Source organism: Saccostrea echinata, unplaced genomic scaffold (assembly GCF_033153115.1).
Source record: "Saccostrea echinata isolate AGI-Se365-2 ecotype Australia unplaced genomic scaffold, CSIRO_AGI_Sech_v1 ptg000013l, whole genome shotgun sequence".
Classification (NCBI taxonomy): domain Eukaryota; kingdom Metazoa; phylum Mollusca; class Bivalvia; order Ostreida; family Ostreidae; genus Saccostrea; species Saccostrea echinata.
This window is the reverse complement of record NW_026889762.1, coordinates 1697455-1758402: the sequence shown is the minus strand read 5'-3', so window position 1 is coordinate 1758402 and position 60948 is coordinate 1697455. Positions and strand designations below refer to the sequence as shown.

At 32.9% G+C, this 60948-nt stretch overlaps 1 protein-coding gene across 1 annotated transcript; it reads right to left on the bottom strand.

Moving 5' to 3' along the window:
- Positions 1–224: 224 nt before the first annotated feature.
- Positions 225–50134, bottom strand: LOC133186312 (uncharacterized). The gene is made up of 10 exons (XM_061321545.1): positions 49962–50134; positions 32432–32947; positions 30883–31137; positions 23198–23410; positions 17773–17870; positions 6897–8099; positions 6590–6611; positions 6244–6480; positions 4721–4968; positions 225–1010 (listed from the first exon to the last, which is right to left on the bottom strand). Exons 1-10 carry the CDS (start codon positions 50116–50118, stop codon positions 945–947), a joined length of 3015 nt encoding a protein of 1004 aa, XP_061177529.1. The 5' UTR covers positions 50119–50134; the 3' UTR covers positions 225–944.
- Between the last annotated feature and the right edge of the window lie 10814 nt (positions 50135–60948).

Here is a 60948-nt window from a genome sequence, read left to right as displayed (position 1 = left end):
AGTGTAATGTTAGTAGGCACCCTCTGATAGTCAGTTTTCTAGTTTTAGTTCTGATTAGGGTTAATCATCAATCGATATAAATATTTTCTAAACACACATTGGTACATTTTTCTAAAATAACTGCTCTTTTCTGTTTGCTCAGAGTATATTTTTAATATCCTTGACGTCAAGAATCACAAAACATATAAATTGAGATTCTATCAAGAAAAAAAGTAACTCTTAGAAGAGTAAGAAATTATTTATATTACATATTGGACAAGATTTCTGTACATCTGATTATATCAAAATATTCATATATTTTTTTACTTCCTCTAAGCATTGTTTTTAAATAAATTTAAACATTTTATTGCTTTGTTCAGAAAAGTACACCATACAATTTATTACATAGAGGGCATAAAAGAGTAAAGCACCGATTTTTTATTTTACTACGATCTCACATCAGTAAAACAAGAATGAATATAACTTAGCCTCTGATGTTTACGTCTTTCATTGAATGAGTTTGTAAGCTACTTTATCAACACATTCTACATGTAAGCTACAAATCACTAAACGTAAAACATAACTCTCTTTGTAAGACGCTTTCCAATACAGACGCAGAAATTTTCAATGTTCTTGGACTACGTGGGTCATCGGAACAAAGCTAAGATGTTCCCAACGAGTCGATGCATTGCATGCTCAAAATACGAAACTGCATCCTCATGAAGTAGTTGACTTTAATTGTCCACGAACAGTGACTCCAATGATCATAAACTTTTTCACAGTGTTATCAGGTGTTCTTACTAAAAATAAATCCCCTCCTTTTTAACTTCATTACTATTCATCAACTTAAGGTGAAGCACACTAATTCAAAAGGTTGACCTGCTATTTACTTTTTCATCCGGTTTTGAGATAATAGAAGTGAATGTCTTTGTTCAATAAACTCCAGCGATGTCACTCGGATCATTTTATCTCTGTCGTCTGAGGGACATGATGTCTTGCTTTAATGATCCATTACTAAGTCTCAGTATTGCCTGTTAAAAAAAAAGAAAACCATGTTACGAAATGTAATTAGTTTAAGAGAACTCAGTACAAATGTATTTTAGAGATATTGTAGCAGAGTTTGGATTCAATATGTTTAATGCTAGAAGATTACCAGTGCAGGTAAAGTTATCTTCAACTGAAACAAAGTTTTATTTATTCATTTATTCTTTATTTATTCATTTTTTATTCGTGTTTTTTATTTTATTATTTTTTTCTTAATTCTTTTTTGAAAAACCAACACATATGAAATAAAATAATCTGAAATGACTTGATATTCACCAACGTTAAAATTAAATACAACTAGCAAATTGAGCTTCATCACCCCAACCCCCTAATTGCCTGTTACAGTCACAGGACTAAAATCTTGATAATTCTGCTTCAAAAAATTACATCAATTTGAAAAAGTAATTAAAATATCCACCAGAGCTAAAAAATCTAACCAAGTTCAACTGTTAAAACTTTCTCCTCATAATGTCTTTTAACTTATACAGGCACTTTAACCTCAACTGCTAACTAAATGCAATTCTTCCCTATACGCATCACGTACTAGAAATTCAGCAACATGTAGATTTAACTTCTTATAATTAGATGCAAAGAGTAAGTAAACGTCGTTTTGTTTGTTTGTATTTTTAAGAAATAATGACATTAATATAAAGGAATAATTTCAAACTTTTATTTTTATTTTTTAACTTAGGTATGTTAATACGTGACTTCACAGAAAAAATGCGTAAGCGAAATAAAGATAAATCGAAGCAACTCAAACAAATAAAAAAACAAAAAGATCTGATAACAATACAATATGGACATCAAGATTGGGCAATTACAACAAGAGGACTATTTGCAACATCGTTCACATGAGTCAATATGGCCCTGATGTTCTGCCTCAGAATTTTTTTCTCCTATATATCCATGTGTAAAACTTTATTCCCTGATGTGACCCTACCGTATTCCAAGAGATTGATTAGAACAAACACGAATTTACACAACCTGAGGATCTTCTAATCTTTAATATGACTAATTATGGATGCATGTTGTTCTAGAGAAGATTTTAAAAAATGTGCCCCCTACCCCCCCCCCCCTCCCGTGTGACATAATCTGAACAACCTTTAATCTACACTACTGGGATGCTTCCATATCAACATGACTAATCATAGCTTTGCTGTTCTTGAGAAGATTTTTTCAAGATTTTTCCAATATATTCCTATATAATTCTTGATCCCTCTTATGGCTCTATCCAACCCTCAGGGGTCGTGATTTGAACAAACCTGAATCTACACAACCTGCTATACAGAACCAATACAGAGGGATGCTTCTGTATAAATATGACTATTAAGGGCCTTGCTGTTTCTTATAAAATGATTTCTTTAAAGATTTATTTTTTCTTCCTAAGTAAATCGTTGATTCCCTATTGCGGTCCACCCTACCCTGGGGTAATTATTTGAAGAAAAAAAAACTTTAATTTACGCTTCGTGAGGGTACTATCATATTAATAAAACTAATCGTGGTTTTCGTCAGATGATTTTATATTCTTATGTAAAAATTTGATCTCTCTTTGTACCCCACCGTATTCCTAGGGTCATGAATTGAGCAAAGTGAAATATACTATAAAATGAAACTTTCACATAATTTTCATCTTTTCGGGCCCAGTGTTCTGGAGAAGAATAATTCTATAAGATGCCACCAAAAATCTCAATTATCTCCCCTTGAAAGAGGGTGTGAACTTTCATTTTATCAAGCTTGAACCTTCCTCTCTCAAGCATGTTTTGAAATAGATGGGTAGAAATTGCCCCAGTCGTTCTAGAAAAGTCGAAAATACATGTACGAAAAGTTTACAGGTGGACGCATAGACAGGCAGAAGGAGAGACAGACAGACAGACAGACAGACAAACAGACGCCGGACAGAATGTGAAAGGGGCCCTTTATTCTGCAACTCCATGACTCTGACCCTATTCAGAACAATAGTTTATGCCCGATCACATTTTTTTTTACTTTGATATTTTTTTAAGGAAATAATACTTTTTTAAAAGCTTTCCTCTTTACTTGTCAGCAAATTTTCATGGTTTTTTCTAGTCGTTCTTACAAAAAACGAAAAACGTTCATTACCAAAAAATATCGTCAATGTCAAAATTTCCTCAACGATATTGCATAACCGGTTTATTTAACATCATTTTTTTTTATGATAAGCTTTACCTGTTCTAACTGACTATTAACACCTATGACGTTTCAATATCATTTGACCCTATGTAATTACTCAGCTATGTCAAAGAAGGAAATGGAAAAATGCGATTTTAGTACCTCCTTGATACGTATTAACTTTTTTTGTAACAAAGTAACTGTTTACATTTAAGGAAGTTAATATGATGGATAGGAATACCAGTTACGTCGCATGTATCAGCTGTGTGTCGAGTGACTTTTATTAAAATAGAATTGTTAAGCTGAATATGGAAAATGAGCTAGAGCAAGGGCATATGCATTTTTTTTTGGGGGGGGGGGGGGGGGGCAACTGATAAATATTAAAACAGGTTTGCATCGTCTACCCAAAAGGTGCTGGGAGCTAGTTTGAGCAGTTTCGAAAATACTTGTAAGATTGCCGAAAATGCGCACAATAGCTAGGAAATACCTATTTCGGTTAAAATCCGTTATGAATAAAAATAATCTTCTGTCGAACAGAATTGGCTCCCAGCACTTTTCAAAATATTCATGATAAAAGCAACTAATATTCCATATTTCAGCTCAAACAGTCTAGTTTATGTCCTTGCGTTTTGAAGTTAATTAGGAATATGCTGATCGTGTTAGCGCTTTTCTTTACATTCTCTGTCGTTGTACGGCTCCATAGCACTTAGATAAATTGAAAATCAATAAAATCATTTTAGATAATTTATTTCTTTTTCATTTTATTGATAAGATATGAAAATTAGCGATGATTTTATATTTATTTAAGCATTTTTGTAATTATTTAACCAACTGATACACTCCTCTTGATCACTTGTACCTTCGTCAAGACTAGTGACGTCATTTATGACACAAGATTTGCTTATTACTCGTCAGTATTGTTATCAAATGTGATTTTACATACTGATATAAATATTTTTTTTACTTCAAGAACCCTATAAAATGGGCGTTTATCGCCTAATTACGACAGTTTTCAAATTGTTTTCTCGATAAAACATTATATAATATAATGTATACCGTATGGTTCATGAATATAATAGTGGTTCATTTTTAAGCAATTTAAGGGCCTCCTATAAATAGAGCATGCCGTATTTAAAGATTTGAAGAACTTTGCGAGGAGTGCAGGGGACCATGTCCCACCCCCTAATTTTGCCAAATCAATAATTTTGCCGGTATATACATGTAGGATACTATTGGAAACAGAGGCACTTTATGGATTTGCCCCCAAATAACTTCCCCTTTTTGTCAAAAGATTTTTGCTTGACAAAGCCCACAATGAACATTTATTGATTGATTGATTGATTGATTTTTGTTACGCGTCTAAATAGAGAATTTTTTTCTGATAAAAAGACGTCACCGTATGCCGGTGATGGACTTGAAACGAGCGAGAATAGAAACTGGGCCTTCCGATCATGAAGCTAACACCCTACCTTGGCTATTGTGACCGGTACAGTGAACAAAAAATACATCCCATTTTCTACTCTTTTAGAATACACATTGACGCACGAAAACAGGAGTAACGAAGCACCTGAGAAAGATCTCTCCATTTTAGATCAAAGTCGTCTTTCTCCATGATGTTGGTTGTCTGTGTTTTATGTTCCACTTCATTCCTGTATATTCGTATTCCATCTACGTCATCAGTGGGGAGTTTTTGTCCTATTTCAGGTTTTTTTCCCCAGCCATTGGTTGGTGGAAGGAGGTTTGGACCACAGTTCCTCAACAATTTATACATTATGGTTACGTCAAATGTGGATGAAGTGGGAATTGATTTATCAGCTGTATGGATATATAAAAGAATAAAACGCTTATAAATTATGAAAAGAAAACAGAAAAGCAAATCACAAAACACGAATTACATTGTTTAATTTGTTCATTTGTTATACATGTTTCTGTTTTCTGTGAAGATTTCTTTAAGGCAAGATTAATAATAAAACAGCAATTATATGTCTTGACAGATAACTGAAAGATCGTGGAAAAAAGTTTTATCCTGCAACTACCCCTTGCATTGACCTAATGAAGGTAACCTAATAATTTAATTTTGTTTGTATTCTAGCCTCTGATTGGTTAATATCCAAAAAGGAACACAAATTATTTCTGTATAACCTGGTTTGGTATGGGGACACACCCCCCTGACAACCAGCTGAAACATCTGTATCCATACAATCCTCTCATTTCCAGTCCTCGGGATTCATGGAAAATTCCATATTTAATAAATGTACCTTTAACTTCAAACAATAATTCGATCTTACCACATGTAAATAAACAACAAGGCTGCTAGGCCTGTGTATCAGTTTTTACCTCCCCTCGCTTCCCATCACTTCCGTTACTATAGTTGTATTATTGAGCGGCAAATTTGAACTAATAAAAAGCAAAGAAATTTTACACCCATAGTTATTTAATGATTTTGAAATTAAATTATAAGGAATGACTCTAATTCGTGGCCAAATTATTCGAGTATAACCTGGTTTGGGTCAGTTTACGCTGTTTTATAATCCGCTTCGCGGATTATAAAGCGTAAACTGACCCAAACCAGGTTATACTCGAATAATTTGGCCACGAATTAGAGTCATTCCTAAAATAAACTAAAGCTTTATTCGGTCAATGCCCTAATAAAGCCTCGTGGATGTATTCCGACGTTCTAAAAACATTGTGACGTCATGAATATTGCAATGTTTACGCCATGGCGTCTTAGTTTCAACTGCAGAGGAGATGTACCTAAATCGATTGAAAATAGCTCGTTTTGGAAGTCACGTAAAAATATGTTGCAGGATAAACAAAATACATGGAAACTGTCTTGAAATATAAGCGATATTTGGGCTCGGGTCGAAAACGTGATAGAGGGCTCGGCAAGCCTCGCCCTCTATCACGTTTTCTTACCCTCGCCCAAATATCGCTTATATTTCAAGACAGTAACCATGTATTTTATATATATCAAAAACAATGAAAATCACTGTGATTATAACTTCTAATACTTGTGTTGGAAATTTGATTATGGCGTCCTGTTTGTAATTATAAATATAGAACATATATGCCTCTACTGTTTTACAATACCTGGAAAAAGCAGAGTACACTGATCTTGGTTCATTTTAAACTGTCCACGTTGCAGACTGTCTTTGTTCGTAGTAAGTGTTGTTACAAGGTCTAGAGGTGGAAATATTCTGTCAAAATAAAGCTGCAGAGCGTCTCTTCCTATCTTTGTAAGCTTTTCGAAAGACTTGAAATTCAGTTTTCTCAATTCAGGTTCGGATAGACGGGTACATTCATCTTGATCCATGAGGTCATCCAAATCTGATTATTAAACACCATTAAATTAGTAAAGCTAAAAAAATATTTTAAAAGCAATTTTAAGGTAAAGCGCTCCCTTTGTGAGTACTAGAATACACATTAAATTTCATACCTGAAATCTCCGCTATAACATCCTGAAAAAAACATGAAAAAGATAATCAATATATAAAGGAATACGTTATTGACGATATTTCATTCTAACAGATACATATACTTTTGATTATGATAATGCAGTCATTATTTATTAAGAATTTTTCGGAAGATTTGAAAATTCTAAATCAAATATGATTGTAAAGTTGGTTTTCGCATACTTTGCATTTATAAGTTAAAACATTTATTTTTCCTTTCATATCTATTACTGGGCATGAGTAATTTACATATATACATGTACATTTCAAAGCATATACATTGTCTCTCACCATTTTCCAGTAAACCAGAAGAGCTGATTCACTTAATACATGATAATTGATCATTCCGTGTTTTGGACATCTAATTTTCCCTTTTTTGTAAATATCTTTCTCTTCTACAAAGCAGTCATCGTGTTCTCGAAACACTTCCTGATTACTACACTGATATCCAACAGTGTACATGTCAACTTTCTTGTGGAAATTCCCTAAAAGTTCTTTTAATAACCTTTCAACAGTATAGCGCACTTCCAATGCCACTTCTTTTATGACAAAGATATTGCTGGGTTGAAAAATTTGAACCTGAATTGAAGAATTGTTTACTGCTAAAGCCACAACATGTTCTTTATAGGCAAAACAAGCCACATTCTTGTATAAACAAAGTCCTCTGTCTTCCAAAACCGTCCATTCTCCATTGGTCCTCGTCAAACAGGCAACGATAAGACGATAGTAGAAAAAACATGGCAAAAATTGGAATCGAAAGACTAATACGGATGTTTTGCTTTGTAGAGATTGAAAATAACATTCTTCTGAAATTCCAAATGCACGTTTGTTCATACAGGGAATGTAGTGTGCGTAGGTACCTACAGCTATCAGACCAAGACGTTGCATATACTGGAGAAGGTTGGTTTTTTCGTGATTTCTGTTCCAGAGATCCATTTTAAAATGTCTATTACTCCATATGCCTGTAAGGAGTCTGTCTAGAATATGACCACTTCTGTAAAAATTCCACCAATCCACGGAATTTTCTGCAATATCCCTAACGTGGTTTGGGTCGGTAATAATATTCTTGAAGGAATCTATAAACCACTGGATATCAATAATGACCGTTTCAGAAAGATTTCTGTCATTAAAGTAAAGTATGACACCTATGTCATGATAAAATTTTAAAATGTCTCTGATTTGAGCACCTTTTTCTTTGTTTTCACCGAAACATTTTGATGATAAATCTGTGAGCGAAGTCATTCTTATTTCCCGTCTTCTGCTTTCTCTAAATACAACTTCACACAAAGCCCAGTCGGTAGGGATGGTTTCTTTCCATTTATCGTCTCTGGCAATTGTAACTATACACTTCTCTAATTCTGATAGAGTATCGATAGAAGATTCGCTATCTGTTTGAAAGCCAAGAACAAAACATCTTTTTCTGTCCAGGTGTGCTTTCAAATGTTTGTTAAACTGTAGTTGATCCAGTATATTGTTATAGAAAGCATCAGAATTCTGCAAAAAAGTAGAAAGGATATCTAATTGTGATTACCAACATGTGTTTTAACATTTAAACCAATGAGAGTAAATGCTTTATTCACTTAAACGTGGGGTATGTCGTTCCGGCTCAGAGCAGCGTTGCTTGTTCACAATAGCCACTAAAATTTGTTTTTCTTCTCTTCCGTCCTAAATAAGGTTTCTCTTTTATAATATGTTAACTTCTGAAAATAACTTAACAACAATAAACATGTCATCTGGCATCGGTGAATGTTTTATATTAAAAAGTTGACAGAAGCAAAACTGTTAAAATTAAAAGAAATGGTGAAAAAAGGTATGAAACTTAAGACCATCAGTATGCACAGCATCAAACAGAGACTTCATAAAACACCTTTGACGTAAACATAAGGGTTGATGGGGAACTGTAGACACGGGGTAGTTGGCTGAAGGGACGCAGGTAGAGTTAGGTATCTTGGCTAAGGGGTTAAAATCATGTCAGGTTTGCTCACGGCCTTTACATTAATGTCAACATGTTAGGGGAGAGAAACGAGGAATTTTGGTCTTGGTTAAATGTGTTTTAAGAGTGGGTAAATCGAATACCCACAGTTTAACAAGGTACCAATTGAATCACGCCATACTATGGAGAAAGGGGAATTGGTTCGGATGTTAACACCAAATTAACGGCCTATATGTACGAATCGTGTAATATTTAAGTTACTTTGGTATTTCCGTGGTTACATACTGTACATCATGCTAAATACATGCATAGTGACTTGGTATACAAATTAAGGGAAACAAGAGAAAATTCAATTATTCAAATTTTCAATTTGTAAAATGTTACTCTTATTGCCAGAAGAAAAAAAAAACATTGATACCTTATTTATCTACTTTTCATAGACTTAGAACTTAACTTTGAAACAAATAATTGTAGAGAATATATTAACAATTCTACTAAAGTAATTGCGAGATCAAAGAAATGCCGCGGACATTATACTCAAAGAACGTCACGAACGTCATAACAAATATGAGATTGGAAACATATATCAAACAAGTACAGTTGAAATGCATATTTGACTTTAGATTCTCATACTTATTTAGACCTTATCAATGTGTCATCCGCTGCAATCTAGACAGTGTGTATTGCCTAAAACAACTGATAAATATCGGTTTTTTATAGTTAAATACGGCTGTTTCATGGATCTCCCCACAACATTTACATTCAGTGACTTTACTGATAAAGCAATAAAAAGACAACTGATTTGTTACTTTACACCCATAAAAATTTATCAATGTATGTTACAAACATTTTCAAATAATTAATGGATATTTCAAGTAGAATTTGATTTATATGTTTATTTTTTTTATATCTTTTAAAATGTGTTAACATTTTTTGAGATTATTATCAGGGTGGACTTTATTACTCATAAACTACACTTTTGAACAGTGTTGAATATTTACACAACGTGGTAGCTTCTATTTATAGCACTTTTGACTTGTACATTCGTACTTGTTGCATGTATTTATACAGGAAATCCTACTTTCAAGGAATTCAATATATACCTTTAAAATCTTTCCATGTTACTTTATTTTACTTAATTATATTTGAATCAAATAAGCGCAGTAATTGCACACGATTGCAGGAGTCATGAAAGTTCTTTACATCCTGCCGACATCTTATCTGTATTAGCCAAAGTTTTGTATTTAAAGAAGTTGTTTTTTTTTTTAAAGCAATTCGATGTTATAATTGTTTGTGAATATCCAAAAAATCAGTGTTTGAAGATGTTTTACTAAGATTGATCAAGTCTTCTACATTAAACGGGATTTAATGGTAGTTACACATTTTTATTATGGCAGAGCTATTTGAATGACGTCTGCTGTACGATCGCGGTTTTCTATCATGAAATACACGTTTATTTCACTCAAAATGCTTACTTACAGTTGATGAAAACATCTTTCAGATCCATACCATATTATTATTATTATTGTTATTGTGAATGTTACTTCCGTTTTGTAGCTTATATATTCATTGTATGACAGCCTTGTTTGACGTTGTTTGACACTGTTTGACAGATCTCTGTTTGTCATTAATCGAGCGTCACCGTACAGCTTTTTCATTCGTTAATTTGTGTCACATGAGTACTTCAGAAACTTAAAAATATAAGCGCTTCGCCAGTTTATGGCAGATAAGTTGCATCAGCGGATCGAAGTATTAGCTAGGTGAGACAAACTGTCAATTATCTCCCAATACACTGGACACTTTGGGCCCGTTTCATCAAAGGTCGTACGCCCAGTCGTAGCGCTACGCCGGAGTAAATCGGGACTAGCACTAAGATTGTGTCTTTTTAAATAGCGTTTTATTATACCAGACTAAAGTAAGGCCAAAATGTTACGTCTACTCATGGGTAGGTGTAAATTCGGCGTAAACAATGAAACACAGAATTACTGTTCTAAGAAACGCATAATTACTGTTCTAAGAAGTTTGTTTAATACAAAAGATGCATTATTTAATTTTACAAACTATGAAGATTTGGGGAACGGAAAGTAGGGTGGGGTGGGGGTGGAGGATACACCCACTTGGAGAGGTAGGTGACATGCAGTATTTACATAACTTACTTTAATAAATTTCTTCATAAAAGATTGCCTTATTAGGGATTTTAACATCTCGTTGACAATCCTTTTTTTTTATAAACACTTGATTGTTGTATTTTGAGCATGAGGTACATTGTAAATTGACTATACGATATGCATTTTGAAGAAACCCATTAAAAATGTCTGTTTTGGTAAAAAAGCTATTTATCCCAACATATTTTGTTTTTCTAAAAAATAATTTTTCCACAAAGGCATAGTTATCTTCTTTAAAGAGACACCTTGACGGAAAAAGGAAAAAAATGACAAAAGATGAATTTTTGCATGACACATGCAAATTTTGTTCAATTACAAGTTTCTTTTATGGAAAAAAATTGGTAAAAATATTTTTTGTTTGCCCCAACACAAAAAATATCGCTTCACTTCTTCCTCTTTATTGTACACACGCGTACGTTGAAGAATTTACCATGGTGTCAATTCCATAGATATGAATGTCGAATGACGGAGGATTTTGATACAATCTTCAATAAAGATGATCAGAACTTATTCCTCACTTTTGCTTGCTCCAATTCAATGACCCAGCCCCTAACCCCCCCCCCCCCTTAAATAAGAAAAATCAGGGACCCGCACCTGCCTCCATAAAAGGTTATTAACGTTCAAAAGACAAAAAAGATTTCAGCTGACTTTGTAAAATATACTTGAAAGTCAATGTATTCAGATATTGAATACAAATTAAAGAGAATTTTAGCTTAGGGACTAGGGGCAACAAAGTCACTGGAAAGCTTCTGAGAATCATGTCAGAGAAACTTGACTGGGAAATGACTGTAATTTTACGATAATTATTACCCCATGTATAACAATATATTAATGTTTCAAAACTGAGTGATAAATTTTTGAAAAAAAATTCAAAAAAAAAAAAAAAAAAAAAAAAAAAAAAAAAAAATACTGTATACAGAGAAAATTTCGCCTCCGTTTTATTTTTGCCCCTTTCGCCCAAGACACAAGTGGGCGAATTTAAGACGACACGAAATTCAAAGAAGACAGTACAATTTCTTAAACAGGACTGTGACTGGGCGAATTTAAAACAGGGCAAAATTGTTTGCAAATGCGAAAGGGCGAAAATAACACGGGGCGAAAATAACCCGGTATACAGTATCGATGATACTTGCCATTTTTATCTATAAAAAAGAGACCGCATTTTTAAAAATAAATACTACAATTTTTAGGAACAAATGGAATGGCGTACAGGGTCATGCCATAGAAGAAATGGGAAAAAAATATTTTTTCTTGAGGATGCATATTTTGTATAATTTTATCAATTCTTAATATCTTAGTAGTCTATCAGATGCAAAGGTTTATACTTTAAAAAAGAACGTAAAAATGTAACGAATTCTCTCGCCCTCTTTCTCTCTTCCTGAATCAAAATAGAGAGGGGGGATAATTTAAATATTTCAAAAAATATTTTCTTTCCATACATTTACAAGAACATTTATTTCTTTTCTCAGACCTTTAATTTTGGAGTATAATCAGATGGTATGCTGTAAGTAGTTAATATTTTATAATAATTAGATATAAGATGCATGTTTTCTACAAGGTCCCTAAAAATTCATGTAATTTTTCATTTACGTTAATATATACATGTATGTGTGTTGTCCTGCATGCATTGAACAAAATACGAATGTTTATATTTTTTGTGCATGTGCAATACAGTGTTGTCAAGGACTTAGCCCTGAGACTAAGCGTATCGTTTACGACTAGTTTTACGCCACTTCGTGAAACGTAAATTACGCCCGACTAAATTATGTCGTAAACCCCGGAAGTACACGCAAGTTAAGTCTTAAATTTACGACTTTTGATGAAACGGACCCCTGATTTAAGATCTTTTGACCTTTTTTTAATTCCAAATCAACTTCCCTATTCTTTTACACTTAAAGTAGGGTTGACACCGCCGACCAAAACAAATATTATTAAATAACTATATGTATCCAAATCTGTTTCCCATTCTGCCATTTCTTGTTGAATGATCAATTAATAAACCAATACTTGAACTGATACCAAGCCTTGTCCTTATTGAGGAACATGAAACAAGACTTAAGGAGTGACCTTGAAAAGTGTTGTGAAAGTACATTGTAAAGCTCTCATTCCAGGATGACCCTCCGTGGGGAGCTTACAGTATCTTTAGCTTATATAATAAGCTTTCTTTAATTGGCATTTAGAGTGAAGATAGTGAACATGTGTTGCATCTCTGTATTTTCTTGTTGTTTTTTTTTTTTTTACTTGATACAAAATATACAACATTCTAAATTTTGTGTTTTTACTCCTGTCCAGTGATTTCAAAATTCAGAACAACACATCACCGTCAAATACTTCTGTAAGAATATCAATAATCTCATTGAAAGTCAACATTTCGCAAATTATCTGATCGATACAATGGCCTTTTTAGTAAATCCTGTCCCACTCGTGAAATAAATTCCATATCCAACTACAAAACATTGAATATCCTCTATTATTCTGCTATGATGTTGTATTGTTTCAGTGGATATTTGAGTTTACTGTTTGTTTTCTTCATGTTTCTTTAGCCAAGATTCACAAGAGCGACATGTTGATGGCACCAAGATCAGTTTTAGAGAATTCAGATTTTCTATTCGATATCATTATGTAGCTGTAGTAGGTAGCCTAGTTCTGTAAAACACGATTATAGTGAACACTCTTATAAAGGTGAATTAAAAATTATGAACACAAAATTGAAATTTTTGGGGAAAAATCAACTACTCAAAACATTTTTTAATCATATTTTACATGCATTCTAGTTCAAATTCCTGCAGCAGCAATAGAATACACAGCTGGATTATAAAAATGTTTCAGAGTTTTTAATCAATAAAACTTTTTTTGAAAAAAGTAAATATCACTACATGCTAAATAATTTCTAATATATTTAATTAAAAGACATTTTAGAGTTTTTAATGCTTCAAATTGGCACCAGGGATATATATGATAAGATCTAATTATTGTTTGAGTTTCCTCTCTTGTATATGTGAAAAATGGCCTTTTGGTTGTTATTTATACATTTTTTTTCGATTCTGGTTTTAAAAAAAATTAATATAAAAGAAATATAAAGGTAGTCCGATTCTCAGTTTCTGAAAATCAGCTTTTAAGCAATGGAAAGTGCTCACAAAATGGCTCTGATTTCACATAGTAAAGTTCATTTACCCATGGTATTTCTTCCAAGTTCATATTTATTGTTAATCATATTCTAAAGGGGAAATTATCAAATCTCAAATATATTTTCATTAAATGCGAATAAAAGCACCAGCTATTTCTAATTGAAAATTGATCAACAAATATAATTTAGGATAGAAAAATATAGGTATCCAGGCACTTGGAGAAAACTGCATCTTTTTTATGCTTATACAGTATTTTAGTTCTTCTCTTTACTTCAATTATTATACAATACATAATGTAAAAAGCTTGTGCTATCATTGCTAGACATTACATATCACATCTAATTTCATATCATGCTAATAAGCATTGGTATCTAATGCTTGACTAAAAGGAATTATATTTCTCTAAAAATGAATTCATTTTTTTTTTCTTTTATGGGGTACAAATGTTAACATTTTACAAGACTGTTTCTAAGACTTCAAAAAACCTTGAATCATATTTAGATGCAAAAAATAAAAAAAAATGTTGCACAAAAAGATCTCAATTTCAAGCTTCATTTTAAGACTTTTTTTTAATAAAATAATAAATTAAAGAGTTATCCTTCCTGGCTGAGAATCGGATATCCTTAAATAATAAACCACTAAAATCATTTGTTGCCTCATTTAGGTCAATTCTTTATATCTAAACCAAAAAAAAAAAAAAAAGAATTTTGATATTCAAGTTTTCTTGCAAAAATTACTAGATTTTGAAATGATATTATTTTACATTATTGTGTTGCACTCCTGACATCTATTATGTTTTTTTTATTTAATATTTAAAACAAAAAAACACACAATAACCGATTCATAATTTGTAAATCAGTTCGTTGTTGTGCAATATTTATAGTCCAATACTTCATATGTAAATAAAACACTGGAAAGTATTTAAACATGGCTTTATTCCATGAATTTTTCTCTATTTATGTCAAAAACTAGCTAAAATATATACTTAGAAGATAAAAACATTTTATAGTATATTTTCCTTCACATGACAAACTCTGTAAGCAACTGATTCCAACCACAATTATTCTACTCATTAAGATTTTGATTATATTTATTCATATTTGATCAGAATAATTCTAAGTTAACATATTTGTTGCAGTCCTGACCAAGAGCATTAGAGTCTTTAAGGTAGAATTATGAAGCAAAGATTAAATCAGAACTTGATGTTTTTTTTTGTTTTGTTTTGTTTTGTTTTTTTGTAATTTTTTTTTTTTTTTGGTTAAGTTAAGGTGGAATTACTTGAATTATATAACAGTTTTTCACTGTGTTTATCTTTTATTTATATTCATAAGAATTAAATGAAAGACAAAAATACATCTGAATTGATAAAATTGAAAATATGATGGATTTAAATAATAAAACTGTCAATAATTTAGTTCTTAATTATAAAAATAGATCATTATTAAATAAAGAACATTTCTTAGCAGGAACATCATAAAGCTTGAATCATTAAAAAAAATGAGTTACACTCCTGACCATAAAAATATAGATCGAAAAACAGACAGACCCTGTAATTGATAAATTTGGTAAAAAAAAATGTTTTTTGTGTCTTTTTTTTCCAGAATCATATACTGATAAAAATCTTTTCATGCAAAACTTGAAATACTGTACTCTTGACATTATTGGGTATGCACAGATACTTGACTTTCATTAATGCTGCTTGTGATTTATATAACATTTTAAAGTATTAAATTGTATATCAGTTGTTTTACACTTTGAAAATTCTTTTTTGACTTAATTGTTATAAAGAGTTTTTAAAATCTTTTTTTTTTTTTTTTTTTTTTTTTTTTTTTTTGGCAACACTTTTTTCTGTTGCGCTCCAGGCATGGTATATTTTTTTTAACATCAGTCATTATCACAACTTGGTGATACAAAAGCAGCTACCCTCTACATTTAAAGTTAAATGCTTTGAATATTATTAAGAAATCCTTTATTTCCAGCAAAAACAATTATTTTTTTATATCAAACTTCTTCGACATTATAGAATTTTCAAAATGTCACATAAAAGTGTTGGACTCATGTCATTTTAGCAACATTTTTGAGCATAACTTTTTTGTGAATTTGAGATATCAGTGGGATATTTGGCAAGCAGTTAGACATGCTGAGACATTGACATTTATTCCCATTATCTGTGAATTAAGTGTAGGTTGATAAATAAATGTGTTTGGTCATATTTTTGTTAATTCACCAATAATGAATCCACGCTTACAGCAAAGTGATTTTTAATCCCTGTTGTTTTAAAACATATTGTAACCTTTACGAATATAACAATTTACGAGTATTACTATTTACTACATTTTCAACAGGGAAATACTGTGATTTATTTATTGAATAGAAGTGATATTCTCTCACAGTGTGAAAGGATACCAAAATGATATTCTCTCACAGTGTGAAAGGATATCAAAGTAAGTAAAAAATAATTTCTGGCCTGTCATAAGATAGAGCTAAAACTGCAAGATTCTTCTTAAATATGTTGCTAAAGTCCATGCTATGTAATGTTTTCATTCTCACAACTAGTAAGCTATGACGTTTCAATCGCTCAACTATGACGTCAAGCCTATGACACTGCATGTGTAAAGAAAAGACAGAGGCAAAAGGAAAATAAAATAAATGTAATAAACAGAAAATTCAATTTTTGTAGATGAATATGGAATTTATTTCACTTGTGAGACAGGATTTTTTTTATATTTCCACTCATGCTTCGCACTCGGGAAAATATAAAAAAATCCTGTCCCACTCGTGAAACAAATTCCATATTCATCTACAAAAGGTTGAATATCCTCTATATATGTCATAGGCATGATCAGATATATGGAGTTATTCTGTTCAGAATTGTGCTTAGCAGACAGTGAACTGAACTCTGAAATGATAATGAAAACTTCAGTGACATATTGGTACATATAAGTACGTCAAGGTCAATCTTTCTTGAGACTTAAATGCAGCTTGGCACAGAAGGTTATAACTGATTAAAAAATACAGGATATGAAATACGGTTTTTGTTTAAACTGCTGAAAAAAGTATATGTTAATTTAAAAATGTTCACAATAAATTAAAACGCTCGAAACTTATCAAAGTGTGGCTCCTGGGTGCATATGATTTTGATGTTGAATTAACAGTGTGTTGTGATTTGGTGATTCATACGGGTAAGGGGATTACATAAATTACATTGTGGAAATCGGATCAAAAAACACAAATGAATATAATTAGTTTTTTGAACAAAAAAGGAATATTTGTTTTCTTTAGAATTAACTATTTTACAAAGAGTTTTCATGAAGATTGGCTTACTGTTGTCTCAGTCGTCAATTCTAGAGAAAACAAAATGAACTAAATATTTCTAAGTTATTAGTGAATAAAGGTAGACTTTTTTTCTTTATCAAAATAAAAAGAAAAGTTATTTTATTACAATATATTTATCCAGACTTTTTAAAAAAAATTCTCTATAATGCATGACAAATTATAAAAATATCCTCCAAGGTACATATAATATGGTGACATTATAATTGCGAGTCAGAATACTGTTTTTCTCGTTGTAAACAATTTATTTTTATTTTAGAGCATTGTCTTATGATTGGAATAAATGTTGATTTCTATAATTTTATCCTTTGTATTTCTGCTTTTTTAAAATATTTTTTGTAAAATTAAAACTTTCAAAAATGCGTCATTTTAAGCATTTAAATCTGATATTGCACATGCTGGAGCAAAAAAAAAATAACGAAAATGAAGGTATCGATTTCATTATTTCAAAAATGTACATGTGAGTAAGTGCCAGTAAAATATCAAAGCTTCAGAAATTTCTAATAAAGATCCCTCTTAATTTATTATTCATTTTCTTGTAGTTACATGTAAGTTCAAAATATAGTAGGCTACTAATGTTTGAAGTAAATAAATTTTAGTACATGTACCTTCCCTTTAACTCTGTCCAGATGAGTTCCAACAATGATAACAGGCGCATCACTATCACAATAGGTGTGCACCGACTTCAGCCAAAACAGGAGGTATTCTGTGCAATAAACAATTTGGATACACTTTATTTATGTCCACTCATTGTTCAACGTTAACGTAATCAATCTGCGTATGGGACAGATACATCATTCACAATGGGGAATATGAAAACTTTACTCATTATGTCATACATGTATTTCATCAATTCTGAACGGACTTTAAATAATGTATATAAACGTATTTGCGATATAAAATCAATCGTGACTCAGGCCTGCTCGAGGTGAGCACGAGTAATTTGCCTTTGAACTTCATGTTGAAAGCCATGTAGCTAGAATTTTGGATAAGTTGGACCATTTTTGCAATCTCCAGTGATTGCATTGAAAATGTCCAGTGGGAAATTTAATAAACTTTGACCCTTAAAGGTACCATGCCTTCCTGAAATTCCAGTTGAGCAAATATTGGAAGAAACAGATAGTCAAATTTGACTTCCATATCCAATTTCAAACTCCAACGACAGGCTGAGGCAAGCACTTATAAAGGACTGAAGTCTTATTCCTATTCGAAGAAAAACAATCTTGTTTAATTTTATGTTCAAAATGATACCAGGTGCTAAAAATGAAAGATGAGGATATTGATTTCTGAAATTTTGAATAGAAAAATTCAACCTTTCTCCCTATAATCAATGATTTTCTTGTTAGAATATTGTTGATTCGATTTTTTTTTTGCCTTGATTATTGATAATTATGAATGAAATATGACGTAAATTGTAAAATATTTCGTACGGATTACCATGAAATATAGAGAATCCATTGAAACAATACAGGTTTGGAGCAGAACAAACTCAGACCTTTAAAAAATCAGAGGTGGTATCAGGTGCCATGGAAAATTAAGCATTCCCTGTCTGACGGTCACTCTCGCAGTGTGCTCACTGTCATGATCGAGCAAACGGAAATATCCGTAGATAATTCAGTGTGTAAACAATGACCTAGTCTCTTTCAATCAGACGCTCGGAGCGAGTGTCTCCGTAGACTCTGACCAGCAGATAGTTTGGAAAAAATCAAATTAGCGTTTGTAACCGTCAGAGTGCACTATCTTCTTTTCATTTTGAGGACCCTTTTTGAAAAAGAATGTTATAGATGTGGATTGAAACTTTATGATAATAAACTGATCTTTAATTTGGGATATCAACGAGTAATAAGAATATCAATGGAAGAAGTGCACATTACTCAGGTAGACTACACTACTTTCACTTTTGCTTCCAGAAATAATTTTTGCAAGACATTGTAAAACAAACTTGTTCATAACGGGTGGGCAAATCCATAAGCAATTCCTCTCTAACTGCTATAGCTTTTAGAAATTTAACTTGTCACTCTTTAAGTTGTTTTTCTGTCGATTTATCATGCAATTGTTTCATATTGTAGATGTGTGTACTTTTTAGCCAATCAAAAACTTTACCAAAATTTCGATAAGCCGACGTTTAGGCGTTACAAACGCTATCAAGGATCTTTACAAGACTCTCTGGTGGTCGGAGATCACGGAGATAGCCGAGCGTCTGGTTGAACGAGTCTAATAATGATCCAAAAAGTTGTATGTAAAACGTCAGTCAATAATTGTTTTTGTTGACAAGGTATCGACTATAGAATTTTGGAAATGTTGACTTTAAACTAGAGTGCTTATATCCTTGTTTCATCAACTTGTTTGTCTGCAACTATTTTTTCCTCCAGTTTATCCGGACAAAATATTTCATACTTTTTTGGGCAACCTGATGACACAGAACACGCAATGAAGTGTTATATTGTGATAATTGTGTTTTAAGTCAACAGAGTAGGTATTTTCATCGCATGTTCATTGCATTCATGCGCAGCACAGTTAAGGCTGCAGTAAGGAGGCGGGGCCTAATTTTTACGGGAAATGCTTACTATGACATCACACAAATGTATATGTTCTTCAAATTACCACAAAATGAAATGATTTGCTATTTTAAACTGTTGGATAGCTTTAAACTTCATCAATACTTACTATTGCATGTATTTTTGTCGATGGTTTAATCCCACAGAGCAATATATAAACAATTTGAATGATCGCAATGCACTTGTCAATGTGACGTCATATCGCAAAATTTGACGCAGTTTGTATGCAGTGAGAGGCGGATCAAGTTATATTTTATACAATGAAAAATGTATTTTGTAAGTAAATAAAATATATTTGCAGATATATAAGAGGCCATTAACTTGGATGCGATGTATATTTTATGATTTTAATCATATACTTCCCGTACATTTCCTAGACAAGCAATACTGCCGTATATTTGTATGCAGATTCATTGAAGGGTATTAGAAGGGTCGTAATAAATCGATATATTGCAAGGGCATACCCTCAATGAATTATGACAAGCTTTTACACATAAACTCAAGAGGTATGAAGATATATGAAAAGTGCTGCGAACCTGATGAAATCTTGTAAATGAATTAATTATATCTATATTTAATGTACTTGAACAGCAAAATATTCAGCATACGGTCTAACAAATGTAATTTTAGCAGTCATATAGTAGAATCTATATAGGTTCGCAGCACTTTTCACAAACTACAAAGAGTGTTGAAAATAATTATAAATTAAACTTAGATTTTCAACGTGGTTATGCCCTTGCAATATTGGAATTTATAGATGACCTCAATACTGCAGGTATATTTGCTAAAATCACGTGACTGCCACATTACGTCACAAGTCTAGGTAAGAAATCTAATCGTCCCCAACATGTAGTTTTCAACCACATTACATTTGTCTGATAATAGTAAAGTCCTAAAAAGAAACGCCCATCCTTGTAAAGAATGTATTTTCTATATAAAAAATTTGCCGATATTTCCATTTGTCACCTTAACTGTACTGCGTGGCAACATTAGTCGTGGAAGATAAATGATGTAGAGATTCCTGTATGTAGCCCCCCGCAGGGGTTAGTAGCTATCCGAGAAATTCTTTCAACATAAATCGATAAGTAATATCTCTTGACATCAACATACAGAAAAACGTACGTCATCAGTTGTATAATAGAGGAAAGAAAATTAAATCTAGACTTTACATGTGGGAAAAGCAAAAAAAGTAAATTCATTAAAATGTCTATAAACAATTGGCCATATATTAGTCAGGGACAAAAATAATACTAATTAAGGCTGATCTCCATCAGACCTCAAACACATCAAAGAAAATAAACTTCTCAGATGGCACCTGTAAAGCAAATCAATGGTTTTCAAACTACTGAACTGAAAATATCTTCTAATGTATAGTTCCCATCTTATTTGACCGCTGACACCGCTGACATTGTTATATTAAAAGCAACAAGCTTTATCTACTCCCTATGGGGAACCATGTACATTATTGGTATATAGCAAAGATGAAAAATGATAATATTAATATATTTAATATATTTAATATAATAGTATTTAAGCTCAGAAAACACCCATTCAAACAATAGAAACCCAGAAATAGGGCAAACACGGACCTCTAACACATCAGAGGTGGGATCCAGTGCCATGGAGGATTGAGCATCCCCTGCAAACATATCACACAGACCGTGAACTATTGGAATGATCGTGAAAAACTGAAAATCCGTAGACAATTAAGTGTGTAAATGATGGACTATCAATTCGTATAAAAAAAACATCAGTCAGCATTCGACTAAGTGATAGATTTTATTTGCTGTCAAGGTCATTGTATCGACCATTGAACTTGAGATGACTATAAACAAAAGTGTTTGTTTTATCATTTTCTTTGTCAGTCGCTTGCCTTGTTTTAGAAATTGCTCATACGTAGAGCATGCTCCTGCGTATCGAAGACATAAAGCACATATGCAGGTGATAAGGTCTATTGCTACGCAAGTAGGGGAAGTTGAGGATTGAAATGTCATTATATTTTCATAAAGATTTGTTGTTACGTTACAATTAACGTGTTTGGTTACCATTAACGTCTTTTTCTAGTAAAATATCCAAATATGAAACAGATATGTCAGACTTTTTGGATCTTTGGTTTCAAGTTCACTTGGATATATCAAGTCGACATATGAATATCGATCTTCCTTTTCAAGTTGACCCTTGAACTTTTGATTTTAAGACTTCCAACTTAGAATTTCATCTTGTGACCTCTTAAGATTTAGGGATAATCTACTCCTTAAGGAACCAATGTATTAAGTTTGATGTCTGCCAAGCATTCTCAAAATATTTGGCAGTTATTATCTTCCTATGTCTTAACAATTAATAGACATTTGATCTTGTGAACTCAAAATCTACAGTGAGCAACAACACTGTACTTATTGGGAAAACCAGTGTATCGAGTTTGATGTCCGTAAATCGAAGGGTTCTCAAGATATCTTTCTATATCCATTTTGAACCTTGACCATTAAATCCTTTTATCTAAGCTACAGGGGTCATCTATTCCTTTAGGGGAACCAATATACTAAATTCGATGCCTGCCAAGCAAAGGGTTCTTGAGCGGTCAATATATTTCCGTCTTGTTTTACCCTTGACCTTGTGACTTTATGGTCTACTACTATTGTACCAAGTTTGATGTCTGTCAAGCAAAGGGTCTCAAAATATTGAACTTTCACTACCCTCCTTTGTCCAGTATGACCATTTGACCTTTGATCTTGTAACCTCAAAATTCAACTTTTAGCGAAATCGATGTACCAACTTTCATGTTTGTTTGTTTAATGTCCTTCCGAGAAGTTTAACTCATATTGAGACGCCACCACTTGCCAGAAGAGAGTGGCAAATCTAGACATGTACTGTACACTTGGGGACTTTAAGCAGTGAGGGATCTTTTTCGTGCCAGCACTTACTGCGAAAAGAAAACTTAAGTTTTTACGATTTCATTGAAGGAACGGTCATCTCCACTTCCCGCAGTGGGATTCAAACCCGCGGCGTAAAGATCAACTCCTTTCTCTGCAACTCTAGAACAAACATTTTATCCAAACACTAAGTGGGTGACCCAACTTTTTTATGTGACAATCAAAGGGTACTCAAGATTTTAAGTAGTCAATAGACCATAAAATCTACATTGATCATTTACTTTTCAATTGGAACCAGAGTACCATGTTTAAATTGATGTTGCCTAGCAAAGGATTCTCATGATATTGAGCAGTCAGTATCTTTGTATCTCAGCTTTGACCCTTGAATTTTATTCTTGTGACCTCAAGACCATAAGGAGTCATCAACACTTCAGGAATACCAGTGTTCGAAGTTTGACGTCTGTCAACTTTAGTTCTCAAGATATAAAGCGAACAACAAAATCTATCAATTGACCAACATACCCATCAAACCGATAGACAAGAATGTACTTTCTTTTTCAAGGGGGTTGGGCACAAAAATCATTGTTTAAATATTTGCCTCTCACCTCCATATGTCCAATCAGCAAACATAGTCCCTTCCTGTTCACACTGCGCTGGGTCGACTTTTTCTTCAAATGACTTTGACATGTCTATCACTAGGAGATAGAAAGCTCTTCTGCTGAGATACACCTGATGACAGGCGTAGTAGGCACACTGTCCTCCAAAATCCATGACACTCAACAGTTGTTTTCCTTCCTTCTCTGTGTCTTCTGTCACGGCTAAAATTCGTAGTAATTTAAAAACCATCAGCTCATTATACCCGCACTTTCTAAAGAAAGTTCGGGTATATTGTCGTTACTCATGTCTGTCCGTCCGTCCGTCCGTCCGTCTGTCACACTTTTCTTTCTCAAACTCCTCTTACATTTTACAGAGTAGCCTAATCATCTTTTGGGAGATGGTTGGTGGTGTCATGTAGATGTGCAGTAAGGTTTCGGAATTTTCTTTTCCACCCTGGGGGTCAAATGGGGGTCGAAAAATGACGTTTTTTATGCAAAAAGCCCCTGGTTCCCTGAACTCCTCTAACATTTTACATAGTAGCCTAATCATCTTTTGGGAGATGGTTGGTGGTGTCATGTAGATGTGCAGTAAGGTTTCGGAATTTTCTTTTCCACCCTGGGGGTCAAATGGGGGTCGAAAAATGACGTTTTTTATGCAAAAAGCCCCTGGTTCCCTGAACTCCTCTAACATTTTACATAGTAGCCTAATCATCTTTTGGGAGTTGGTTGTCGGTGTCCTGTAGATGTGCAGTAAGGTTTCGGAATTTTCATTTTCACCCTGGGGGTCAAATGGGGGTCGAAAAATGACGTTTTTTATGCAAAAAGCCCCTGGTTCCCTGAACTCCTCTTACATTTTACACAGTAGCCTAATCATCTTTTGAGAGATGGTTGGTGGGGTCATGTAGATGTGCAGTAAGGTTGTGGAATTTTCATTTTCACCCTGGGGGTCAAATGGGGGTCAAAAAATGACGTTTTTTATACAAAAAGCCCCTGGTTCCCAGAACTCCTCCTACATTTTACACAAGAGGCCCATTGGCCACAACACTCACCGAGTCAATATGGCTCTGCTGTTCTTCATCAGCAGATTTCTTCTCCTACATATTCAAATATAAAGCTTTGATTGCCTGTTCTAAGCATACCCTACCCCAGGTGCCATGTTTTGAATGAAATTGAATATAAACCTTCTGAGGATGCTGCTTTATTCATATAACTAATCATGGTTTTGCTGTTCTTTAAAATGGAATTTTAAAAATGTTTGAAACCCTACCCGGGGGGGGGGGGGGGGGGGGGGGGTCCATGATTTGAACAAACTTGTTTGTACACTACCTGAGGATACTTCCATATCAAAATGACTAATTATGGCTTTGTTGTTCTTGAGAAGAAGATTTATTTCCTATATAATTCCTTTCATAAAACTTATTGATCCCCCATTATGGCCCCAACCTACTACTGGAGGATGCCTTAAACAAACTTGTCATGAATCTACAATACTTGGGGATGCTTCCATATCAATATGATTAATCATGGCTTTCCTGTTCTTGAAAAGATTTTTAAAGATTTTTCCTATATATTCCTATGTAAAACTTTGATTCCCCATTGTAGCCCCACCCTACTCCCAGGGGTCATGATTTGAACAAACTTGAATCTACACTACCTGAGGATGATTCCATATCAATATGACTAATTGTGGCTTTGTTGTTCTTGAGAAGAAGATATTTAAAGAATTTTTTCTATATATTCCTATGTAAAACTTTGATCCCCCATTGTGGCCCCACCCTACTCCCAGGGGTAATGATTTGAACAAATTGAATCTACACTACCTGAGGATGATTCCATATCAATATGACTAATTGTGGCTTTGTTGTTCTTGAGAAGAAGATTTTTAAAGAATTTTCCTATGTATTCCTATGTAAAACTTTGACCCCTTATTGTGGCTCCACCCTACCCCCAGGGGGTCATGATTTGAACAAATTTGAATCTACACTACCTGGGGATGATTCCATATCAATATGACTAATTGTGGCTTTGTTGTTCTTGAGAGGAAGATTTTTAAAGAATTTTCCTATACATTCCTATGTAAAACTTGGACCCCATTGTGGCCCCACCCTACCCCCAGGGGTCATGATTTGAACAAATTTTAATCTACACTATGTAACAAAGGTTTCACAAAAGTTTCAACTTTTCTGGCCCAATGGTTCTTGAGAAGAAGATTTTTAAAAGATGACACCAAATTTTCACCAATTCCTTATTATCTCCCCTTGGAAAAGGGCGTGGCCCTTCATTTGAACAAACTTGAACCCCCTTTACCCAATTATGCTTTATGGCAAGTTTGTTTGAAATTGGCCCAGTGGTTCTGGAGAAGTGTATATTCCCATTTATGAATTTTGACACAAATTTAAGAAAAGTGAGGTCAAGTCAAAGGAAAGGTCAAGGTAAAAAAATATTGATAAAAATGTACATTAAAAAAAAGTATGATTAAATAGCTAAATCAAGTGTTTTGAATAGCAAAACCAAGCTATATCAGTATAGCTAATTCAACTGCAGAGCTTAATCAATTTTAAGAGATTGTGCAAGACCTGTTTTAATTCTTAATCATTCTTAAAATATTTATATCACCATTCCTGATTCAAGGGAGAGCTAGGCATATGACCAAAAAAGTCTATGATCTATTGATTTAATAAAGACACATGTATGTTGTGAGAAGATTAGTAAATAATGATGACAAGTGGGAAACGGCCGGGTTAATATTCACAAATTTTAGGAGTTTTCAACATTTAAGACCATGCAGACTTAACCCCTTCCCCTTTTCAAGCTTCCCAGCCCCAGGCTCGTTTATTTATACAAATTATTTATAACTTGTTTTGGTATAAAATAAACTGTGAATAATACAAAAATGTACATGTACACAAAGTATAATGGTCTCTGAATGATTTTCATCTTCTAATTCTAGGAGGGTGGACTGACCCTAGGGGGTCCTGAATAAAATGTCAAGCAGATTATCACTAACACACTTTTGACGCAGGTCATATTGTGATCATTTCCAGTTTCAGGGTGAGGATGACTTCAAGGGTCATAACCTTTATACCATTTAAAATGCATAATGACTCGAGGGACAATATTATATATGGTTAGGCCAAAAAAAATAATAGTCTTGTTTCCTGCTACCCGACCTACCCTATTTTTTTGCACCCGAACCTAAAGTTTTTTTTAAGTTTTGGAAGAAAAAAATCGAGAATTTCCGGAATTTCATCGTTCTGTCACCGTAATCAGTTTTCGTGTTAGCACAAAACAAGCTTTTCATGAAATTCTTGTTTTAAATATGGACTTTCATAAAATACCACTTGAGCTGTGCATAAAAAGACATGAAATTCAATTTTAGAAGACAATATTGACCTGTGACATGTTTAATTTTATCTTGTATTAGTTCATATCCAAAAAATGCTGTCAGAAAAAAATAAAATAAAAATATAAAATAAAATAATTTTCCTACCTACCGACCCTATTTTTTTCAGGCTGGTAGCAGGAAACAAGACTATTATTATTTTTGGCCTTAAGGGAAGAGTTTTCAACCATTTTCAAGATACAGTGTATATGATCATTTGAAGTTTTAGGGGTTGGGAATGACCTCTGGGGGGTCATGACCCCATATATCCTATTTAGTGTGTTTAGACTCTCTGAATATGTTAAGAGTGGAAGATAGAGTTAAACAATTAAGATTAAACCATGTTTTTAATACATGTATATATCATTTTATTTCTATTTGATTCTATTTTAGTTTTATAAGCATTATTGTGATAATTTTTAAGGTAAATGTGTAATGAGAAACATGTCATTTTTCAAAGCATTCTGCTATATTCATTCAAGTACCCTGCCTAAATTCCATTATTAATATTAATGTAATTTTTTTGTTACTAACATATTTGTAATTTAAGGACCCCACTGGAAATAAGATTTTAAAAAAAGCTTTTATGGGCTATCCTTAGGTAATACCTATCATCTGTATGTCATGTAACTTAAATAATAATACATGTATATGCTCAATTAGATCTTTATTAAGTAGCATAGTGCTGAGATAATGTCTGTTGGTTTGGGTTTTTTTTTCTATTAGTAGGCTAATCTGTAATGTTTTAAATGTGTGTAGTCATGACATTCTGTGATATTTGTACCTGAATAAAATGAAATGAAATGAAATAATACAAAGATGACTTAGGGGCTTTTGCTCTAATGAAAGCTATTTTATTGTTTCCGGTTCCATAGAACGAGAGGATTATGACCCCAGGAACTTGCCTCATTGTATAATTGTGGCATTCCAATGATCTTTGACCCTTTTCCACCTATAGGCCCCTAACCATTTTCATTTCCGATTATTTTACCCCGTTCTAGTCACCTGTGTGGAGCATCGAGCAGTGGTTAGAACGTCTGCTCTAGAGTCATGGAGTAAGGAGTTGATCCTTACGTCGCGGGTTCGAATTCACTGCGGGACGTGGAGACCAGTTCTTCGGATGAGACTGTATAAACCGAGGTCCCGTGGTTAAAATTTGCAGCCCTCCACCGGCAAGTGGTGGAGTCTCCATATGAGCGAAAAATTCTCGAGAAGGACGTTAAACAACAAACAAACCCCGTTCTTTACTAAACCTTTAAAATAATATATTCATAATGTACTCACCGCCTGTTATAGGTACTGTTAACTTGATAGAGTAATAAATCCATTTAAAACACACACTAAATATTAATAATCCCAGTGGTAATAATGATGTACATACACCATGTGCAAAACAATAATGATAACGGTAAAAGTAGTGCTCGCAGTGTGACGTATGCACGAGTCTAGAAATTTTCCAAAAAGGTGTACATTTGTAAAATTTATATTATAATTACATACAATTTTTTTTTCATAAGTTTGTGTCATCTATTCTAAATATGACAGGAAAACAGGTGAATCGTGGGTGGGGGTTGATTTTTGATTGGGTCAAGATTTGGAAAGGGGTTCTCCGAGTCCTACCCAAATACTGATAAAAATTTGCGTAATTTGTCATTTTGGCATCTTATTTTTTTTAAGTTCATCAAAAAAGCTATGCACTAAAATAATAATATTTGTTGTTTTGACAATGAATTCAAGAAGTTCCAATGATGGGTAGAAAATTAACCACCCCTCCCCCCCTTTTTTTACACAAATCTTTCAAAAATTCTCTCTTTATCAGAATTTACATTATTAGGTAATATCAGACTGGTAATGAAATATTTACATGCGCGGAACTAGAGGGGGAGGGGGTCCGGAACCTTTATACGAAATCTATATACGAAAGCAACTAAAAGTGACCTTGGAACACCCCCCCCCTTCCTAGAAAACACGGACCCCTGTTAAGTTGGTATGAAAAGTTATACATATGAAGCTAAAAAAGTGAACGGCCAAACCCCCCTCCCCCTCCCCCCCCCCCCACACACACACGACCATGAAATAGGTTTTCACATTTGGGAGAGGAGTTTAAGTGTGTGTGTTTTTGTTGTTGTTGTTTTTTTTTTTTTGTTTTTGTTTTTGTTTTGTTTTGTTTTGTTTTGTTTTTTTGTTTTTTTTTGGCTTGTCAAGAAATTTCTGGGTTGGATCCCCCTGGAAAAAATTCCTGGATCCGCAACTGATTTACATAAGAGGCCCATATGGGTTGAATGTTCACCTGAGCATTTTATGCTCGATTTAAATGTGTGCTTCTTCCCTGGTTACCAGAATTTGAAGGAGAGCAGTCAGAGCACATTTCAGGGACGTAGCAACATTTTTGAAAGGGGGGGGGCAGCTAGAGAAAAAAAATCAACTCACCTGAAAAAACTTGACAAGCCAAAAAAATTTTTTTTTCAAAACTCAAAAATCCTATTTCGTGGGGTGGGTTCCAACTTCTTTCAGTACCCCAATTTTATATATACACTACTACATTACCTTTATTTGACTATAATGCAACAAAAAGTGGGGGGGGGGGGAGAGACAACCATCCTTTCACGAACATTTTCCATAGTAAAAAGTTATATGTTTTGAAAAAAGTGGTGGGGGGGGGGGGGGGGGAAAGGCCCTGATGCTACGTGCCTGCATTTAGAGGCAAACACATTAGTGCGGGTATTACTGTCTTATGACAGCATCTAGTTTTATTTATTTTTATCTTATAAAGAATGCAACAATATTCCATAAATACTCGATCGTGTATCTAAAAAAACTGTATTACTTCTGATTTAATATCAAGTTAAATATATCGCAAGGCAATATACATTTCGAACCTCGACATATACAAGATTAAAGATATAGAGGGTATTCAATGTTTTGTAGTTGGATATGGTATTTATTTCACGAGTGGGACATGATTTTTGGATATTTTTTCGAGTGAGATGTACTGTCTCACGAGTGAAATAAATTTTATATCCAACTACAAAACGTTGAATTTTCTATTTATTACATTTTCTTTGATTTTCCCTTTGCCTCTCTCTTTTCTTAACACAGTGCCATAGGCTGTGACGTCATAGTTAAGCTGAGACATTATAGCTTAGCAGTTCTGAGATTGTGAGATTGAAAATATTGTTACATGGATATTTGCAACATATTTGATAGGAAATTTGCAGTTTTAGTCTCTTTCAAGATCGTTTAGTTACTTTATCTAACTTATTCAAGGCCACAAATTATTTTTACTTACTTTGATATCCTTTCACACTGTGAGAGAATATCACTTTGGTATCCTTTCACACTGTGAGAGAATACAACTTTTATTCAATAAATAATTCACAGTATTTTACTCTTGGAAATGTAATAAAGATCAGTATCATAAAGTTAGCAAAACAGACACCATTTTGATGCAGAATCATATACAATTGTGATGCAAGTTCAAGGAAATGCATAGACTTTAAGTTGTGGTGAGGATGGAAGATGTCATATAACTCAGTTCTAATAGACAAAACATACTTTTAAACATTGAACTATTTTTTTTTTTTTGTGAAAGATGTTGTCTTAAACCTGCAAGGGCATGTGCAAACAAAATGTGTAATGCGTGCAAGCTTCTATATACACTACCTGGGGATGTTAACATATTAAAATGAGAAATTGTGTTCCTATTTTATTTTATTTCTTATTTATTTATTTATTTCGTTTTATTTATTTATTTATTTTTTTTTTGCAAATTTTAAACGATTTTTCCCTATATATTTCAATGTACAACTTCAATTTGCACTACATGGGGGATGTTTTCACACTAATTCGACTAAGTTGAATGATTTTTGCTTCCTGAGAGGAAGCTTTTTAAAGAAAGACATCGGAGAAAATTTGATCAGGGTAAGCTTTTATCTAATGTAAGCTAAAACGTTTTGCGGTATATGTTAAGGCAGATTTCAATATTCTTAGGCTAAAAGAGACACACAACTATGAAATCATCTTGTGGTGTCTATAAATAGAATAATATGCCTATATATAAATGAAAAGAAAGCAGTGTACCGGGGATAATCAATGTCTATTTGCTTAAATAATTATATAAATTGTTTCTTTAATGTAGCATTATAACAGTTTTCTTGCCTAAAGGGTTTAACACTTTAGAAAAACATTTCCAATCAACATATTTTTTCTGTAAAATCACCAACTGAATACAATGTTGAGTATAGGTTTCTATGTGAAATTATCAATGAAGAACAGTTTTCCCTTTTAGACTATACAAGTGAAACATAAATACCTCTTAAGAAATTTTTGTCCTCCAGAATTTCAAAGATATCCTCATGCACTTCTAGACCTACTGTTGATTGAACTTGTTTTAATTCCTCAAAAGATCTCTTCTCTAGTCGTTTTAGCAGGGTAGTTTTTCCAGCACCAGCACATCCAACAATCATAGCACGAGCTCTGTGCATCATTTGTGTTCCTTTCTTTGCACATTGTACGTACCTGCACCTTGCATCGTAGTCCCAATAAAGAATCTCCTTTGGAATATTTACTAAAAAATAATTGCTAGATCAGAAACTCTAGGGACATAATACACTAATAGTTTAGACATCAAAAAAAAAAAAAATGCAGCCATCAAAGTACAAAAAAAATAAATACAGCGTATTTCTCTTCATGATCAACGAAAGATGTTTTTAAGAAGTATGCTCGTAATATAGACAAAAAAGCAAATGAAATGAAATGTTTTGAAGATTTCAAATAAAGTTAGTAGTTCAACAAATAGATTATCGTATTACATCAGCACTCCTTGTTTGAAAACTCTCTTCCAAGAAACAAAATCAAAATGGAATTTCAAGTTCAAGACACATATTGTCGTCCATCAGTACAGATTGTCGCCAACGACAATACGCACCGAAACGAGCCTTATTTTCCTCTTGTATAATGGACGACAAAATGTACAGTCATATTGTCGTCGGCGACAATGTGTACGTTCAACGTCGGCATATATTGTCGTCGATATATTGTTTTGACGAATATTACTTGAGAAAGGAAAGAGGGAATGACAAACACACACACGCAAACGGAGGGAGACAGTACAGTCTTTGAATACCTTAAATAGATATCATTATATATTCTATCTCCCTTTGATAAAAAAAAAATGTCCATTCATATTTTGTTTGACGGGCAACATGCTAACAGAGAACATCATTAATAATCATCGCCCTTTTTACCTTTAAAATGTCAATACTAATCGGATAAAATGAAACATATTGCGAAACAGTCATAATAATTTATAGAATTAGAGTGTTATCGGTACCACATAGACTTTCTTCAGTTGGGTTTTTATTTCACTACCACACTTAATTGTAAAAGAAGGCATGATACAGATAAAAATAACGTATCGTCATTTTGTTTTAGAAATACAATTTTTGTTCCCTTATCTTAAACTGATTATATTTGTAAAGTATGGTATGAAAAACACAGATAAACCTTGCTCTTCAACACCACTTTATACAATTGTATTATGAACGATGCAAGTGGTTATACAATGTCATGGGCAAAGAACTGAAAAGGATACCTAATTAACAGAAAAACTGAAGTCCACCTTGTCTCAAATGACATTGTATATCCACCTTCTGCAATATCCGCCTGATTACTAAATAGGTTTCAAGTTTAGAATGCAATGTAGAAACGAAAATGAATATTATTTTTTACGATGTGAGAGCAGGAACAAAAATGTATATTATTATCTACACAGCTATATCTAAACATATTTCTTTTCAATCGTGGCACTACATTTAAAGATGGCAAAAAGAAACAACAGACTCATTTATGAAAAAACTTACAAGTAACACACACAGTGTCTTTCATCCCGTCATCTTCCAATGTGACGTGCCTTACGATGTCTATTCCAATCCTCCTAACTAGTATCTCCTCCATCGTACTCGGTAAGAACACACACCTTTCTTGTTTTTCCCTTTCATACCTGAATATACGGACATAATCAAACAATGAATCCAAGGACGAGAGTTGGATGTAGTTGTTATAGTCCTCATCGGTTTTTAAGCAGTTCATAACAAAGTATCCCATCACCTGATGACGGATATCCTCTGATTTAAACTCTAGTGTCTTGTTCTCTCTATTCAATGTTAGTATTTCATCCTTGATTAACAATTCTTGTAAAAGCAACGCATTTTCGGATATTCCGTCGTCTGAGCCATTCAGTGTGAAAAAGGTCTGTTGTATTTGTTCAACTTTCTCTTCCAGCAATTTCGCTTCGTATAAAATGTTATACTTCTCTGACAACAAAATTAGTATAAGTATGCTCCATTTTTTCTTGTTTAAAACCAAATCCCAAGATTCTGAAAATAAAATGGTGCAGTTTTAAATTCATTCAATCAATAAACGCTGGATAAAGGAAAATATTACATTTTAAAATTGTTAAATGTCTGTTAAAATGAATCACGATATTTGAACACACTAACAGAGGCAAAGTTTGACAAGCATCATCCACAGAATTTACACACTAAAATACGAGGATTTTCCATAAAGTTTGTAGTCATTATTTTCTTAATAATGGTCACACAGTCAAACGTTAACGATCATATTTTAATGAAGACAATGATTTAGTAAATGTTTAAAAATATACACACTTATGTTATAATAGGTGTAAATACTTTGTATAAATACTTTGTATAACCGCACGGCCCAGTATTGTGTAAAGCTAGTTATATTTAACGTCTATAATATGAGTTTTTCATACATTTTTTTTTTCTCATGTTTATGGACACACGCTTTTTTTTCTTTATTATTCCACATTGCCAAGTGTTAAGCATTATATTAACATATAGACCATAACTGGGTAAAGTTTTAAAATCTAAAACAGAACACGATAATATATGAGCGTCATCAGTATAAGCACATTGCATGCCCAGGCGGCAATCAGATTTTGGAACGCAGTTCGCAATTCAAAAGTGAACTGCATTCTAGAATGCAGTTCGCAATTCAAATTTTTAACCTTAGTCATAGGGTCTGAAATTTTGAGGGTAGGGTACTAGTGGTCAGTTACCACTTCTATAAAAAAAAAAATGGTGATGGTACCATCTCTAGTTTCCGAGATATAGCCCTCAAGTTTTTAGGCCTATTATATAATATTATGTGAATAAACATCGGGCTCGGAAACATCGAAGTCCCCTGTCCTGGGGTCTGAAATTTTAAGGGTACGGTAATAGTGGTCAGTTACCACTTGTATGAAAAAATGGTGATGGTACCATCTCTAGTTTCCGAGATATATCCCTCCACTTTTTAGGTCTACTATATAATACTATGTGAATAAACATCGGGCTCGGGAACATCGAAGTCCCCTGTCCCAGGGTCTGACATTTTGAGAGTAGGGTACTTGTGGTCAGTTACCACTTTTATGAAAAAATGATGATGGTACCATCTCTAGTTTCCGAGATATAGCACTCCAGATTTTAGGCCTACTATATAATACTATGTAAATAAACATCGGGCTTGGGAACATCAAAGTCCCCTGTCCCGGGGTCTGAAATTTTGAGGGAAGGGTACTAGTTGTCAGTTACCACTTGTATGAAAAATGGTGATGGTACCTTATCTAGTTTCCGAGATATAACCCTCAAATTTTTAAGCCTACTATATAATACTATATGAATAATCATCGGACTCGGGGACATCGAAGTCCCCTGTCCTGGGGTCTGAAATTTTTAGGGTAGGATACTAGTGGTCAGTTATCACCTCTATGAAAAAATGGTGATGGTACCATCTCTAGTTTCCGAGATACAGCCCTCAAGTTTTTAGGCCCACTATATAATACTATGTGAATAAACATCGGGCCCGGGGACATCGAAGTCCACTGTCCCGATGTCTGAAATTTTGAGTGTAGGGTTCTAGTGGTCAGTTTCCACTTGTATGAAAAAATGGTGATGGTACCATCTCTAGTGTCCGAGATATGGGCCTCAAGTTTTTAGGCCTACTATATAATACTATATGAATAATCATCGGCCTCGGGGACATCGAAGTCCCCTGTTCCAATGTCTGAAATTTTGAGAGTAGGGTACTAGTGGTCAGTTACCACTTGTATGAAAAAATGGAGATGGTACCGTCTCTAGTTTCCGAGATATAGCCCCCGACCAGTTTTTAGGCCTACTACATAATACTATGTGAATAAACATCGGGCTCGGGGACATCGAAGTCCCCTGTCCCGGGGTCTGACATTTTGAGAGTAGGGTTCTAGTTTCAGTTACCACTTCTATGAAAAAAGTAGTGATGGCACCATCTCTAGTTTCCGAGATATAGCACTCCAGTTTTTAGGCCTACTATATAAAATAATGTGAATAAACATCGGGCTCGGGAACATTGAAGTCCCCAGTCCCAGGGTCTGAAATTTTGAGGGTAGGATACTAGTGGTCAGTTACCACTTGTATGAAAAAATGGTGATGGTACCATCTCTAGTGTCCGAGATATAGCCCTCAAGTTTTTAGGCCTACTATATAATACAATGTGAATAAACATCGGGCTCGGGGACATCGAAGTCCCCTGTCCCGGGGTCTGAAATGTTGAGTATTAGTTTGACATAGAAAGATAGATTGGAATAATTTAATCTTTTCAAGAATTATGGGACCATAGCAGACGTAACAAAATATTTAACCCTTAATTTGGAGACATTTTCAAATTGTGTCGATTCCCTTTTTTAATCCTGTATTAGAGTTGGCTAAAATTGAGATCAAATCTTGTTACAAGCAAATGAGAAAAAAAAACTCTTTTCCAGATCTTCAGTTCTAATGTAGTCACATTGATATCAAAGCATACGTATGCTGTGTTGATTCAGATACCACTTCGAGTAAGAACTATAATATTTATTTGATCACAGTTTTTCATGGAAGAAAAAGAGAGAAATTTCTTTTAAATAAAATCAGATCTAAAGTTTCTCAGGTTTGCATTTTGGCCCATATCCACCTGTGCTATGCATTAGGAATTTTATGAAGGCAATTGACTTCCGGCTTAGAACTTTGAAGACTTGTACAACATGGATAAATTTAAGTGCTGGATACTATGAAACATATTCGAGACCCATTGGATCTTATTGTCAAAAAACCTTTAAGAAAAACATGGTGTTGCTGTCGTGTTTTAAGATTTAAGATCCGACACTCGAATCTTGATCCTTTAGATTGGACTCGCATTTTTTAAACATCACGCTCAGAAATATTGAAAACCCCTTACATAGGGGATTGAAATGTTTAGTGGAGATCTAGTTGTCAAATTAAACTAACCACTCCCAAAAGATTTCTGGAACAGAGGATCAAGGGTCCAAGGTCACCTGAGTATAATGTCACAATATAAAGGATCAAGAGATTGAATATAAAATAAAAGAAAAACGCCAATAAATAAAGCTATGTTGCCCAAAAACAAGAGAAATTTGAACATAGTGAACAGGGATCAACAACAAAATTGATTTATTGCTCAAGAACAAATATCAAAATTGATTTATTTACTTGCCTGTACTTGCCCAATTGTCACTATTCTAATGCGGGCTAAACAACACAATAGTTCTTGAGCACTGTTAGAAATCCTTTCTCATTCTCTCTCACATTGGCCTCTTTTTTATTCAGCTATTATTTGAATGTCTACCTGACCACCGAAGATTAAGTAAATACTTCTTGTCATAAAAAATTGTATAATTCTGTTATTCAGTTGACCCTTCAATTACATTTACAGTTTTTAACTAACATAGGTGAATAGCAAAGGGGAATAACTTCTGTCAGTAGAATACAAAATGATAAATTGACCAAATGGTGCAGAATTTCAAAAACCTTTTAAAAATAATCTTACTTATTTAAGCTTTATATATACTCTTTTCCCTCCTAGATGTCCAGGAGCAGAGACGAAGGATTTCAAAGAAATAATGCATTTTCACTACAGATTCAACATAGCTCCATCTTAACACCAGAGCCTTTAACCCAGAGGCCATAAAATTTACAGTTTTGGAAGAGACTCCCTTGTTTATTATAGCCATGCATTTAGTTTGTTTACTAAATACCCATGAGCAGAGTGGATGCATTTTTACTATACCTAATCCTGCAGTTAGTTTGTCTGCTAAATTTCCAGGAACAGGGAGGAAGATTTTTAAAAAAATATTGCATTATCACTATATTTCATTTTTCACAGTATACAGTCATGTGTTCCACAGTCATGCCCCGACTTAACACTCTAATCCTGGGTGACAATTTTCACAATTTTGAAAGTAGCTTCCTTGCTCATCATAACCATGTATTTAGTTTATCTGCTAAGTACTCAGTACCAGAGAAGATTTTCAAAGAATTCATGCACTTTCACTATATTACCAAGAGTCCCCCTTTCCACAGAAATCTTAATGGAGCTGTATATTCTACAATTTTGGAAAAGGCTTATTACTCATCATAACCATGCAGTTAGTTTGTCTACTAAATTCCCAGGTGTAGAGAAGATTTTCAAAGAATTGATGCATTTTAGCAATATAAAAAATAGAGCCCCTCTCTAAGACCTTTACAAAAAATTGGTTACTAAGACCTTTACAAAAAAACTTACGACTAATAAGATCAAAGGCTTAAGTTGATTGTAAAATTTTGCAGAATTGATAATTCTGTTTGAAATTTCTAGCTTAAAATTATCTTGTTAAATTCTTTTTAAAAAGATTAAAACTGGTTGTTTTTTTTTACATTTGTAAATAGAGAGTAACAAGCATAGTTAAATTTTGCTCTTTTGTAAAACGGGCCCTTGAACCCCTGAACCAGGGGCCATAAAATTCACAATTTTGGAAGAGGCGCCCATTCTCATCATAACTATATACAGACCCTAAACACCTCAGAAACTAAACGAACCGTACCGTGCAAAAAACGAACCGTAACGTTCACAAAACGAACCGTTCCGTGCAAGAAGCGTACTGTACCGTGCACAAAGCGAACCGTAACGTTCACAAAACGAACCGTTCCGTGCAAGAAGCGTACTGTACCGTGCACAAAGCGAACCGTATCGTTTACAAAACGAACCGTTCCGTGCAAGAATCGTACCGTACTGTACACAAAATGAATCGAACCGAACCGTGCAAGTGGTGTAGTAGCACTTTTAGGGTCTGTAGTTGGTTTGTTTGCATAATACACTGGAGCAAAGAAGATTTTCATAGAAAGAATGCATATTCAATATAAAATCAATATTAAATCAGTAGAACCCCTTCCGCAGTACCCTCAACAGGGGGATTTCAAATTTCACAATTTTGAAAGAGGCACCCTTGAATTTCCCAATTTGGTAGAAGGCTCATATCGTATTATTATCAGCCCCACTCCTACGTCCCAAGGGAGACAGGGACCATAAATTTTTCCATATTCATTCAAAGAAGTTATACGCCAAAATTGGTTAAAATGGTTAAGTGGTTCCAGAGAAGAATATGAGTCGCTGTTTGCGTATTAATGGCCAATTAGTGATAATACCTATTTGAATAGGTAATATCACTATTCGAATAAGTGATACATGTATCACTCATTGAAATTGCATAGGTTAAAACACATATTCGAATACGTGATATCACTTATTCAAATAGGTGATTTCACCTTCTCTAATTGGTGATATCACCTATTCGAGATGAATAGGTGATACATTTATCATTAATTCGAATAATTGATATCACCTATTCGAATCGGTGATATCAACTATTCAATTTGAATGAGTGATATCACCAATTGGAATAGGTGATATCACCTATTTGCAATTCTTACATTATAAAATAATGAATGCTCCCTTCCTCAAGACTATCTAGTTTTCCATTGGCCCCAAGAAATGTCGGCCTGCCCAGTTAATCCGAGACATTTTAAAGACCTTATGTTATCGATCTCTTTAAAGTTATATAAATTAGATTCGCAGCACTAGTTTTGCAATATTTATTGATAGTTTCTTAGTTCTCTCATTTATGATTAATCATGTTCAAAAAGAATGAAATGTTTAAATCTTGTCAGACTCACGAGATTTTTCCATAACATTAACAAATTATAAACGAAAGTGAACGTAAAAACGTAAAGGCTTTCAGACCCTCTAGTCTTGGGAGTTGTTATTTCATAAACAATTTGAATATGTGATATCACCTTTTTCGATTAAGTGATATCACCTATTTAATATGATAAGGTGATATGACTATTCGAATGGTGACATCACCAATTCAAATCAAATAGAGGATTTCACATATTCGAATAGCTGATATCACCTATTCGAACAGGTTAAATAACCAAGTCAGAGGCTGAATAAGTGATATCGCTTATTCGAATAGGCGATATCACCAATTGAATAGGTGATATCACTTGTTCGAATAGGTGATATCATCTATTTTAATAGGTGATATCACTTTATGGCAGTAAATACCAAAACGGCGCCTCATAGAGGAAACTGAAAATGTTCAAATGTTTACGCGGAGAAAAACAAATAGCAATAATTTAATGAACTAAATACAACATGAAGTACGTCGAGACCGGTCCTTCGGATGAGACCGTATAAACCGAGGTCCCGTGTCGCAGAAGATGCTAGCACGAAAAAGATCCCTCACTGTTCAATGGACCTAGGTGCCAAGTATAAGTCAAAATTTGCAGCTCTCCACCGGCAAGTGGTGGCGTCTCCATATGAGTGAAAAATTCCCGAGAGGGACGTTAATCGGTAAACAAACAAACAACATGAAGTAAACTCGTTATAAATGACCCCCCCCCCCCAACAACAACCGAACAAGTATCCACATAGGAACACTAACTTTAACGGATTTTTTTTTAGATTTTTAGAATCTCTCTCTCTCTCTCTCTCTCTCTCTCTGTATTACAAGCTCAAAGCCGGATTAGAAAGGATATACACTTCATTCATGAGTATAAGGTAATTATTTATATTTAAGATATCTTCATCCCATGTGACGTCATAGGTTTTGAGCTTCGTGCATAATAAAAATGATTGCTTTCATTTAGTATAATAAAAATATTGAAAAAAAGATATCTTTCAATGATATTTTTTATACTTTATCAATAGTAAAAAAAAAATATTGGCAAAGGCAATTACTTGTACTTATGTTTTTTGTTTTTTTTTCATACATGTTCATAGTTATACTTCTATTGGAAAATTTTCCTGATACTAGTGTTAAGAATTTTTAAATATATTTATAAAATAATAATTAGATTTAAAATAATGATTAATTTCGTAAATTCAACCCGTTTTTAATCATCTTTATTAAGATTGTATACCAAAAGGTGCCATATTTACATTTTGACATATGCTTATACTTTAATTTAAGTCTGACATCTTTAGAAAAAAATGTAACATCTATATTTTATTATATCAAACAAAAGTTGAAATAAAGTTTTTTTCTACTATGAACAAAAGGACTTAAGTTTTGGAAATCAACCCGTTTTTAAGCATCTTTATAAAGGTTGTATACCGAGATGTGCCATATTTACATTTTGACATATATTCTTATGTTTTAATTTATGTCTGACATCTTTAAAAAAAATGTAACCTATGTATTTTATAATATCAAACAAAAGTTAAAAATAAAGGTTTCCCCTACTTTAAAAAAAGGTTTTGGATCTTCCTTTATCAAATATAGATTTTTTTCCCCCTACATTTTTATGGAGGACGAATTCCAAAATTAGAACATTTCGTTTTAAATTATATATACTGATATCTTCTTTATATTGGATATAATCTTCTACTGTTCTTAAATCCTTTTTCTATACCCCCCTTTTTTTCAAATTGCTGGATGCTGGATTCGTCTAATAATGGTGAATTTTACCTTGAACAACCCAACCAACCCCAAATATTTATCTTGCACATGTACATGTATTCAGTTTATTCTTAGTTGACAGATTGTTTAAGAATTTCTATGAAATAATATTATTCTGAAATGACTATAAATGAACATGAAATTTCAAAAGTGAATAAAATTACAATGGTTGAAATAAATATCAAAATATTAAACAAATTGACAATCACTCTTCTCAATGATAACTAAAACATCTAGATTGCAATGCTGTGAGGAATTTTAATTTCAATGGAGATGGGTTCATAGTAGTTCATTCATTGACGGAATCATAGATTCATTGTCTAGTATTCTCTTTAGGTGTTTAGTTTTTGTTTTGTTTGTTTGTTGTTTAACGTCCATCTCGAGAATTTTTCACTCATTTGGAGACGCCACCACTTGTCGGTGGAGGGCTACAAATTTTGACCTATACTCGGCACATAGGGCCATTGAGCAGAGAGGAATCTTTTTCGTGCCAGCACCTACTGCGACACGGGGCCTCGGTTTATACGGTCTCATCCGAAGGACCGGTCTCCACGTCAAACTTTAGGTGTTTAGCGATACCTTTAGAGTTAAAGAAAAAAAATTACAGAACTGAAAAAATAAATGTAACATATGCACCACAATAAAAATATTTAAAGTTGTAATATCAAGGAAGTTATGAGACTATTGTTTTAAAATGTTCTTGTGTATATTAATTAAAATGTTTCCAAGCCCGATGTTTATGTACTTAGTATTACATGTGGTAGCTAAACACAGTTTCGTATAAAATCCAGGGGTTTTCCCCAGAGAGAAGGATTTCCCTGCTATTTATAGAAAGTCTACATATAATAGGCCTAACAACTGGAGGGCTATATCTCGGAAACTAGAGATGGTACCATCATCATTTTTTCATACAGTGGTAACTGACTACTAGTACTCTACCCTCAAAATGTCAGACCCCGGGACAGGGGACTTAAATGTCCCCGAACGCGATGTTTATTCATATAGTATTATATAGTAGGCCTAAAAACTGGAGGCTATATCTCGGAAACTAGAGATGATACCATCACCATTTTTTCACACAAATGCTACCTGACCACTAGTACCCTAACCTCAAAATTTCAGACCCCGGGACAGGGGACTTCAATGTTCCCGGGCCCGATGTTTATTCCTATAGTATTATATAGTAGGCCTAAAAACTGGAGGGCTATATCTCGGAAACTAGAGATGGTACCATCACCATTTTTTCATACAAGTGGTAACTGACCACTAGTACTCTACCCTCAAAATGTCAGAGCCTGGGACAGGGGACTTAAATGTCTCCTAACCCGATGTTTATTCATATTGTATAATATAGTAGGCCTAAAAACTGGAGGGCTATATCTCGGAAACTAAAGGTGGTACCATCACCATTTTTTCATACAAGTGGTAACTGACCACTAGTACCCTACCCTCAAAATTTCAGACCCCGGGACAGGGAACTTCGATGTCCCCGAACCCGATGCTTATTCATACAGTATTATATAGTAGGCCTAAAAACTGGAGGGCTATATCTCGGAAACTAGAGATGGTACCATCACTATTTTTTCATGCAAGTGGTAACTGACCACTAGTACTCTACCCTCAAAATGTCAGAGCCCGACTTATGATAAAAATTTGAATTGCGAACTGCAGTTCAATTTTAAGCTGCGAATTGCAAACTGCGTTCCAAAATCTGATTGCCTACACAGGCTGCATAGCCGAAGTTGCTCTATATTTATTAACAAAGTCATGAATAGGGATATTCTATTTTAATTAAAAAACAGTGTTTTTTTTACTTCGTGTAGTGTCTCCCAAATTCTAAACACTGCTGAAATATCGTAAATACCAATTTCAAATCAAGGTACTAAATATATTCCAATAATTTCCCGTTCCTTTAATTTATTAACATTTTTTGTTCTCCGGTCTCCTTTTAACTTTATAAAATATAATTTTCATCTGGAGGCTGTTCCATTCGAATGACCGATGTCACTTTTTCTATTCAACTTTTGAAACACATTTCTAACAGTTTTTTTTAAAGATTTTCAAATGTCAAATAAGTGATTGTAAAGATATCATGAAATGATACAATCGCTTCTACGCGATTTATTTAATTTTTATAAAACTTCGGCTTGTTTTATGGAGGAAATAATCATTTTTATTCGACAAAATTTATTTCAAAGTTTATTATACTTTACACTCGGTCGTGCGCACTATCCGCGACATTTAAAGATCGACATTTGTGGCTAAATTTAAGTTCAAACATCCAGAACCAAACTACATTGACTTGGATTTCATATCAAATATTTTGGTGTACAATAAGTATATAAAGGACCATTCAGTTTTTCAAAAAATCATTGTCCACGAATTTTATGGACAACCCTCGTTTTTTTTTTTTATAGATTAATGTAACTGGTCGTCATCCTTTCATATCACTCGACTAAACGCAAAAGCAAATGAGTTTTGATGCAATCAATAGTATGTAAAAGCTTTATTATAAAACAAAGTATTTTCGACAAATACCAGTTAACCCGGTCAGGTGTTTTTATGAAATGTTTGGAACAAATGAGGGAAGGTAATGCGTATTTATTGCAGATCAGTGAACAGTAGAAACAGCCTGATTTATAAAGTGAAATTCAGGTTTAATGACAACAAAGTTGAACAGAATAATATATCGAATTTACTTTTTATTGAAAAACTACTTTATTTGGTAGATAAATTTTGTTATTTAGTGTAAATTTAAACATTTGATTAAACATATATTGTGTGATAGAATTAAAAAAATATGGCATATGTATGTCCAAAATGAATTATTTATGAATTATTTAAGTATATGAACATTACATTATCTTTGACAAAGTGATATATTTTGCATTATATGAGCATTGGTCAGGTAAGATTTGACCTTGAAAAAAAGAGAAACATTGACATTCCAGAACAATTTTTGAAATTTGCTGAGGTATCATTCTTGAGAGTCAAAATCTGCAAGCATTGAGCATTAAAGTTTAAAAAATGTGGAAAGTGTCATAAAAATAAATTTGGTTAAATCTTATATAAAATTTTATCTGAACAAAGGATATGACAGAAAAAAGCAAGCAAAAAATATTTTTTCGCAATGTTACTATGGAAACCAGAGAGCGTAAAAAATATTTCATCATTACCATAATTAAAAAAAGCTTCTAACATTAATTTGTATTCATATAAATATACTTGATTTTTATCACTGTTTATTATTGAAATTTTCTTCACCTTTTGATAAATAAACTAATTTTTCGAGGTTAATTTTGCTTCAATAAACCAGCAAATTTGAAGCACTTTATAAAAAAAAAATACAACTACATTAAAGCTTATTACCATAAAATATTTATTTAACAGCATTTGCTCTAGAAGAAAGAAGAATAAAATCCATTGGCAACCTAAACATTTTTGGATAAAACTGATTTAGATCCATAATTTCCCGTCACTTTTACTTCAAATTATCTCCCTTTGATAAAGCTCTCTAGCACAGGAGGTATAAAACGTATTTTGCTTACTTTTTTCAATCACAATGCACAGAAGACGAACAAAAAATTACAAACTTAAGAGCTTCTAAGCCTCTGTTTTGGCGTCATTATAGTTCTTATTACGGTGAGTGATTGAAATTTTTAACTTTTTTCTTACAACCAAAGAAGGTATATAGCATATATTAATCATGCAGTAAAATATGTAACACTTGGCAAATGTTTTATATATTCCTAGTTTGGTTTTGCACATTTTAATAATTTAATTCTGATTGATTATGTCGGTATTTTGCATTTCATAAGCAAAAAGAGTCTAGTTTTAGAGTCTAGTTATAATATCGTATAATTCACAGTATGTGTTACCAAAATCATTCCCCAGCTTATATTAATTGGTAGGGTAAATAAAAATAAAGATATAGAAGATATATCGTTATTTACCATCTAAGCTAGTACCTATGTGTATTATATGAAAAAGCTATGATTTTATGATAAACCAACACTATTTTGAAATATCTGTGTAAAATGGTTCGACTTTTTTCTATGTCCTCTGTAAAAAAAAAAAACTAAAAAAAAAGGGAGATACACTCTGTACTTAATATATTTTAGGAAAAGGGATTACCTTGAAAGTATTGCTATATAAACAATTGTATAATAATGTAGTGGGCTTGTGGTAACAGCATTGTATACTATAAGTATTTTTAGATTTAAAGCATTTAAGTTTGATGAAATGAATAACTATACCCCTCTTTTTTTTGGGGGGGGGGGGTAATAATGGAAAGAAAACGAAACATAGTTTAGTGTTTTGAAAATATTAAAACCTAGAAACAGTTGACCTTTTTATTGCAAGTTTTTGAATTTAAAGAATATCTAAAATCAATATGATCTCAATTTTGTGTTGTGTACTTCTGTTTGTAGAATGAAATTGAGCTTTTTGAAGCCAAACTCAGAAAGAAACAGAAACAGAATTGGATGAGGTAAGAAAAGCAAAGCTAAACACATATTACATCTACATTTAGGATGTGTGTGATATAGATTTAGACAGGAAAAAAAGATAATGATAACACATATTGTACAAACATAAACTTGTTTTGATAAGACAATTAACCATTGGGATTTCTTGGAATTTAATATCAATAAACATGCTTTGCATTAATCATCATCACAAGCCAACGGTTCTGTGTCCATTCTATTTTCCACAATTACCTGGGTTTGTGGAAAAGGAATGGACACATAACCTGTGTGCATGGGATTTGTTGGGTGTTTTTTTCTAATAACTAGATAGGAGCGTGAAGGTATAATATTCTTGAAATACAGAATATATGGGAAACATATTACATCATCTATGTTGTTTATATCCAAAAAGAAAAAAAAAGAAATCGTATAAATCAGATCACTTGATATTCAGACGTTAAATAAGAATTTTAAAAGAATTAAAAACAAACAAAACGAACAATTGAAACAAGCTCAACCGGAAATAGTGCCTAGTATATGAAGGCAAAGCTATATAATATTATAACATTCTAATTTTCATTGCACTATTTTTAAGATTTATTACAGTGCAGACCATGCTGGAAGTCAGTGGATAATGGTTACCCTCAGGGAGCCAGAAGACAGATCCATGCAATGTATTCATGAAAGTGGTTCAAATAAAAATGTTTCATCCACAAGTACACTGTAACATTCTTTGTTTGACTGTAAGCACAATTTAGTTGATGCAAAATTAATTTCTAATTAATTCTTGGCATGCAGTTTCATAATTAGACAGTGAATGAATTTGAGACACATCTTTATATTCTGCATTTTGAAGTATCATAGAACAAGGATATTAAAGATCAATCAATCAATATCAAAATTAGGCAGGTCCAACTTCCGTTCACAACCAAATTTTATTAATACATTCATTTAATAAATGAAAGAAAAATTGAGCAAGCTCACATACCCTACGCTCCCCCAAAACTCGACAATGCAATACGTAATGAATGGCACAGTGCATTTTAAATACACAGTATACTTCAAAAAGGGGCATTACTTGCAAAAAAATCATCACATCAAAACTTCTTGCATATAAGGACATTCAAATCTTTGTATGTTACAAATTTAACTTACATATTCTTACATTATATCTGAAATACCTACAAAGTTTCAGGAAATTCAGAGCAGGAGTTATGCCGACAAACTGTTATTTAAATTCCTCAGTGATTTCGATTTATTAATGAGTGTAAGTTCATGTCCAACACATGACAATTTACACATTTAAATAATTGATGGAAACAAAATTATGATGTAGTTGTATGAATTTGTTTATATACTGTACTTATGAAATTATTTAAAGCAAAGCATCAATTTGAGGGGGGGAAGGGGGGGTTAGAACTATCTAAGATTGTGTGTGTGTGTGAGGGTGTGTGTGTGTGTGTGTGTGTGTTAAATCATGAAATATTTTGATCTCAAAATCAATAGGGGTCTTTTAAGGTCATAAAATATTTCACATAAAATTTCATTACAAAAGCTGATTTCAGTGGTTTCCTTATTATCTTAAGCTGGAAAGTTTCTTGAAAAATAGGCAAAACTCTTAAGGCAAAAATAATGGAATCGGAATTTCCTGGTAATATGCACATCTACACATTGTGTCCTAAATATCTGCAAAGTTTGACGAAATTCTATGCAGCGGTTTATGAGGAGTTGCGCTGACAAAAAAAAACAGGACTGACGGACTGATTGACTGACTGATGGACGGACGGGTCAAAAACATTATACCTCACGCAACTTGTGGCGTGGGGTATAATTACCATATTTAACTATGCTACGACAAAAAGTGAAGGGAGGGGCAAATTTATCTTTCATTGAACATTTTCAATTGTAAAGGTTATGTTTGTAATAAAAAGTAGCCAGGTGCCTCCTCCCAACCTCAACCCTAATACTACATGCCTGCTTGAAATGGTTTTACTACAATTATTTGAGCTCTCATAGTGACTCTTATTTAAGTGCCAGTATCCCAGTTTCAATCAATGCATGTTTTGAAAGGCATTTTGTGATCATGATTGCATTAAATGAAAGATATATCACTTTCACTCATACTTGCCCTTGTGTCCATGTTCATCTGATTCTGTGACCTTGAGCACATCATATTTGAACAAACTATTTTTATTGTGAGCAAGCTCATAATGATACAACGCCTAACTTCTGCAGCATATTCTTTCAAACTATTGATTAGAATGAAATGCTTTTTATTACAAATATATGACATTAATTTAACACCTTTGCTGCAAGTGTGTATATACATACCCAAATGACTATGAAATATACTCAAGTCATAGGTAGTAAAACTTTTGTGTAAAGCACAAACTGCCAATGTCTCTTCGCTCGAAATTATGTACCGAACACAAATAGTACACTTTTACTAGTGACCTTGAATATGCCAAATGTCCTTTAGTCAGGGTCAAACATGCACAAATGGTCTTTGGTCAACGTCATGACAAACACACAGCTCATAAATAAACCTTGAGTTAAGTATAAACTTTCAAGTCTTTTCATTGGAATGTTATTGAGTGGGCACGAATTGCAGTACTCTCCTACCAATGACCTTGAACATGTTCAAATGACCTTGGATCAGTTCATGACACATCTCCAGGTCATAAGCAATCTAGCTTGAACTTTCAATGGCTTCTTATTGAAATGTTATGGACCTGACAAGATTGTACTGACATATGGCTAGATGGACCTACAAAATACAGACAAGGTGATTGCTATACCCCCTTCCAAGTTTCGTTTGTGGGGGTATAACATCCTCTCTGAAGTTGAATGTGCATTTTTTACTCAACAATAGTAAATTTATGAGTAGGCTTTGATCAGAACCAATATAATGGATACTATATGTGTATTCAGCCCCCCCCCCCTTCAAAAAAGATTCTAAATGCCAGATTGATACACATTTTGACTTTTTGTAACTTTTTGTGTCGCCTGCAGAGCAGAGCGGCACTAAAGGATCACTTTACCCGGCGACTGTCTGTCTGTCCGTCTGTCACACCCTATATCTCAAAAAACTTTAAGAGATATGAATTTGATATTTTGCACGTATATTGCTTGGCACTAGGGCTTTTGTAAATTACCAAGGTTACTGACCTCCGACCTTGACCTTTGACATACTTTTCAAAATAGCTCATAGTGCCGATACACAGCATATTTTTTTTTTACATTTAAGAGGTAAGCCTATGCTATATAGCATGTACAATGTTTGTCATAAGACACTATGAAAAATGCTAGCATTACAATCCACTTGACATTGACCTTAGACCTACTTTGCAAAAAATATCTCTGGCAGTTTAATTAAACTTATATATGACTTTTGAATTTTGAGAGGTAGGGTTTAGATGATTAGCATTAATACATGTTTATGAGCTCATGATAGTGTACTTTGAAACAGTATGATATTCAGTTACCAAACTTTTATTTTTGAATAATATGAAAATACATCGGGATCGGTATTCTACAATGAATCGTGTAGACTGAGAATTTCAGTAAAAACAGACTGGAATCTCTTTTGAATGATTATTAGAAGCACGTTTAGCTCATGAAAAAGTACTTTGAAACTGTATGATATTCAGTTACCCTACAAACATATTTGTCAGATTCTATCGTAGTCATACTATCCATGGATGCCATTTTTACTTTGCAGGGAAATGCATGAACTATCAGTCTATCATGCCTATAGAAAATTAAAAGCTGACCACCCTTAGATTTATTTACACCTTTAATAAAGCTACAAAGCAGGCAACACATGCTTTCCTTAGAACACTCTAGTTTCTATTAGAGTTACCTACCAATATTTTTTTTCTAGTTATGACATATAGCTGACCCCTAATAAGAGCACACACTTCATTTTTCCAGCCGTGGTTGTAGATTTTGCATATATAGTGATAAACATACGTAATATTTCCAAAGTTAATACGCATTGATGTCATGTTCTATTCCCATTGTCATGGCAACAATATCAATACAGAAATTTCTTTTTTGTAATTTTTGGGAAATAAGGTAATTAATTATTTTAATCAATAAGGTAATCATAATACATTATCTTATCATGTACAGAAAACATATTCATAGAAAAATGGCTAAAAATCATTGATATTCATAAGGATTATTGGCCCGCGTGGCGCAGTGGCTAGAGCGTCTGCTCTAGAGTCGCGAAGTAAGGAGTTGATTCTTACGTCGCGGGTTCGAATCCCACTGTGGGATGTGGAGACCGGTCCTTCGGATGAGACCGTATAAACCGATGTCCCGCGTCGCAGTAGGTGCTGGCACGAAAAAGAATGGCCGTAAGTGCCGAGTATAGGACACAATTTGCAGCTCTCCACCGGCAAGTGGTGGCGTCTCCATATGAGTGAAAAATCCTCGAGAGGGACGTTAAACAACATTCAAACAAACAAACAAACATAAGGATTATTTTATGAACCTGTTATTAAGGAAATGGATTTCCTTGGATACCAGTCCCTTAATATGTCCAAAACAATTTTTAATTATGTTTGAGCATTAGGTAGGACAACATCAATTATATACCAAAAACTTTCGACAAAATAATTTTTTTTTTGACTTTCCATGAAATGCTCGATTCTTGCTGCCCTATATACCTGAAGTAAACTTTTATATGTACTGCCTAAGGATGTTTGCATATAAATATTATATGTGGGCCATATGTGATATGGCCTTTCTTTCTTCGGAAATTATCAACAAAGATTTTTTCAAAATATTCACCTGTAAACTGGTCTCCCCATTGCGATCTCATACTAACCCCGGGGTAAATAATTTGAATAATTTTTTTATCTACAGAGCTGAGATTTTTTTTCCATACATTTCCAATAAAAATTCGTGTTTTGGACCTATAATCTACACCGGAGGTCATGGATTGAACGATTTTGAGTTTACACAACCAGAAAATGCTTCTAGATTTACATAACTATAAGAAAGTTAGTACTTAAAAATTGGGATATTTCCTTAATATTTTCCCCTTCAACAATATCTATCGTTTATAAATAACATGTTATGTCAAATAAATTCTTTCTTTACCATTTTCGTATCCGGAAATGATTGTGTATACTGAGAAATATCTTGTGATTTCTGTATCACAGACTCCATTAGACCAATCTGTAGGATGTATGTTTCTCTGGCTACAATGGTTCTTCCAAAATTGGACAAATTCTTCAGAATTATTAGAGATTTGCATTGACACTAAGTACTCTTCTTCGCCTAAGGATGCTTGATAAAGAAAAAAAAAACAATAATTTAGTTATAACAATTATTTCTTACCTGTTTATAGAGATACAAAGAAACAAGAGGCTCAAGGGCCTTTACGGTCACCTGAGTGTAATACAACACTGTAAAGGATCCATAGAAGTATGAAACAAAATTCTATTCTGTAAGGTATTCAATATATGTCATTTGCCTAGTGCTACAATTCAGTACACAGAGACTTGGCTCTATATAATGTTGCTATTTGCCACTTGTCACTGATTACAATAAGTCACACTAGCTCCCTGTGATTCTTTGTTCACTTTGATAAAATATAAAACAACTTTATCCAGTCTCTTTTTAAATTTTACCTAATAATAATTCATCCACTGTCAAACAGATCACCTCAGTATAACAGTATAAACATACCGTGTACATTTTCAACTTCTGCTAAATATATAAATAAAGTCCATGTCAATCTTTCATATTGCTTTCAATGCAAGATTCTGACTTTAAGCATCCTTTATGCATTTAAATACTGTATATATATATATATATATATATATATATATATATATATATATATATATATATATATATATATATATATATATATATATATATATATATATATATATAACATTCTTTATTGTATTCCCATTCAATCAAATACGCTGTTAATTAAATTATAAAAAGGGTTTCTTGATTAACACAATCTAGCAAAGGGGGTAACTCTCATTTGCTTCACTTATTACAACTGACTCCTAGATACCCAGGAACAAAGAAAGGCATATCACTTACAATAAAAAAAATTAATACATTTACATTGATATTATTGCATTTAGTTCGTTTGCTTAGCTCAGAGGCAGAAGACAAGATTTTCGAAGTATTGATGCATTTTTTTCTCATTAATCAATAGAGTCCTATCAAAGCACAAGAACCCCTGACCCATGGGCAATGAAATTCAGAATTTTTGAAGAGGCACTCTTCCTAATCATAACTATTACTTAGTTTATTGGCTAAATACACAGGATCAGAGAAGATTTTCAAAGTATTAATGCAATTTCACTTTATAATCATTAGAGCCTCGCCCTAATACAAGAACCTCTGACCCAGGAATCATGAAATTCACAACTTTTAAAGAGGCACTCTTTCTCGTTATGACTATGTTCATCGGCTTAATACTCAGGAGCAGAGAAGAAGATTTTCAAAGAATTAATACATTTTCTCTATATAACCATTAGAGCCCCGTCCAAACACCAGAGCCCCTGACGCTGGGGCTGTGAAATTCACAATTTTGGAAGAAACACTTTTCCTCATCATAACTATTACTTAATTCATCGCCTACATACCCAGGAGCAGAGGAGAGGATTTTCAAAGAATTACTGCATTTTTACTATATAATCATTAGAGCCCTGCCCTAACACCAGAAAGCCTCACCCAGGGGCAATGAAATTCACAATATTGCAAGAAGCATTCTTCTTCATCATAACTATGTACTTAGTTCATTGGCTTAATACCCAGGAGCAGAGGAGAAGATTTTTAAAGAATTGAGCATTTTCACTATACACGTATAATCATCAGAGTCCCGCCCTACCACCAGAACCCATGACCCTGGGGCCATGAAATCCATCCCAGTAAACTCAGGCGACCCTAAAAGAGTGTAATGTAAATGATTAGTCTGTTTTTAAAAACCAAGAAGAAGACTACATGTATATGAGGCTATGCACAACAATCAATAAAGTAATCTTAGTCCTGAAATTCTTCAGGATTTTTTTTTATTTATTTATTTACAATTTTCTGTACCTTTTTTATGAAAAATTGTATCCCAATTATTGTAGCCCCACTCAAACTCTGGAAATCTCTGAATGTACACATGGGGATGCTTCAACATTAGTATAATTATTAATATGGCTTGTTGTTAGTGGAGAGGAATATATTTATTTTCTGTATATATGCATTATGTATAATTTAATTCCCGATTTTAGCCTAACCTTATTCACAAAATCCATGATTTGAAATTTAAAAAAATGGAACCATACAACTTAAAAGTGTTTGCAAAATATGGATTCGATCGTGGTTTTTGAGAAGATTTTCAAGAATGTTTCCCTCTATATTCCCATGAATATTTTTATCCCTATTTTTGACCTTATCCAGGTGCATTGTTTTAAAAAATGAGTCTGCACTACCGGAGGATGCTTGCATTTGAATTTCACTAACCATACCCCTCATATTCTCGAGAATTTTTTTAAAGATTTGTTTTGTCATATGTATACTCAATGTAAAAAATTGATCCCATATTCTGGCCCCATTCTATGGTTCCATGAGACAGACGAACAGACACATGACAACCATGAGTATGAAAGTCACTTGAGTTTTATCCGTGGCGGGTATATCTGATTCATTTATATGTTCGACAGTTGTGTCACAATGTGTCATGAGTGAAAGATTCACAGGTATGGAGTAACTAAATATACTTAATAACTCTTTGATGGTTGGGCATGAAGAACAGATAATTACACAATGTTGTTATAGGAGATTAACAGTTCTTGAGACAAAGCACTCTGTCTCTGTCTCTCTAATAACAGATCAATTGTCCGTAAAGTGTCACATCGTAAATTAAATCAAACAATTAGATTCGTTTAACATATCCTGAGAAATAAAATATGACAAAAAAAATAAGAAATTGAAAGGTAAAGTCCAAAATAAAGTTGTTTTTGTTTTTTTTCTAGAACAGTGAATTTTACACTGTAATATATAAAAAAAATAAATCCTTCTGATCCAAGTATGTTCAAAAAAGTGTGTCGAGAGAACATAGTTTCAGAGTTTGAGACACAGACACACATACGGAGAGAAAGAGAGAGAGAAATACCTGATCTAATTGAGGGAATCTTAAAAGTTTTGGGTTCTTAATTAAAAGTGATTTTGTAGATTACGATTATATTGTATAATCTTAGAGAAATGAGACTGCCCATGACAAACACTATCAAAAACTTCACATTTAATTAGAAAAAAACAAAATTCACGAATATTTATCAGAAAGACCTTTTTTCTTTCAAAATCACTATAGTACATATACATTGTATGAGCGCTAGCGGGAATGAGGATGGGTTAGGGGTATTTAACCCTGGTGTTCACACCCTCCACATCTATCGTCTTTAAATATACATTGTGTTTTTATTAAAAAGGTCTCATTATTGCCTTTTGATAATTTTCAGATATTTTGCACACAAAATAATTCCAACTGCAATATCATTTATATAAAATCAAGAAAGGATGAAGTGCAAAACGGTCCCTCAGCAGATGAACAAAACCAGAATATAGTTAATCTTTAATATATGTACTTTTATGGAATACCACTTTTTTTCGAAAATAAGATTATATTAAGATATGTAGCTTAATTTCAGGTAGGGGTACACTGATTACATCAAATTTCCATTCATTTTTAGCCCGCCCCACTTTACAAAGCCCTTAAAATACAAGAGCGCAGTTGGGTACATTTTTCTCTCTCGGCTAGTCACTCTCTTTCATTAAAATCTACCTGTATATGAAAGGAGAAAATTGTACCTCAATGCGCTCGATTCAAATGATTTAAATCATTCGAAAATCAAATGGCTTTCTCCATTAACTTTTTTTTAGTAGTGTATCATATGGTATACATTCTTCTCACATGTGGTTGACACTACTTGTCAGCTCATATCATCGTAATTTTGGCTTCGTTTATATAAGAAGATAGGATAAATCTATATCTTTGTTAATTGTTGGTTATAATAAAATAATAATTATCTACTTAAGAGGCAGTCCACCGAAAAACCAGGCAGTATTGTATTAATAGGCGGCACATCGAATGTGAGGAATATTTGATATTTTATTAAAAACAATATCAATGTAGCCCAAAAGGAATAATGTAATTGAAGATTTGTTTGATAATTGCTTATTTAGTAAAATATCCTTGTGTTTTGTGTTTTTGAATGCCCTATATAAACCATTGAATGTAGGTCAGAAACAAAGAACTGTAATTTCTAATACATTTTTAACAGGACTATAATTCACATTTAACTAAATCTTGAAATATTTCAAATTTTTGTTTAAAAAATAAAATCGGTGGGAAAAACACTTTTGATAGTAGTTTTCCGGCAAAATAAAAGGACGTTTTTATGAAATTTTGCGATGCAAGAGTTATCTCCCGTGGCATCGGTAAATCTGCTCAACACCTTTTTATCGGAATCCTGGTGAAATATTTAGAATCGATACACTAAAGAAAATAATTAAACAAAAAACTAAATAATTTATTTTCAAAATATATTTCATTTTCGCCTCCAGACGTAATATTTAGATTAAAATTGGCTCTATTATTCAGGTTGAATCCACGTTTCCATTGATGTATCAGTGACGTCATATACCTGACTAATATTGCGTCACAATGAAATAGTTACAAGTTTCTAGAGAAGTTTGTAAATTCTTTGCGTAAAAGATTTAAAAAAAAAATGATTTCTCTTTTTCTGTTTAATTACTCTTCAGAGTGCATTATTCTAAATGTTAAATAATATTTTAATATCCAAATGTATTTTATACACGGGCGGCGTCTCAGCTAGATGACGTTTTGATAAGTAATTTTATACATGTCTGAGAACTAATTTTTTTAACTGATTTACTAGGATATACGTAAAAATAATTAATGAAGTGTTTATCATGAACATTTCTTATAAAATTGGGAATCAATGATGAATGTTTTAGATTTACGCAATACTTAATTCAACGAAGTTGAAATGTTTACTTCATGATATTTGTAAAAACTTAAATATATTTATCTATGCAGTCAAATCAAAATAAACAATCCGAAGTACGATTAAAAATGAAAAAAAAAACCCTGAAAAAAAAATATATATATTGAGTTAAACTACTGCTGAACTCCCCACTATAATTTGGCACTAAAACGGAAGATGGTTTAGTGAAACATTTCGGTTTTTTTTTTTATTTTACTTATTTATTTTTTTAATTTGGCGATTGAAACAATCACACACTCACATTTAATATGGAGTTTAAACATGTGACTATGTTGGCCAATTCTAAAATGTTTTCACGTTCATGAAACCAATTTTTAAAAATAATGACGTCATGACCCCCCCCCCCCCTGCTTTTTGCTTGCGATTTATCGGCTCTTGAATAATGATACTATATATGAAAGAACTTATTTTCTTATTTATATAAAATCAAATTATGTAAAAGAGGAAAAGGCTTTACAGATGACAGGTAAGAAAAAAATTGGATAAAGTCGAGACTGTACACATAAAAATATTTCCTGTATTTAGGCAAGTTTAATTTCGCCACTGATAGAATTTACTCTTTAATTCCTGAGGAAATAAAAAATAAATTTTACTTGGAAATAAGATAAATAATAAAGCTAGAAAGCTGTCTGCTCTCATTTGTTGCATAATGCATGTACAAATACTTTTTTTTAAATACCGAGTATCTATTAAGAATTCAATCAGATGTTTTACATGTAATCTTCATGTACGTAAAAGACATTAGTAATTTAAATAATATATAAATTTGAATCTATGGTTACACTCATTTAAAAACAGTTAACTGACTGAAAAGAAATAAAAGACAAGCATATTTTTCTGATAAATTAAAATGAAGAGCCAAATTTAGGAAATGTTTCTAAATTTACAGTAAAACCGATCCCGATCCGATCGAAAATAATGCAAAATTAACAAATTTATCAAACTAAAGGCACCTTCCAACCGTATATAGCATGTTAAAAAAAATAAATCAAGTAAATTTTTACTCATATTACAACAAAAGAGCCAAATTTAACATTACAATTATAGTATTTTTTTCTTTATATAATTCCGGTCGGGATCGGTTTCATTTGGGAAAATTAAAAAAAAAAAAAGAAAAAAAAGGTAAATTTGACTCCTTTTATTTATTTCAATATACCTGTTCCCACTGATTTTATTGAGTGATTCAAAAGTTTGTACTTTGTATTCATAATAACATAAGAAAAAAAATCTGTCCTTGTAATGTATTGGGTTTTATAACGTAATGAAAATTGGATACTGAATTCAAAAAATTACTTGCTTAACTCAAATTTGGACCATATAATTTTTTCTAAAGAAGTATAAATTGGAGGCTTATTCATTAATAAAATAAAAGATAAGAGTCTATGCTATAAATAATATTCATCGACACATCCAGCTTTTGAGTATCTGTTACATATAAAACAAAATAAAAACTTAGTAATTATTTTTACCCTTATGTTGACCTTTTTGCACTTAAAATTAAGCATTTACCAAAAATAGGACTAGAGGAGCACTAAATTTTTTTTTAATGTTGTCATGTGTAAACAAGTGCTTTAATAAGTCTACATGCAAAAAATAATTAAAATCCATGACATGCGATGTGCCACCCATTGTCTGGTTTTTCGGTGGACTGCCTCTTAAAACTACATAACCGTATTTTGATATTTATCGATTGCTTGAGGTGTTCAACGTCCATGAATACATCTGTACTTTGATTCTCCACGGATAAATTTTCACATGGTAAGAAAACCTATTATATTCTGTCTCGACATGCATATCCCTCTATTGAACTAAGACCCAGCCTTTTTCATCTTTAGTCATTAAACAATAAATGGTCACAAACTATAAAGAATTTTGCTGTTACATATGGCACGCCAAATTCACAAAAAATGAGATAATCATAGTTTCACAATCGATAAACTAGGTTTATCGGTTGTAAACTATAGTTTACGAATTGTAAACTATAATTAACAACGTTAATCTATATTTCACATCTGTAAACCATAGTTAAAGAGATAATCTATGTTTCACAACCGTAAACTATACTTAACACCGAAAACAATCATTTGCGATTGCAAAACATAGATTTTCTGATAAATACAGTTTCACGATTTGTAAACTATAGTTTACAAACCGTTAACTATAGTTAACGATCTGATAAATATAGTTTCACGATTTGTGAAACTATGATTAACAACCGTTAACTATAGTTTACGATTGTAAACTATAGTTTACGATTGTAAACTATAGTTTACAAACGTGAATCTATGTTTATCAACAAAATCTATTGTTAACGCTTATTACAGACAGATAAACTTAGATTAGCATTCGTAAACTATAGTTAACAACCGTTAAATATAGTTTTACAGATGAAAACTATACTTAACGAATCGTCAACTATAGTTTACGATTTGTAAACTATAGTTTACAGTCGATAAACCTAGTTTATCAATTGTGAAACTAGGTTTTACTCATTTTTGTAAATTTGGCGTGCCATAGTTACAGGGTATAAAAATCAACGATAATGCGATATTCCGTATAATTATTAAGCATACAAACTAATTAAAACCGATCATAAGGTGTCATTTTTTTATTCATTCTAGTTTAAAATTTCAAAGTCATTATATAGATTTAACAGAATTCGTCATAGAAAAAGGGGCCCATGACATACGTTATGGCAATTCATCCTTTAACCACTTGGCAATCAGATTTTGGAACGCAGTTCGCAATTCGCAGTTCAAAAGTGAACTGCATTCTAGAACGCAGTTCGCAATTCAAAAATTAACATATGCCCCCCGGATCTGAAATTTTGGGGGTGGGGTACTAGGGGTCAGTTACCACTTCTGTGAAAATATGGTGATGGTACCATCTCTAGTTTCCGAGATCCACCCCTCCACTTTTTATGGCTACTATATAATACTAAGTAAATAAACATCGGGCTCGGGGACATCGAAGTCCCCTGTCCTGGGGTCTGAAATTTTAAGTACTCGTTTTAAATTGAAAGATATATTGGATTTATTAAATTTTTTCAAGAATCATTGGACCATTGCAGATGGAGCACAATATTTAACCCTTAATTTAGAGAAATTTCCAAGCTGTGTTGATTCCCTTTTTTAATCTTGTTTTAGAGTTGGCTAAAATTGAGACCAAATCTTATTAAAAGTAAAAGAGAAAAAAAATAACTCTTTTCCAGAACTTCATTTCCAGTATGGTCACATTGATATCAAAGCATGCGTATGCTATGTTGATTCAGATACCACTTCGAGTAAGATCTATAATAATTAATGAATCACGGTTTTTCATGAAAAAAAAACAAAACAAAACAAAACAAAGAAAAATGTCTCTTAAATAGAAGTAGGGCTAAAGTTTCTCAGGTTTGCATTTTGGCCCAGGTCCACCTGTGTTATTCATTAGGAATTTTATGAAGCCAATTGACTTCCGACTTAGAACTTCGAAGACTTGTACAACAGGGATAAATTTAAGTGCTGGATACTATGAAACATATTCGAGACGCATTGGATATTATTGTCAAAATCAAAGTACTGAAAGTACTACTACGAGTTGATGGTATTGATTATATAATGTTTAAATGAGTTGAGGTCTCTAGTCCATATATGGATTATGTGATATTATGTGCATTGATGAAAATATCACTTTAAAATCTGTTCTTTTTGTTTTCTTTGAGAAATAAAATCATATTTTATTTACACCTTTTCCATAATGGAATTTTAACATGTATGTTTTTTTAATATCTACTAAAATGTATAATAATTTATAACAAATCGAACCTTTAAACATAGAAAACAAATAATACTAAGTTAGTTTTGGGATTTTTCGTAAAATGACAAGGTAGTTTGCGTTTTAAGTAATTAGTATTTTTACAAAACATTAAAGGATACCATCATTTAAAATGGTCACAGAGCACAGACTATCATCATTAAAACTACCGAGAACAGTTTTTGGGCAATCTACATCATTTGACAGAAATATTATGTATCATGTGACCAGAAAATTTCAAATAGGGAAAACAGAATGACACAACTGTTGTAAAATCATATTACAGAATTAAAAAAAAAAACTAAGTGGACCAAAAAAATAAAATAAAATAAAAAAAAACAAGAAAAAGTTTTATATACACACATATATCTCAAATGAAAGAAAAAGTGAGCAAGCTCACATACCCCACGCTTCCCCAAAACTCGACAATGCAACACGTAATGAATGGCACAGTGCATTTTAAATACACAGTATAATTCAAAAAAGGGGCATTACTTGCAAAAAATCATCACATCAAAACTTCTTGCATATAAGGACATTCAAATCTTTGTATGTTACAAATTTAACTGGGCTGAAGTTTCTAGATAAATAATGGAATCAAAATTTCTTGGTAATATACAAATCTATACATTATTCTGAAATACCTACAAAGTTTCAGGAAATTCAGTGCCGGAATTATGCTGACAAACTGTTATTTAAATTCCTCAGTGATTTCGATTTGTTAATGAGTGTAAGTCCATGTCCAACACATGACAGTTTACACATTTAAATAATTGATGGAAACAAAATTATGATGTAGTCATATGAATCTGTTTATATACTGTACTTATGAAATTATTTAAGGCAAAGCACACCAATTTGAAGGGGGGGGGGAGAGAGAGAGAGAGAACTATCGAAGATGGTGTGTGTGTGAGTGTGTGTTTGTGTTAAACCATTAATATTTTGATCTCAAAATCAATAGGGGTCTTTTAAGGTCATAAAATATTTCACATAGAATTTCATTATAAAAAGCTGATTCCAGTGGAGTTTCTTATTACCTAGCTGGAAAGTTTCTTCAATAAAAGGCAAAACTCTTAAGGCAAAAATAATGGAATCGGAATTTCCTGGTAATATGCACATCTACACACTGTGTACTAAATATCTGCAAAGTTTGTCCAAATTCTGTGCAGCGGTTTAAGAGGAATTGTGCTCACAAACTGTTCATCTCTATATTCAAGATATGGCCAAAAACCTAAGTTGAAAAGTGCCGAAATTCCCAGAAAAAATTATGGAATCAGAATTTCCTGGTAATATGCACATCTACACACTGTGTACTAAATATCTGCAGAGATTGACCAAATTCTGTGCAGCGGTTTAAGAGGTTTGTTCATCTCTATATTCAAGATATGGCCAAAAACCTAAGTTGAAAAGTGCCGAAATTCCCAGAAAAAATAATGGAATCAGAATTTCCTGGTAAAATGCACATCTACACACTGTGTACTAAATATCTGCAGAGATTGACCAAATTCTGTGCAGCGGTTTAAGAGGAGTTGCGCTGACAAACTGTTCATCTTTATATTCAAGATATGGCCAAAAATCTAAGTTGAAAAGTGCCGAAATTCCCAGAAAATATAAAGGAATCGGAATTTCCTGGTAATATGCACATCTTTACATTGTGTGCTAAATATCTGCAAAGTTTGACCAAATTCTATGCAGCGGTTTAATAGGAGTTGTGCTGACAAACTGTTCACCTCTATATTCAAGATATGGCCAAAAACCTAAGTTGAAAAGTGCCGAAATTCCCAGAAAAATACGGAATCGGAATTTCCTGGTAATATGCACATCTACACACTGTGTACTAAATATCTGCAAAGTTTGACCAAATTCTGTGCAGCGGTTTAAGAGGAGTTGCGCTGACAAACTGTTCATCTCTATATTCAAGATATGGCCAAAAATCTAAGTTGAAAAGTGCTGAAATTCCCAGAAAAATAATGGAATCGGAATTTCCTGGTAATATGCACATCTACACATTGTGTCCTAAATATCTGCAAAGTTTGACCAAATTCTGTGCAGCGGTTTAATAGGAGTTGTGCTGACAAACTGTTCATCTTTATATTGAAGATATGGCCAAAAAAAATCAGTTGAAAAGTGCCGAAATTCCAAGAAAATATAAAGGAATCGGAATTTCCTGGTAATATGCACATCTATACATTGTGTGCTAAATATCTGCAAAGTTTGACCAAATTCTGTGCATTGGTTTATGA

Coding starts and splice junctions, on each gene's coding strand:
- LOC133186312 (XM_061321545.1), bottom strand. CDS start 50,118: ATGCAAATCTCTAATAATTCTGAAGAATTTGTCCAATTTTGGAAGAAC. Junction 6,612..6,896: donor TTCTGGTTTACTGGAAAATG/GTGAGAGACAAT, acceptor TGTTTTTTTCAG/GATGTTATAGCGGAGATTTC. Junction 4,969..6,243: donor GTGTACTCTGCTTTTTCCAG/GTATTGTAAAAC, acceptor ATATCCATACAG/CTGATAAATCAATTCCCACT.